The 71011-nt window shown below is 40.7% G+C and overlaps 4 protein-coding genes across 5 annotated transcripts; 2 read left to right on the top strand and 2 right to left on the bottom strand.

Annotated features, from left to right (window-relative positions):
• The first annotated feature begins 1740 nt into the window (after positions 1-1740).
• On the top strand, positions 1741-14386 carry fam53b (family with sequence similarity 53 member B). Its single transcript, XM_004080443.5, has 5 exons — positions 1741-1965; positions 8205-8418; positions 8991-9045; positions 9703-10448; positions 13501-14386. Exons 2-5 carry the CDS (start codon positions 8329-8331, stop codon positions 13843-13845), a joined length of 1236 nt encoding a protein of 411 aa, XP_004080491.1. The 5' UTR covers positions 1741-1965; positions 8205-8328; the 3' UTR covers positions 13846-14386.
• Positions 14387-16441: 2055 nt separating this feature from the next.
• Positions 16442-38396, bottom strand: lhpp (phospholysine phosphohistidine inorganic pyrophosphate phosphatase). Of its 2 annotated transcripts, none has more exons than XM_020712173.3 (8): positions 38367-38396; positions 37837-38018; positions 37542-37729; positions 37304-37457; positions 37153-37216; positions 36984-37076; positions 36719-36810; positions 16442-18413 (listed from the first exon to the last, which is right to left on the bottom strand). In XM_020712173.3, the coding sequence occupies exons 2-8, from the start codon at positions 37986-37988 to the stop codon at positions 18317-18319; spliced, it is 840 nt and encodes a 279-aa protein (XP_020567832.1). In that variant the 5' UTR covers positions 37989-38018; positions 38367-38396; the 3' UTR covers positions 16442-18316. The 2 variants fall into 2 exon arrangements, with proteins under 2 accessions (XP_020567832.1, XP_078794110.1); XM_078937984.1 differs by having other exon boundaries at positions 38092-38368.
• oat (ornithine aminotransferase) lies at positions 38346-44632 on the top strand. Its single transcript, XM_004080442.5, has 10 exons — positions 38346-38485; positions 40457-40684; positions 40769-40993; positions 41082-41177; positions 41328-41455; positions 41687-41809; positions 42314-42442; positions 42564-42677; positions 43200-43344; positions 43490-44632. The coding sequence occupies exons 2-10, from the start codon at positions 40471-40473 to the stop codon at positions 43648-43650; spliced, it is 1335 nt and encodes a 444-aa protein (XP_004080490.1). The 5' UTR covers positions 38346-38485; positions 40457-40470; the 3' UTR covers positions 43651-44632.
• A 16036-nt stretch (positions 44633-60668) lies between these two features.
• Positions 60669-70024, bottom strand: LOC105354123 (uncharacterized). The gene is made up of 2 exons (XM_078937985.1): positions 66860-70024; positions 60669-60862 (listed from the first exon to the last, which is right to left on the bottom strand). The coding sequence occupies exon 1, from the start codon at positions 69895-69897 to the stop codon at positions 67765-67767; it is 2133 nt and encodes a 710-aa protein (XP_078794111.1). The 5' UTR covers positions 69898-70024; the 3' UTR covers positions 60669-60862; positions 66860-67764.
• Positions 70025-71011: the final 987 nt, after the last annotated feature.

The following is a 71011-nucleotide window of genomic DNA, read 5'->3' on the forward strand; positions in this document are numbered from 1 at the left end:
ATTTCCAGATATGAACTCAGAAAGTTGAGCTGTGAAATCCTCTTTACTCAAAAACAACAAACAAAACAAACAAAAAAAAAGAACGTGAAGCAAGTTATCTGTGAATAATAAAAGTCAATCTAATAATATATTATACGATTGTTAAAAAACTAAAAATTACTTTTGTTTAATTAAATTGTTTTTAACTCATAAAGCTTATTTATATAGACAGACCTCGAGTGGCCCTAAGCACAAAAAGGCAGACAGCCTAAGACCGAGGAGGGTAGTTCTAACAGTATGGGGCAGATTAGAAGCACAGAACAGATGTTATAGTTTGATTAACAATAGTGTTTGCCAGGGGTAAGAGACACTCCCCACCCCCGTGAGGCCCAGCTTGGTACCGTCTGTCCATTCAAACTATCTCAGGCAACTGTACAGCATTGAAAGTCTGAAAAGCAATTTATGAATGTTAGAAATCCAAAATGTGTTTGTTGTTTTATTGATGGCATTACATGTTACGCTAGAAAATACATAAAGTTAAGAGAAAAATATTGCCAGTACTCATTGTTTGTACGGATGACCTCAGTTTGTATATTAAAAAGGCTTTATGTGAGATTACATGAAGGCCGTAGATTAGGGGTCTGCAACCTGGGGTTCTGGAGCCACATGTAGCTCTTTAACCCCTTTATTGTGGCTCTTTGGTTGTAGAAAAATAAAAACGTTTTTGTTTTAAAAACTATGTGTAGTGAGTAAGTAATAAAGTAAAAAAGAAAAACAGTAAACTAACTCAAGCTTTATCCAACTCGTTCACAAACAGTTGTACGACTGTACGCATCAGTCAGTGAGGCTCCTGACAACGGTAGCCGTAGTTCTCCAACAATTTTGACAGATGTTTGAGCTCAGTTTACCACAGGAAATCAATTTGAAGCCAGTAAGCACAGTCAGAATCTATACTTAGCGCCAAGTTAAGATTATAAAGTGGATTTTCTATTTTTGAACAAATTCAAAGATTGTGAAGTGCCTCCTGTGTGGTTTGAAAATATGGTAAGGGTCACTCAACTAGCTCCGATTTAATCTTAGTTTATTAGATTTATGAATTTCTTGCTAAGATGAACTACAAACAGTTGAAAATAAACAGTTTTTAAAATCTTGTTGACAAAATTGTTGACATTACACTGCCTATTACTATTTGCTGCAATGAGATGATCTTATGTGTCATGGGATGTCTTTTATTTTGATAGGAAGTCATACGAACCTCTCATTAAAACTATAAACTGTTTATCTTTATGTTTGTTTTGTTTATGCCAATTTGTAATTTTCCAGAAAACAATAACTTATAAATCAGTCTTATTTTTGTAAAGGGGGAAGTGAGTCAACGTGTTTGTGAAGCATCTACGTTCTGTTCCAACCATGAAGGAAGTGACTTTGTGTCTCTTAATCCCATAGTTCCTCTGACAGTTACACAATGCTATTTATTTATTTTGGTAACAGGATTGTTTATCATGAAAGTACCTAGTCAATATTCATGCAGCCTCTAAAACTCTGATTACTTTTTATTGCTTCGGGACAGATTGAACCACTAGTCCCAAGTGCGGGGGAAGGTCAAATTTAAATAGCAATATTAAATACCCCCTATTTTAGCTTTATTCCAATACAATGCTCAAATAAATTAAACTGCAGGGATAATTTAGCCGAACAACGACACAATTTAATATCAAAACACGGGAAAACGTTTACACATTTAGTTAGAACACACCCCTTTCCAGTGTCAAACATGGTACGGCTCATGTATGTTGTCACGGGCTCATTAGCGTGCAGTCTTGTCGGACAGTAGTGCACTGGGGCAATAATGTAGTTTGTTGTGGCAGGCGAAGAAGTCAACACCTCGCTCGACGAACCGCCTTCTGTGTTGTTTCTTCAGAAACAAAACTCACCATGGTTCTTCGAAGTTAGCCCGCTGGATGTTGGGAATCTGCTGTAAAACCTGTGAGTTGTAGTTACATTTGATTTGAACTAATGACAAGTTTCAAATGTTTAGCTAACACGCCAACATCTGTGCTAACTTTTAGAAATAGGAGTTTTGATGCTCAGGTTGTGCTTAAGTGAAGTGTAACTTTATTCACAGAGGAGGACTTTTTTGGGATGCCAGTAAGAGGCAAAGTAGATGAAAACACAACTCGAACTAAAAGTCAAGGGAGTTAGCTTAGTTAGCAGCCTCTCCATGTGAGCTTTTTGCTGTTTTTTTGTTTCTTTTGTTATGTCTTGAGTGAAACACAAATGCCTCTCGACGTATTTTTTTTAAACATTTCTAATTACATGGTTTCTCGACGTAAATGAAACACGTTTTTTAAGTTTCAGAGAATATTTGTCACGGTAAGTTTTGCTGCGAGAGTGTTAGTTTGGTGTTTGTTTAGTTTGGCATGAAAAAGGTATCATTAAATCAGATTATTATTTTTTATTTATTTAAGGCTTTTATTTTGGTTTGTCTGAAGGACACATTGATCTTAATCTTCATTGGGTTTCCCCCTTTGTGCAAAGCCTGCATAGTTACATGTCTGGTGGCAAATGTATGTTCTAATCCCATTATATTGTGATGTGTAAACTGCTGTGCAGTTCCTGATTTAACCAGCCTTCCCTTCAGGTATATAATAACTGCTGGCTGACGCTCGCTTTTACACATTTAGAAGCGGAGTTGTGCATTGGGATGATCAAAACAGAAACCTGTTAAACCTGAAATCCTATCTGGGTTTTATTTCTATTATTTTTTTGAGCAGCTAAAGTTACACAGGTGGCTTTTTACAATTCCAAAGAGGAATAATTAGATTTTTTTCCTCGTTGACTATTTAAATGTATGTATACATTTTTATTTTGGAGCCCATATATCCCTGTGTGAAGTTAAAAATTGTTTACTTTGTGGGGATTTTTTTTTTGGAGCACCAGTTTTCTAGCCAAACTCATTTCCCTTTAATGGAGGATTTCAAAATAAGTTTTGTTTTTTGGTTTTTTTTTTAAGAGGCTGGTCACTTGGGCACGCTCAATTTGTAGGACCTTTTCTTTCACCATTGAAGCGTCCACCTGGAAAGTTTGACAGGACTTTAGGGGGTAAAAAACCCAACTAACCAAACTTTTATCCTTTTTTGCTCAAATGCAAAATAATCTACGTCCCCATTTCCTGTCCAGACCACAGAAAATGTGACAGAAATGATGGTGCGCTGTCATGACAGCTTTTTCCCATCTTGAAGATGGTTCACACTTGTACTTTAGTTGACTCCTATGCCACCTTTCATGATTTCTTTATTATGATTGTGATAAAGCAATGTTCTCAGTATCCTACTTCAATCCTGCGTAATCTGAAGACGTTGTTCGGGTTAGCCTTTTAGCGGACTGCGTTGCTTTCCGATTTGGACGGGTTCCCCCAGAACCCTCATTACAAAGCCAGACAAACCCCCTTGTTTTGCATAAAACGTCTACAGTGCAAGTGATTATGGAAGAGATAATTAAACAGCAGGCATGCTTCAAAATGTAGGCCTCCCTGGCTGCCATGCTGAGCCTTTGTGTTTATGGTAAGTGGGCAGCTGCATGCCTGTGAGACTTTGGCTGTACCCCAGACCCTCAACTGAGCCTGATAACTACTATTGAAGCCTCGTGGCCATGCTCATTTTTGACTATTCAGTGGCTCCTTTAAAAAAAATCTAGAGTGAGCCTCCTGGCTGACTTAGTCTAATTTCTGTAAGCTTGCCGACAGCTGTGTGCTAACCAGTACATAATAGGTTTTAGGCATTTTTTTTCCTTCTCCCAGTTACTCAGCTTTGGCCATCCCGAGTAGCACCTGCCTTTTGAAGAACTTAAGTAGTGAGAAAACCAGCTTAGAACAGTTCAGAAATATCTAGGGCAGGCAGCTAGATCAGCTTGCCCAGCTTTATGACCCTCAAAGCCCCTTGCAGCCTGGCACCAATGTTTCTGCAACATTCAAGTTTTCTACTAAGAACCACTTTTTTTTTTGTTATTTCAAATTCTTATCTTCCTTTTAAACCACACTCTGATTAAAAAAGAAACAAAATAAAAAAGGGTTGTTGGTGTTTTTAACATGCTCTTGTGGCGTTTTTCTGATGATGGACATGTATAAAGAAAATTAAGCTCAAAATGGCATTTCTGGGGTTGCTCCATGCCAATGTCACAACTGAGGTGAATTTCTAATGAATTACTGCCGCTCTGCAGAAATTAGATATTAAAAGAATGACACAGGTTTTTGGATTCTGGCTAAAAACGGCATAATCACAATTAAAAGACCACTGGCAACACTTTAACAATAGCTCAAAAGATGATTGGAGTGGGTCTTTAGATTGACTCATATCAGGCACTTAGGAGCACAATCCCGGGATTTCCCAGAGTGCATTTTGGTCAGTGATCCTAAATATGGATGTCTGAAAATCAGGATTGTGTTGCATTCTGTCTTAGTTGCACAGAAAACAGAAGATAAATGGAAAGGAGTGGAGTCAGTGTGTCCACCAGTCTATACAAGGAAAATCCTTCATATCAAATGGTGGTTTTCAGCAGCGGCACCAGTGCTATAAATGGATTAGTATTAGCTGTAATTGTCAGTTAGACACAAAGCTGCCAAATCCTTATGTAATGGTGGTCTAACTGGTGGGATTTCTGATTGAGCGATACGAGGAAAAGCAGCTCAAACTGAGAAACGCTGTAATGGCTCTCCTTCTGTGGTTTGTTTTTTCACACTTGTTACTCATTCCATGTTGCTGTGTGGGTTTGCAGAACAGCAAAATGACATTAAAACGGTGCAGACGAGAGAGCCCAGTGGATCCGGGTTGGTGTGCAATATATGCTTCTGGCAGCACGAAGTGAGGCAACCACAAAGGAAGCCCTGGGTCTTATCTTCTCGCCCAAAAGCATCGCTCTTGTCTTTCAAGAAGAGCGTCCAGCCCTGCAGAGTTTGCCACAAGTCGCCTGTAAGCGTGTGATGGGAAGCCGAAGGAAGCGCCCTAAAACCTTCTTCCCTTTTAGACTTCTCAGCTGTCATGTTTGTCTTCTGGCCTTTAAGAGATAAAGTGCTATCAAACTGTGCAAGTGTAGAGGCTCTTCTGATTCCAGATAATAGCAGCATCATTATGAAATGGATGCTGGTTTTACCATTCAAAGGGGAGTGGCAGAAATTCTAGATAAAAACACCATAGCTGTGTCATCGGCGGCGTCAGCTGCAGCTGTGCTGCATTTGCAAACTTTTTAATGGCCCTTCAAGGTCGTGGGTCTAAGTTTGACTACTATAGCTGTGTGCTCAGCTTGTCATGCAGCTGAGGAATGTTTATAATAATGTTATCAACCTCACCCATTTCAAGCCCTCAGCAGATTTATGTGATTTAAAAAAAATAAGACAGGGAAAAGATAATTAAACTGTTTAAGTTTCTCAAAAGAATGTCAGACATCGGTCTCTGGTTCTTCAAAGAACCAAGCGCCTTAAGCAGGAGGCCTTTTCTGCAGCTCAATCAGGCACAATGAAAGCAGAAGTCGTCCTGAAATGGTGTTGATGTCTCTGGAAGAAAAAAAAAAACCCTGCCAAAACACCAACCCCTGGGTCCATATTGTTTTCTCGATGTGAAGTGTTTATAAATGAAATCATCTGTCGGATCCAAACGCCACATCCAGCGCGTCGGCTCCTGACGACAGAACAGTCGCTCCACCAACCACCCCCTCAGAAGTAGCCTCTTTTGTTTCCCACGGTGTCTTATCTCCTGCACAGAGCGACTCTTGTTTTCTGCCCCCCCCCCCCCCCCCCCCCCCCCCCCCCCCCCCCCCCCCATCGCCTGCAGTTGTCGTGTCATGTCAACAGACACCATCTGACCTTGCAGGCATCATGCAGTCATCTTGTGTCTCCTTTGGTTTCCTCTACCTGATGTGGCATCACGTGTGAATGATCCAGTGGTAGTAGCCCCCCTCCCCTGGGTTAGAATGATATGGATTTATGCCTGGGGCTCATCAGCAGTTTTACTTTAATCGTTGAGAGAGTTGTTTTGATAACCGCAAGGTCAGCTATTCCCAGCCTGCCTCTGAGGAGTCCATTACACAACTGTGTGCTCTGGAGCGGAACACTTTTGGGAGAACTTGCTCTCCTTTCCACAAACAATCAAGACTTAAACAAAATGGACAGTTCTGCCATTAGTCACCCTCTAGAGGAAGTCGCATTACTTATGGCACAGGCAATATGTCCAAATGTATGTTAGAAAATTCCCCTTTTGTTTAAAGACCCACTTTTTAACATGTTATTGTGGAATTTTTCTGATGAAGGACGTATATACGGTAAATAAAACTAAGCTTTTCTGAGTTTATTTTTCAAATTGTTGTGAATCAGGAACAGATGAAAAAAGTGCCCTTTAAAAATATCATATTTGTGAAGTAGTACATACGGGCCACAAGCTCCACTCTGATAAATCCTCTTTAAGATGAATAGATCCATGTACGTCTTCCATTTCCTCGTCCAAGCTGGAATCTGGCTCTAAACTGTACGGCTGGATACAGATGGGTGACAGGAAGTGGGGAGTTGGAGTGAGACTTGACTTGAATGGGTCAAATAACTAACCTCTTCTGTTTGAAAGTCACTTGAAGGAGCTTCAGATCTGTTTCTCTTTGTGTGTCAGAGGGGAGAAAGTCCCCCCCCCCCCCCAAGATCATCTTTTGATCTATTTTAAAAACGTTTCCAGTTGTCTTTTAATGATGAATATGCTGTTTTTAGCCACAATCAGGACATAGTTTCTGTAGAGCGGCAGTCGTTTATTAGAATTTTGCCTCAGAGTTGTGAAGGGGAAAGGGGGGGCGGGATTGCTCTCTTGTTGCTGTGATTCCTGTTTACATGCTCTCCTGCTAGCTTGCAACCCCACACACACCCCCAACTTAACATTAGCTGTGCAACAAAAACGGGGAGCGACATTGGAGCTGTCCAGCCGTACAGTTTTCAGCCAGATTCCAGCTCAGACAAAGAAAATGAAGACGTTCATGGATCTATTTGTCTGCAAGTTCATGAATCAGAAGGAAGCGGCGAGCTTGTGGCCTGTCGACTGTAGTTTCTACATCACAAATAAACTCTCTTTCCGACAGCATAGTCCTCTGCTCCTGATTCACGATGCTTTGGATAAAGAAATACTCAGAAATGTAGTTTAAAGTTTACTTTTTTTCATTTTTCTTCCATTGTCAGAAAAATGCCACAAGAACATGTTAGAAACACCAAAAACGTGGGTTTTTTAAGTGTCAAATATTCACATGTGTGCACTGAAGCAGCTCCCTTTTTTCCAGAAGAAGGCGGAGCTTTCTGTGTTCTGTGTAGTAAGTCTGAGCAAAGAGCAGACATGTCTTTTGTCTACTCGCCCTTTACTGAGTTTCAGTTTGCTTAGTCATCATCGTATCATAGCAATATGAGAGATTTTGTTTATCCAAACTTACTTCTTTCTGTTTGGTTCATCTGGGATTTTCTTTAGTTCCTCCTTTTCTCGTCCTCTTAAAAAATCTGTGCAATATTTGATGCATTTTCGCTGACAGAAACTTTCAAAATGAGACTGTTGTCGTGGGTTTGGTTGCAAAGTGAAAGTAGAAAGAGGCTATACCACTTGATGTTTGGAACATTGTTCAGAAACAACTGTTTCAGTTATCAGACGAATAGATGACAGACATTTAAAGTGGACTGAGTTTATTTACTTTTTAGTCTGCTTTGCCATTTAATGTTTTGCAATTTTAACCCTCTTTGCGAAAATGAAGCAGCTTTATCTTTAAAACATAGATTGCTGTCAACATAACTTGAATGTACCCATGAAACGGCTTCATCTTTTTCTCGATCAGACATATAATACGACAGAAAAATGTCTAATTCAATTTGTTTTACTTGATTTGCTTTGATTTAGCTGCAGTTTAAGGGAAAAGCCAATTTGCCCCAGAATTGAAGAAGCTGCGGAAAAAATATTTGATAATTTAGGTAAAGATTACATCCCGTTTTCACTGCTTTCACACTGCAGTATGTACTTTTTGAAATTTTTCCTCAGCATTTAAAGGCCCATGTAAGACGCTTGAAACTTTCTGAAGAGTTTGGGAGCTTTGCATTATAGTGGATTTATTTCAGAGCCCCACCCGGATCCACTGGGCTCTCTCGTCTGCTTATATGGTTGTGAGAATGCCAGAAATGTACTGAATTCTAACCCCTGTGCTCATCTTTATTATCCACTCAGGATCTGGACGAGGAGCAAAGCACATTCCAGCCGGACTCGAAGGTAGCGCTCTTACGATTATCCGAAGCCTAATCAAGATGGCCTGTAATGTAGATTGTCCCAGTTGGAGCAACTTGGAAGGAGGATGTGTGTTGCCATGGTGATTATTTTGAAGAAAACACTGGAAAAGAAGGGCGCCGACGATGTAATAGCCTCACGAGCAAACTTGGGTCCGGTAAGTACTTTTTACTTCTGTAAGCAGTTTGGGGCGGGTAATGTGTCGTCTCCCACAGGCTTCACATGCTTGTGTGTGGAGATGTGGCGGCGTGAAACGCGAGGCAGTTGGTCGGTCCACATCCTCCCGCTTTTCCAACATTCTCAAGGGTGAAATCGAACCCCCAGCAGAAACTGTGAGCGCTTCATGACTGACTCGCAGGATGTGACGTCTGTGGAACAATGCCGACGTTTATGACTCTGAATGGAGGATAATCAGGTTACTCATAATTGCATCATAATAACTGCCAACCGAGTTCACTGCCGGCTTCAATCCTGCATCACACTAAATAAGAAAAATCTCCTCCATGTCCTAGAAACCTTCAGAAAAATTCCCCACCACTTCTGCAGGCCTCTCACTAAAGGTCTGAGGAGCCTTTATGACCAAACTCTATTGATAACATTTACAAAGACCTACTTTCAAGCTGATGTTCAAACTAGATGATTTATTACTTTTTATTGCCCCATCCTGTCATTTGTTATGATTATCTGACTTTTGGGTGGATTGACTCAGAATCTGCTGTATTCCTCCAGTTCCAGGCACAGACCATGAGCCAGGGCGCTGCACTTTTCTCCTGTGGACTCATGGGTAAGCATTTTCTCATCTTTTGTTAAATCTTCACCGGGTCTCCACAGCTATGATCCATTTACAGTAGCTTGATTTCAGGGCTTTGTTGAACCAATGAATGCCGTTTTGGTGATTTCCATCTCCAAAAGAAGGACACTTCTGCATAGCAGGAGTGAGGTCGTTGTTCAGGAACTGACTCAGAGTTGACTGGCCGGTTTTAGCTTGGTTAACGTAAACCGAGGAATTTCTGTGGCAAAGTGCCAATCAAACAAAGTTGTAAGGTGTCAACGACGTTGACCTTGAATCATAGACCATTTGTTACGTTTATTCTTCAAATAATCAGTGTACTTTTAAAGACCCCTTTTGATCATCTTTTTATCCATTTTTAAAGTCTTCTTGTCATTTTCTATTTTCTGCAGAGCGTCAGTAGTTCATTAGAAATTCCCATCAGAGTTGTGGGCGGGGCTGTTGGTGCAGAGCAACCTTGCCTCTCCACAAAATGCAATTTTGAGCGTAATTTTCCTTATGTCCATCTTGAGAAAAATGCTACAATATGTTTAAAAATGACAGAAACACAACTTTTATTGGAGTAGGTCCTTAGGAAACTTGACTTAAACCTGTTTAAGGATTAACAACTTTCTTAAAAAAACAAACAAAGATCATAATTGTCTTTGGCAGAGACGAGCCGATGGCACGACAGCTGCTCCATACGGCAGAGGCCGGTTGGGACCAGCCTGGAAAGCCTGTGGGACGTCCTGCCAGAGGTGCACTCAGGCTCCGCCCAGTGGGACTGGGATGTCGGCTCTGCTTCTAGCACACTAACTAGTCTGCTGCAGGACCTGAGTCTGACCGAGTCGTCTTCGCACTCCACCGCGCCCCCGAGCAAGAAACAGTGCCGCTCCTTGTCTTGCTCCGACGAGCTGGGGGGGTGCCGCTCCACCTGGCGCCCACAGGGCTCTCGGGTGTGGACAACGGTGGAGAAGAGGAGGTGCCACAGCGGCGGCAGCGTCCAACGCAGCAGCGGCGGAAACCTGCAGCTGGGCTTTCCGGCCATGCAGCGGAGCTTCAGCTTCAGCCTGCCCGCCCGCTCCAACGCCGTGGAGCCGCCCTCTTTCACCCAGCGCTTACCCTACGCCTTCACCAGCCTGACCCACTCGTCCTCCATGCCACTGGCGTCTGACCCTCCAGCGCAGCCCCTCTCCCTCTCTAATGAACAGATATGCTTCCCCGAGCCGCATGGACCTTCACCTTCGAGTTCTCCAGACTCCACTCCCGAGCTGGAGCGCCGGAGCGGGCAGGGCGGTCTGGCCCGGAGTCGCTCTCAGCCGTGCGAGCTCAATGAAAAGAAGATTGGCGTAAAGCGCAGAAGACCAGATGACACGCACAAACAGAGGCCTTCACTGGATCTGGCAAAGATGACCCAGGTTGGTGTTTGAACGTGTCGTTTGACAAATCGGGTTCCATTGAAAAACACAACAAGCAAACAAAAAAAAACATTCAAACCGTCAGAAGGATGTTTTGTCCGTGAGAATTCAGCAGTCATTTGTTAAAGAGCACATTTGGTATTTTCCAACCTGCTGAACTCAAAGCAGACACCCTTTGTCCTCCTCAAACGACCTTTACAGCCCGAGGCGCTGCTAGCTCCATCAGTGGCTGTAACATTTGCTTGTTACATTCTGTTGTTGGGGCAATTTGTGCCTTTCATGTTGGATAAACAAACCCTTGCAGTGAAGGTCAGGCCATTGTGTCCATTCTCCCTCAGCACACCTCTGAGTGTTTCTGCAGGCGTCGCTCATAAACAGCAATCATTCATTCGTGCAGGCCCAGCTCAAGGTCTCCCCCCAGTATGTGTGTTCACTTGCAGATGCTTATTAAAGGTGCTACCTGATGGCTGGTGTTAGTTGTTTGCTTGAGGGGTGGATCGCCTGTGAAGTTGGACCGCACTCAGCTGATTTGTCTTCCGACTCGCTCCGTTAGCTTTGACTGTCGGCGATTATAAACACCCCCCCCCCCCCCTCTTGAAAGAGCTCAGCAGTGTCTTAACAACAGTGACACAACAAGCACAGACTTAAAGCGGAGCGCTCAGAGCGGCGAAGATGACCTCCGGCGAGGCAAAACCCACAATATTTTCACAGAGCCGTGTCGAGGCGCTCCGATTGTTAGCGGCGGCTCTTTCCTGCTGTTTGAGCATTGTTGCACGTCTGTGAGGAAACTGTCGGTGCTGGCAGACGCGTGAAAGGAACATTCTTTCAGGTCATTTTGGAAGCACTTTCCTTTAGTTGAGCTATTTCAAAACTTAAGGATCCACTCTGATGAAAACCATGTTTTTAATGTGTTCTTGTGGCATTTTTCTCCAGATGGAGGACACCTATAAAGAAAACTGAGCTTAAAATTGTATGTAGGCGCAAAAAAACGGTTTGGTAAAAGAGCTTATTTTGGTGCGTAGATGATCCAGTGAGTGGGCCACAAGATGGCTAGCGAGAAAGCGAGTAAATGGAACTCTTAGCTATGGGTGACGGGAAAAGGGGCTGGGGTTGTTCTGTAGAAAACTACTCTGCTTTTTTGAAGTTTTTGGTAAAAAACTGCATAATCCTAATAAGACCACTGGAAACGCTTTTACAATAGATCAAAAGGTGATCGGAGTGGGTCTTCAAATTCTACTCCTGAGCCTCTCTAAAATGCCCACCATGCTACATGAGAACACCAGCATGTCAGCGGAGGTGTGTGCACGTCAGGTTATGGATTGTTGCAAAGAAGGGGCGGTATTGATTACTGTAGAATCAGCTAAGAGATTGCCGGCCCTAACATAGCAGTATGAGCTATTGATTAGATTATACGGATGGAGAGCCAAGGTCACGGCGCCGAGTCATTCTTCTCAGTCACGTATCATGATCCTGGTTGTTTTTAAAATGTCTTACAGTGCGTTTTATGTTGAAAATCTGCCTTGGAGGTTGCTGCTTCCTTGACATCGATGTAGCAGCTCATTGCATCTCCAAATGTCTGAAAGTGGAGTGGTCTGTCGCAGCAACGGGACGCATGACTGGTGTTGAAAATGTGGGCCAAGAAAAACAGCTGAGCTTCCCCGTTTACCATGATTGGTTCAGATCTGACCCCGTTTGGCTTCTGGGTCTTCTATTTTCTTTTTTTCCTTTTGATAAATTTTGTCTGAGCAAACCTCCAAATTGTTGCTCACCAGGAAATCTTGCAGAGAAAAAACGTACAAAAACAAACAGGAGTTTTCTATTTTCTCATGCTTAGAAACAGCCTTTTAATGCCTGATAGACTTGTAAGAAAATCTCCTAAAAATGATTAGTCATGTTTAGAATAAAACCCTAAGAAGGTAGGAACAAAGAAAATCCTTGAGAGCTTAAAGCTGATTGTTTTTTATGTGCCTTTAGCATCCGTCATGTGTCTTTAAAAGTGCTGCAATCGAGCTTAAGAACGAGGAACATGCAATGTCGTTTCCTGTGTGGGAAAACAGGTTTGGACATGTTTCATACAAAACTGTTAAGATTTGGCCTCATTGATGCTCTCCTCTACCACTTTTCTCTCCTGGTTGCATCATTTCTGCATTTATATTTTTCTCAAAAGTGAACGATCACAAACTGATCAAGCTAGAAGTCTGTAATAAATGTGGATTCCTCTCTTGTCTATGGATAGTCTTTGTTACCATTTCTTATAGTTGGCCGTGAGCGGCCTTTTGAACAGTCCCATGCCTGTTTGGTGTTACATAAACCCACAAATGACACAGCGTCTCACAGAGGCCCCCATTCTCTTTTGTCCCTGCGGCCCACCGTGGCGGTGAGGCATGGGGCAGCTGTCCTGCCTTCTTCACATTAGCTGTACAGATTGGATAAGCCTCGGTCGTAAAAGCTCCTCATTCCAGCTCGCACAGCTGTCGCGGGGCTCGCCTGCAGCGGCGTTGGCACATGTCAATTTTCCTAGAGAAGTTTCTGGGCTTCCCAGATGTTTGTAAGCATGTATTGTGCAGGGCCAACGAAAGGCCAGCAGAGTCAAGAGACCAGCATGAGTGATGTGCACCTTCTGGGGGTCTGGAAGCCTTTTGTTTTGGACTGGGTTTCTGCTCAATGTCACAGCTCCATTCCTCTTTTCTGTTTGAAATCCAGGAATTCTAAAATTCAAAAGTTAAACACTAACATTTTGTCAGCGTGTATATTCTCATAAATATATGTATTAAACTCCTTTTTTGGAAAAGAAACACCTTTTGCCTTGGTTGGAGATGCTTTTATTTTTTAGGATCAAGTTTTACCAAATGACTTGAATAACCTTCTGACTGTCTCCCAGGATCTTTCATGATTATTCCGATGCAGATTCATAAAATGACTAATTCTGTTAAAAATCATAGATGCTGTGACCTCATGGAGACACAGTAAGAAAAATAAAAAAGGAATTTCTTTTCTTCCTGAAGCAGCTGAAGTTTGGATCTCTCAAAACCAATGTTCTGTTTCTCTACAGAAACTTCACAGCTTCCACAGCCTCAGCTGCCCTGGAATCACAGGCGAGGAGACCTGCGAGTCGGAGGCCACGCCCCCTCCCAGGAGCGTCCAACAGCGTGATGCCGTCGACTCGCCTGCACACGAGCACAACTTAAAGGATTTCCAGCCCCAAGAGGGCGACTTCAACGGGAACAAGTCGTCAGATCCCATCACAGAGGAAGTGGACTGGAACTGCGACGACGGGACGCCAGAAACCTCCAACGGGAAGGACACGGAGCCTTTGTGGGTGGGGCTATGTAGCATGAAGAGGGACGTGTACCAGCTTGGAGGCGAGCTCGACATAGAGCAAATAGAAAGAAACTGAGCTGATTAAAAATGTTCATCCCAGGGTGGTACGATGAACAGAACTCATAGTCTTAAGGACAAAACAAGTGGAAAGCTAATGCTAACTCGGATTAGGAGCTTCGTGCGATATCTTTGAGGACTTGATCGTTCTTGTGTCTTAGGATAAGAACCAATGTCTTGAGGAGCTCATATGAAAAAACAAACAAGGAACATGGAAAAAAAAAAATCAGTTTTTGGGACCCCAGAGTTCAGAGTTTAACCTCCTTTTGTCTAACAGTGCTTTCTTTTGGAGAGAATTCACAGCCAGCTTCTATCAATTTTCTGCACTAAAATAAGTTTTTTCTTCTTTCATTTCTGCATAAAACCACAAGCTTACAAAGAGATGGGTGCTATCCCCCCCCCCCATCCTGACTTGAACACACAACTCTGGAACGACGAGCTCAACCCTGACATGTCTTGACATTGAGATCCTAATAGCGTTCGTGTTCTTTCTACGATTTGTCAATACAAAGTTATGCAAAAGTATAATTTCTATACAAATAAACACAGTTTCAAATGTGTCACTTGTAAATTCTATTCAGAGTGTCATGGTTTGTGCATTTTTGGGATAGGATAGTCTATCCATCTTCAGAACCTGCGAAATCCCTTTTGGGGTCACAGGGTTGCTGGAGCCTATCCAACTCCTGTTGGGCAAAGGTGGGGTACACACACACCTTGGGGGAATCTAGAGATGACAATTAACCTTTAAAGCATGTTTTTGGACTGTAGAAGGTAGCCAGACAGGGAAAAAAAGAAACGTTTAGGGGAAAAAATGTTTACCAAGCCAAAAGGAAAGCGGAAAACCTTTTTAGAAGCAGCATCCTGGTTTCAAATTTCTCTTAAGTTAATAGAATATTCATAACATACTAATTCAATTGTCCATTTTAAATGTCCATTACTTGTTTTATTGAAAGATTTTTAGGTGGAAATTGTCAAAACAACTTTGAATCCATTTAGCTGTTGCTAATGAAAGAACATTGTCTTCTGCTGGTCTAAAATCCACAAACCTGCAGAAACGGCAAGGTATTGTTCCAACAATGCAAACTGACCCAGATACGTTGTAGCAAAACCCGATCACAGCAGGACTATCGCTTCTGCTGATTGGCCTGTGTTTGTGTGCTGAAGGGAGTAGAGGGAGGAACAGCAAGCAGGCTTGGGACGTCCGGTCCCCCTTCTCGTTCTTAATTTTTTATTTTTTTTATGATGGCCGGTGGAGAGGTGAAGCCAAGCGACAGTTCACCCAGGAGACCTCCCTCCTACCCCGCTTTGGGAAACAAAAGGCGCCTTTACTCTGTGGAGCACGGTGACGTGGGAGGCGGCTGTGAATGTGGGCCATGTGTCAGGGCTGTTGCTGCTCTGCTTGCTTCCCCTCCCTGGCTGTGGTGCGCACACACACACACACACACACAAAGCCTCATGAGTTTTGTCTGTTCTCCTGTGACTGCACCCTCTCTGCACTTTCAGTCTTAACCACGCTTCTTTCAGCGCTTCGTTAAAATGCCAGCTGAGTCATTTGAAGAGTTATGCCGAGCCTCTGGAGCGCGTGCTCCTGTTGTCACATCTAAAGGCCCGCACAGGTCCCGCTCTCTGCTGTGCATGCATGCCTCCTCGCCGGCTGCAACCTCTGCGTCTGCAGAGGCCCGTGAAGGAAGTGGGTGCATGTTGAACGTGCTGCGCAGCGGACCGACACGCTGAAGCCCCCCTCCCATGCCACGGCCTTGAATCGGTGGAGTGACACGAGTGAAAGGAGGCTGTGTTTCGGAGATGGCGCGTACAAACAGGAGGGGTGCGTCACGCCAATAATTCTGGCCCACAATGGCTCACAACCCCCACTGGCACTGACATAACTTTGCTGCTGCAGTGCCAAATCCTATTGCACTGGATGTCAGACGTCAAGTCAAACGCACCCAAAAATAGGATTGGTTAAAGGAAATCTGAAGAGCAGAATCTTTCCTCAGAGATGAAGACATTGAGTTGGACTCCAGGACATACAATCATCCTTTCAACTGGGTTACACATACGCACATGCTGGAGTATGGCATTCCTGGAAAAGGCTTTGTGTGTGGAGGGCCAAACTTTAAAGGAGTGGGCAGCTGAGAAGAGATCGTGTCCCTGGAGAATCCTGTGACGACAGTGGCCACTCCATCCACGCACAGACGGCTGTGTGTTTGAACCCAGAGTTCTCTGATGGCGTGCAGAGCCCGCAAAGTGAAAAGGGAAAAGTGGAAAACTAGGATTTTGGGTCCAAAGGAGGCGCATGTTTCCACAGCTAACTGTGTATTTAGGTGTTGCAGGTGAGGAACGTCAACTGGTCAGCTGACCCACCGTTTCCTGTCAAACAGGAAGAAGCAACTGAGCGGAGATGAAAGTTCAAGGTAGCGCACAGCTGGCAGTTGTTAAGGCGGGTGAATGCAGGTGTTTCAAGAGCAGCGGTGTGTGGAAGAATGGAGCCCAATCCAAACAGATGACACACAAATGTGGATAAAGGCAAACGCTCATTTTGTCAGTCTTCGTTTCTGAAAAACACACCTTCAGAGATGGAATTTTTGATAACCATTAGAAATAAAACTCAAAAATGCCTCAAAGATCTTTAATGAATATCTTTCAATCACAGAACCATGTTCTCTTCCTAGTCCTAGTACAGCAAATCCACTTAAAAATCTCTTCATGACCTTACTGTCCACTTTTTTTTTGCTCATGCAAAATTTGTACCTAAGCCTGAGTTTCTATATAACGCTTTTCCAAAAACAAACAAAGCCATAAAGCACAACTCAGATGCAAGAGAAGCACAAAGGTCACAAACTGATACACAAATGTGTAATAACTTCAATCTCTCAGCGATCTGACAGTCTGTCAATAAGTCCTGTGAGATATTACATGTCCAGACAAGTCTTCAGAGAAAAAAAAACAAAAAACAAACAAACATCAGATGTCCTCTCAGATGTCTTTCATCTGAGAGGAAATCATCCCGATAAAGGAACAGTTCATGTCCGGCACAACGGGAGGAACCTCTTTACTGTTTACCCATCACAGCAGGCAGCGTCGCTACCAATTTGTAACTTGTGTGAATCAGGTTGATGACCTTCGGGCAGGCCATAGAGGTGTGGGTTAGCGTTTCTGCTTTCCGTTCGATACCGGCAGACGAACCTGCCAAGCAGAGGTGCTAAACGCGGTGCACAGACGCTGCAAAGAGGCCGGTTAAAGCCAAGCAAATTCATCCGAGAGCAGTCAAATGCGAGTTTAATGGCTGGATATGGAGCCAAAAGGCACGCAAAAAACACAGTCAAACATTGTGTTGGAAAACGAAGTAGCAGCTGCTAGCACTTTGCAGTAAACATTAATATTTATTTCTAAAAAAAGAGCAGCATGACCGACTCAAGACATACTTTTGTAATTCTCTGTAACATTTCATTGCCTCTAATTGCCTTATAACATTTAAGCTTGTGTTTGAGTAAAGGGTGAAATGAATCAGAAAGACCTCAATGATTTACTTGGCAGTGGGCTTTTATTCTTGTTGAATGTATTGGCTGCAGAAAAACCTCGGAGGCAGCGCTTGAGAATGCGTTGCTTTCCGCCCCACTTCCAGAAGGCCGCGCACATCCAGCTGGCACCGCAAAGCGCAGAAACCAATTTTCCTCCATCCTTTTATCCCAAACTTTGGGCACAGACTGAAGCTGATGAGCGGACATCGACAATGCAACTATGACATGGCAGAAGAGGCTTACAGTTGAGTAAAACAGCAGGAGAGCCTTCCCCTCTACCCTTTTTTTTTCCAGAGCTGGACACATCCACGTTATTTATCACCTTGCCTGTGTTCTGCATTTATCATCCCCATCAGACCAGCCCACTTCCCATTTCCAGAGATGTGTCACTTTCAAGGCCAAATTTCCCCCAGACAAATCCAGGAGGATAACGCACACACACACACATTAGTAAAATAACTTTATTTTAGAGCCTAATATTATTCTTACATTTATTAACTAAACTTACACAGCTGCGCCCATGCACGGCGACTTCAAGCCGCCCTCACGTACGGTGGTTAGCAGGTTTTCTGAGCGTCAGTACTTTCCTCATATAACTGTCAATCAGCAGCTGGTTGTCGGCACATGTGTGTCAGCTTGAGGTATCTTATCTATGTGAGTCACGCACTGACAAACGCGCAGTGCAACTGTAAAGCATTCACAGCTATCTCTTGCAGACCCGAATCAAATTTTAGTCGAGTTAGTGAGGCGGTATATGTGGAGCAGCAGATGGCTGCGTTTGACACAGCAGTGAGTTGTAATAGTTTATATACAGGATCCACTGTATATGGAAAGTACTGTTCAATTCTCGCACTGTTTGGACAGTTTTGTGTGAAATTACCCAAACACGGAGCCCACTTCCCATCTGAAACAACACTTATACGAGCTACAGGAGTGACCGGAGAGTCCTCATCGTCAGTTGCCTTGGATTTAACGTCTTCTCTGACTCAGAATTATGTCCACAGCCTGGGCCAGGTTGTCCACAGTACCGTCGGCTTTTACTGTTGGGTGTTTCTCATCACTGGGCCTGCAGGACAAGAACCAAAACTGTAAAGAGGCAACCTTAAAACTAAATATATGACACAGGATGAATAAAGCAGAGTAAAATAAGGAATTGTTGAGAAAAACTACAGATATAAAACCACCCTCTGGAACACACATGTAAATGTAAATGCACGCAAGACGCGTGCTTGCGTGTTCTAAAAATAGAACTGCATCTATTGCCAATTCATTACAACTCAAGCCAACTTGATTCAAACAGAACTCCAAAACATAACGTACACTGCTAACATATTCTTTTAGTAACTTCTTTGCAATAAATTTGGTTAATAAAAGCATGATAAAGATATGGTGAGTTAAAAGCACTTCTGTGTGTAGATTTTCATTACTATGCCAGCTAGACAGTTGTCATCAAAGGATTTTGAATGCATTTACTTTAGAACATTTAGTTCAAAATGTTTAAACATCTCAGTGTTAGATCTTTTACTTCCTATCAAGACATTTGGGTTCAAAAGCTAGGATAATTCGTAAGCAACAGTAGGATTTTATCTCAAGGAGAATGCAAAGTTCGCTTTTAGGATGCTTCTGGAGACGAACAGAAGAGGTTTGTAGATTTAGAGGAAGTCTATGATAGAGAAGAAAGAAAGGAGCAGTGGTTTGTATGAGGAGGTCGGTTGTAGTATGTTGGAGCTGGTCAGGACAAGCTGGAAGATATTGGTGAGATGTTTTGTAGGTGTTATTGGTGGAGGTGGGACTGCACCAAGAATCAGCAATATTCTAATTTGGTTTGCTGTGGTGATAAACAGACTGACAGATAAGATTAGACAGGAATCTCCGTGGACCATGATGTTTGCAGATGACATTGTGATCTATAGTAAGAGCAGGTGGAGGAACATCTAGAGAGGTGGAGGTTTGTTGTGAAAAGGAAAGGAATGAAGGACAGCTGCAGACAGACAGAGTGTCTGTGTGTAAATTAGAGGAACTCCAGTGGAACGGTGGAGTTACAGGAAGCAGAGGTCAAGAAGGTGGAGGACTTTTCTGTGTGTGTGGAAAAGAGGTAGAGGCATATGCCAACAGGTTGGAACGGGTGGAGGAATTACAATTGAGGAATTGTTCCATTTTTGTTATGGAAAGACCTGAAACACATTAGCCTGAGGCTCCATCTTCACATCTGAGTTTTGCTTAGAAGAATTTAATTTAGAAATAACTGCTCGCGTTTCTGTTCGTCTTTGCACTCAATTTCAGAGCAAATCTGCATGAAACACCACATTACTAAAAACACCTGTTGCACAGATACAATCAACACTTCATTTATTATTTTTACAGTGATAGATTGGTGTTGTGGAGTTATGACTCGCAGACAGAAGCAGAAAACAGTAAATAGTCTGTACACCAGATATCGTAGAGAATGTTGCACCTTTGGTCTAACCAAATATCGTAAACCAGCTCAAAGACATGATGGCTCGTCTATAAAGCTTTCGTTTCTAGACTCTTGAGCTCATTTGTTTATATTACAAGCAGCCCAAGATTGAACCTATGACCTCAAATCTTTTAATTACATTCTACATCCTCAGCCATCAGATGCCTTCTATGACTTTCTTGTTCTCTGCTTTTGGCGCCATCCTTTCTACGCTTTTGTCATTAAGTTGTTTGAGTTCATACTTTGAGAAAGCCAGGCAGACAGAAACAAATTGATGGAGGGCTACACAAGGCATGGACTAACACGGGCTATCTCCTCACTGACTGCTGCCTTTGTCTTCTGCTACCAGCCCATAGATAGATGCAGATATAGCTGTTGAATCAGCTGCTCGGGGGAAGTGTAATCCGTTTCTAGTGGCGTTGAGCCCAAGCAGACTTACAGGGCCATTTCCCTCTCTATCAAATCAAAAGACATCAACACACCCCCCTTCATTCAACCATAGGAGTCCCCAGGAGTCCTGCTCATTTTTGAAGTGGAGCTTATAGACACCCCACCCCGGATCGCCTTGACCAGACTCTGTGTGCTTCCTCTGTTCCCCAGTCACAGGACAGAGCTCCAGATGGGAGTCTTTGTCTTGCCTTGGGTATGCGGCGCACACTGCCATTAATCCTGCCTTCTGAGAGGCTTCATAGGACCATGGCAAATATTTGTGAGCCGCCCAAGTGTAGCGAAAGACAAGAAGAGGCCTTGCGGGGGTTGAATGCTGAAGCCACGTTGACTGCAGGGAAGCGGTGCCATGTGTTTACGCATGTCTGTCAGCTGCCAGCACTTGGGTTATGTGAGCTGGACCGCTAAAGGTTGGTGTGTTGTGTCTCCTGTTCTCTTCTATGCCCGAGGACGGATTGCGTTCACACACGTTCGTCAAGAGGCATGAACACACAAGTAACTTGGCCACATGGCTTTTGTGTTTCCAGCAGAGGAGCCAACACAGTCTCTCTTACCTGACGCTCAACACCCCTTTTGCCTTCAGATACGCCTGCATGTATGCTTCTGTGTGTGATGTATCCATTTTGCTCCTTTCCTACCACCGCCATAAATAATGGAGCAGTAACCAGGTCAATGTGACCATGCAAAATTCAGCACAATGCATCTAGTGTTACTGGTAAAGTAATCTGGAGCTTGCTGTGTGTCCTTCGGGTCAATGCAATATCAATACACGTGAAGAGATATGTTCGGCCCTGGAATCTGATTGACACCGCGCAGCCTTCATATGGGGATGAGGTCAACCATGAGGCAAGAGGTGGGCAGCAGCCAAGAATTCTGTTCCACACAGCTGCTGCTGCACTGAAAGAGGAAAATGCTTCACTAGAAAGTTGGTTAATGATCACAGGGTTTGAGTTGAGGTAGGTGTGTGGATTTCTAATCCTCTTGGCCTCTTCAAGCTGAAGTTCCCTGTTTTAACTCAGTATTGCCAGAGGAATGGGGAATGGATGAATGACTCATCTGTGATCATGCTGATTGGTGATTAGTATCTAGGCAGGTAATTAAAAAACATGGCTGCAAGTGGAAAGATTTTTTCAGCTCTGATGTGAAACAAAAAAATGAGGTGTTATTGGGTATTTCCCATCAAAGCTTTTTATGTTTTGACTGAGTATTGAGGAGGACAAACCCCACCAGCTCCACAAAGGAACTTTTGGACTTTACATTTCGCTTCTATTTAGATATGCAAAGATTTCCTGCAATTTCTCCCTGATCTTCCCCCAGCATGGACAGCACTTTTTTTTTTAAGGTGGGGACACATTCATGTGACCAATTACTTTCATTTTTAAACAAGCTTGAATGTAAAAGTCAAAGGTTTGCCGTTTACCTGGCATCCAAATTGATTGAAGCATTTTATTTTGAAAACCCTCTCAATCTGATCAGCAAGTCCCATCTAGAATATAGTTTTGTTCCAAGAAAAAGTTTTTTTTCCTGCATAAAGCAATTTTTGATGCATTAAATATTAACTTGGATTTGTATAAAGTTGTACTTTTGCAACCTTTTTTTTCTTTAAAGAAAAGGACAATTCCCCTCTTTACTTTTGTACAGAACATTTTTTTAAATAACTTTAAAAGTTACAAATTGCTTTATATTACCTTTTGATTCCCACAGACACTCTTCTACAAAATCCCCAAATATTTGTGCCAACAATAATTCAAACGACTGCTTCATGTTGCTTTACAACAAGTCTCCTAAATCTCACTGCAGCGAAGACACAGCGGATAGTAAAAGAGCTGTGCAAGTTTCACACAAAGTGGGTATCAAATAAATACCATTCAGGTAATATAAGAATATACTAGCTTAGAGTGTCATATGGATAGATATACAACCCTCCACTTGCCTCTATAAAACATGGAGACACTGTTTTGTGAGCAGACTGTCTCCATGAAAAGAAACTGGATAGGGGTGACTCATAAAACGAGCACACGTGTGTGAAAGTCAGCTGTGCTGCAGAGACATACTGATGAGCTTTGACTCAAAACTAAAAGGAAATCGAGCCATTTAACAATGACATTTAAACAACTTGATCTTTTTTATGTATAAATACTGTCAAAGTAGCCCAACCAAAGCATGAAAGGAGGCTTAAGATGAAACAGCGTGAAGAAAGACACGTATGTGTAGGGGGAAGTGTCACATATTTTTACTGTTTCATTTTATAATTTTTTTTTTTCTGGTTGAAGCTTTTGGTTGACACAGTGCAAACGGAGCAGAAAAAGCATACATGAGGGCAGAGATGATGGTTAGAAATCGAGTCAACAGTGCATGACTTGGAGTGGTGGAAACATCCTGCTCAAGATTGATCAAACTTGAGTAAGTTCTTCTGTTCAAAGGGAGCTAATCCCCCCCCCCACACACACACACCCACACATTAAAGAAAAACCAAGGGCTTGAATTGAACTTTAAAGGCCAGTTTTAGGCCCATCTAATTGGCGACAGATTGCTGCTCCCTTCCCACAAAAAGCCAACTGCTTGCTGATTCAGAAACCATATGCAGCTAGCTGTGTTGTTGCACTGACCCAAACCAACAGTTCAGGTTCACTACAGTTAGCAAGCTGTGTACTTACCTTATCTTTCCTTTGGTCCAAATACTACTCTTGTAGTTAATGAGTTTGCTGTAATGCAACTCTAAATGTGTGGACAGTTCAAGGCTGCATTTGTCTATTTTTGTTTACAATCATAAACGGTATTCTAGGTGACTTTTGTGAGCTGGAAAAGAAAGTGAAAGGTTTTGGACGAATCCAAATCCCTGGTAATAGTATATTTTATTATTATGTGGTTAAGTTTACTATGATCATTTCTGTGTTTAGTATTTTAAAGATCTTCTTCAGTAATGTTTAACATGTTGGACGGCTCTGTTTTTACGAGGTGCTAAGATTATGAGGCCACCTCAGATTCCATGTGTGATTTTTTTTAAACTCAAGCACTTCTAAGAAGTGAGTGTAAAAGTAAGACGAAGCCCAGGCTTTCACACCTTCGTTAAAGGTTAAAATCGTAGGTAGACTTGTTTGGTGGATCAATAGAAAAACGTGTTTTGAAGTCTAGGGTAAAATGGCAAATACTTCAGATAGCGCTTTTCTCCCCAAAGCACTTTACAGTCACAGTGCCATTCACCCACGCACACACCTTCACACTGCACCGTCATATAACCACCAGGAGAATTAAAAAAAAGTCTGTGTAAATGCACATGTATGCGCATTTCAGGCTTCCACAATTAAAACTCTCATGTTCACGCGTCGCTACACAAGTTATAAGTCCGTTTGAAGGCTCTTCATACAAGACTCGCTGCAGCTGACACGCATTAAACTCTGGCCAATCAGGGACACAGCTTTTCTAGTGACGTATGGGGAGTGTCTTTTTCAGTACGCGGATGTATCAACCGTTTGAAAATTGATCATAGAGGAGAAATTAATAACTGCGGTTTTTGTCCGGCCAGTATTTTACGAAACCAAGCCTTTCATAAATTTGAATAGAGCAGTGAAAGAAAAAGTCTGAAACAAGATTCACGGGATTTGTGCCGCCTTGACATTTTACACCAAGACTCGTTCAACTGAGTACATGCGCTAGTAAGGAGTAGCGACAGACCTGTTTGAACACCATATGCTTAGTATGTGACGCGTTCAAGAACCTGCTGAACATGGGTTCTTAAACGCATCACACATGCCCCAGTGAGTTAGTAGCTTTAGAAATTCCTCCACTTTGAATAAAATTGTTAAGAAAGCTGCTGATTTAGCCCTGATTTACAGGTTCTTAGGTCAAAGCGAGAGTGTTTGATCACTTGTATAGAGGAGCAGGAATTCCAAGGTTGAGGCTCACACTGAGTAAAGTCAGCAAACATGAAAGCTTGAGCTGATGAGCCTCCTTTCCCCCGTTTCACATCGGCAAAAGCTGAACCGCCATGAGTGTTTTTAAAAGCCAGATGCCATCTGGCCACACAAGAATCCCATTTATGAAAGTCACGATTCACTGAAGAGAACCCAGTCACTCCATCCCTTCTTTTAAATGCCAGACTTCATCTTGTAATAAAGCAGACCTGGTGGGGAACATGACTTGATGATATCTATTGCCTTTGTGACACAGGAGACAAAACTTTCTCCCATAAATCCCAAGCTGTTTGTGTTTTCATTCATCCTGACACAGAATGTGAGTTTAATTGGCCTTGGTGTGACTTTTGGGGCTCTACGATTTAAAATTACAAAGAAAATCCAGAAGAATAAACACATAATCTCATCTAATCGGTTTTACTTTCTATATTTTGATATTTGTTTGTGCTAAAAATTGAATAAGACCTCTAAGATTAGGCAGCAGCAGTTTTGTATGAGAGACGGCTCAACTGAATAATGGGAAAACACCATGTTTCGTGAGTGTTATGGCAACACTCATAACACTGATACTAACTCGGAGCCTTTCACTATCTGCGTCTACTGTCACACTGCCGTGCAAAAGGCTGTGTCATGTTGACTCATAATCAGCAAACAGCTGCGGTGCGGATTTCACCCAGATTAACCGTTCGTTTTCGGAGGAGCTGGACCCAAAGGGGATTCCCTAGTTGGATTGTGAAGAGCCCCTGGATTCTTCTAGATTCATCTTGCTTATAAAGAAAACCTCCTTTGTTAGCAAGTTATGTGTATTTGTTCAATAAATAAATCAAATTAAAAAAAACTGAGAAAGGTGTCATACCCACCCACTGAAAAGTTTCTGTTTATCCTAATATCTACTCTCCAAGAGAAGAAAAACACATAAATACAGTGGTGGACAAAATTGTTGGTACCCCTCAGTTTAAGAAAGAAAGTCCACAATGCTCACTGAAATGACTTGAAACGTTCAAAAGTAACTATAAATTAAAATTGATTGAAAATCAACTAATCAAAATCAGCCATTACTTTAGAGTTGTTGATTAACAGAATTAAAAAACAAACAACTAATGAAATAGTTCTGGACAAAAATGATGGTACCCATAACTTTATATTTTGTTGCACAACCTTTTGAGGCAATCACTGCAATGAAACAGTTTCTGTATTTGTCAATGAGCCTTCTGCACCTGTCCACAGGTATTTTGGCCCACTCCTCATGAGCAAACCGCTCCAGTTGTCTCCGGTTTGATGGGTGTCTTCTCCAAATGGCATGTTTCAGCTCCTTCCACAGATGTTCAATGGGATTCAGATCTGGGCTCATAGAAGGCCACGCCAGAATAGTCCAACGCTTTTCTCTAAGCCATTCTTGGGGGTTTTTGGTTGTGTGTTTTGGATCGTTGTCCTGTTGGAAGACCCATGACCTGCGACTGAGACCAGGCTTTCTGACACTAGGCAGCACATTTCTATCCAGAATGCCTTGATAATCTTGAGATTTCATTTGACCTTGTACAACTTCAAGACACCCTGTGCCAGATGCAGCAAAGCAGCCCCAAAACAGAACTGAGCCTCTTCCATGTTTCACAGTGTTCTTTTGGTTGTATGCTTCATTTTTGAGTCTACAAACGTAGAGCTGATGTGCCTTACCAAAAAGCTCCAGTTTAGTCTCATCTGTCCAAAGGACCTTTTCACACACCTTTCAACAGTGGTGTCCTCCTTGGTTTTCTCCCATAAAATCCACTCTGGCTTGATCTAGGAGTTCACCTTTAATGTCTTTGGAGGTTGTTCTGGGCTCTTTGGATACAGTTCCAACGATCCGTCTCCTTAGTTTGTCATCAATTTTCCTCTTCCGAGCACATCCAGGGAGGTTGGCTGCTGTCCTGTGGGTCTTAAACTTCTGAATAATATGTGCCACTGTTGTCACAGGAACTCCAAGCTGCTTAGAGATGGTTTTATAGCCTTTACCTTTACGATGTTTGTCTATAATGTTGTTTCTAATGTCCTACGAGAATTCTCTCCTTCGTTCTCTGTTGTCCATGTTCAGTGTGGTTCACACCTTTTCACCAAACAGCAAAGTGACTATTTGTCTCCCTTTAAATAGGCAGACTGACTGATTATGGGTTTGAAAACAGCTGTGATGTCAATGAAAGGACATACCTGAGTTCATCATGACCCCCTGGGCAAGAAGTTCTCAGTCAGGAAGTACCATCATTTTTGTCCAGCCCTATTTCATTAGTTTGTTTTTTAAAATAATTCAAGTAATGAAAAACTCAAAGGTATTGGCTGATTTTGATTATTTAATTTTTTATAAATTTTAATTTATTGTTACTTTTGAACGTTTCAAGTCATTTCAGTGAGCATTGTGGACTTTCTTTCTTTAACTGAGGGGTACCAACAATTTTGTCCACCACTGTATGGCCTACTTTCATGCTCAGAGATTTTACCCACATAGCTACACTTATAAAAAGACCTTTTCAAAGAGTTGCACTTCATCTGCGTTTTTTTTTTAACCCAGTTCCTCACAAAACGAGGACCTTCATGTGACCCCCATCTAACCACATCCGAACAGCTCAGCATGGTATTATTAAGACACGGCCTGTGTGCATCTGAGCATTTCAACCGGTGTGAGTCTTGTGACGACTTACGGCTGAATCATCACATAGGTTGGGGGTTGTGCAACCATGCACACAAATGACTCTGCGGACGCAAAACCAAAGGTTCTCCCAGCTGATCAGTTTGAAACTGTTAACAATTGTGCATGTAAAGAACAGCACTGTAGTCCCGCCTGCTGTTTTTGGAGGTTCACTTTACTTCTCTACCACGCTTCCTTCTTTCATTTCTTCATCTTCATTGTATGTAGAAAAGTAGCCGTAGAGGCCCAGCTCACTCATTTGTGGTGCTGTGGGATTCTAGTCTTCAAATGTTAAAAAAAAAGCTCAGGTTTATGATTAATACTGGCTTCTAATGAACTGTCACCCCAGGGGGATGACAGATGGAAGGCCAGACATGGGCACCCATACATGCAGCCAAAGATACGCCCTTAATCGGGAATCATTACTCAAAGATGGAAGTGTGGACCCCAACTCTTGAAAAGTTTGAAAATTGTAGGATGGGCATCAAGCTCCCTGCTCTGCTCCATTCGGATGCATCCACCTGCAGACAAATAGATCCATGTACGTCTTTGTTTTCCCCGTCTGAGCTGGAATCTGGCTGTAAACTGTATGGCTGGATAGCTCCAATTTTGCTCGGCATTTTAGCTGCACTGGTAATGTTAGGTTGGGGTTGTGGGGGACCATAACCAAGCAGGGGAGCTCATAGCAACGGGATGGGGAAAGGAGGCGGAGTTGCTCTCCGGCAACTGACACTCCTACAAAACAACAGAGTTATCGATTTTGGTTAAAAACTGCAGAATCGCACTTCAAAGACCACTGGGAACTAAACAGTGAGAGGAAGCCGAAGTATAACTTAAAAAAACAACAACCCAAGTTTGAGGGAATTACAAAAAAAAAGAAAAAGATCCTACTGGGATTGGATTCAGAGGTGTTCCACCACACCAACACGTACAGCCCCAGGCCTATCAAGCCGAACAACGCAGATGTTAAGCTCCACCCAAAAATACCACATTGAAAAACCAACAAACTCAAAACGTTTATAGCAATTAAACAAAGATAAACCAACTAACAAGACTAACAATGAATAGAAATCGACTCAAATTTGTACATTTTAATCAGACCTAATGCTAAAAAAATAAGAAAAATATTGGTGAGATTCAAGTAATTGATTCCTTCTTCAATCTTTCGAGATTGTTTGTGGATTTTTTTTAAAGGCGTTACATGGTAGGAAGCAGATGAAAATAAGTAATACAAGGTTGCTGAACAAAGCACAACCCACATGTGCACAAATCCCTCCTTCCAGGCCATTGTGTTTCTGGTGAAAATAATTTAGGAAGCAGGCGTTATTTAAAGGTTCTAATGCACCTCAATGACCCTCCTTGTGCAATTATTTTGACTCGTGTCAGCCTGAGGCAATGTAGGGAACTCAATGCTGACATGAACAAGTGCAAAAAAACAAAAGCGGAAGGCTGGAACTTACAACCAGGAGAGACGTTCAAATGACAAACACAAGTGTTTGTGTAACATCTATTCGACAAAAGACACTAGAGAGAAATCCAGCAGAGGAAAAAAACCTTCATGCAACACCTATTTTCCTATTTACCTTGCAAATAACCTGCCAAGACCAAACTGCTGGCAGACAAAAAAGATGCAGAGATCTGCAGGCATTCTGTTGGCTCCAATAGATTTTCTGAAGACGATCACATATGCTGTCATGTTACATCTTTGGCTTTGAGTCAACAAAAAGCACTGAACTGTTGTTTGGCACAAACCAAAATGGCCTCTAAACACACAACGGGAGCTTTGGTAGATCTTACAGTGTCCAGGCAAAAACCACAACAGCAACAAAAAGGGAAGGTTTGAGATGACAGGTTTTGACAGATTCACAGCCTCTGCTGAGACGAGAACTCTGAGATAACTTCATTTCCTTCCCACAGACAAAAACTAATGTGGTAACACTGGTTAGGACAGGGTGTGGGATGGTGCTGATTTGCTTCACAGAGGAACAGGCTTGCACTCTTGCACTTTAAGTTCGTTTGAGACTCCAATGTGGTAAAAGGTGAGAACTACACTGACGCTGACAAAGCAAAACCATGACCGTGACGTGCAAACGAGGTGCAAATGGCATCTGGCGGTGAGAAATGTTAGAATTGTAACTTTCAAGGACGGTAGTAGGTTAACACTGAACTGCAAAAAAAAAAAAAAAAAAAACAAAAAAAAAAAATACGCCCTTACTAATAGACTTCCACTTCCAACCTCTGTCTTAGCTGGTGACACCAGAGGACACCCACAGCGCTAAAAGATAAGAGACGCTGAAATACAGTCCGCGCCCCAGGGGCAAATCTTAACATGCGAGAGAGATGAAGCAGCAAACCGCGGTGCCACGCAGAAGACACAGCCACCCCGTCCAGGTTCAGTGTCACAGGTCTGCCAAGAACAAAGGCCATCCGTAATCACGCCGTCTTGGGTTCTGTCTAATGTCTGATCTATTCACTGCAGGGGAGATTGGATTCCAGCAGATGGAAAAACAAATCTCCTTTCTGCACACACCTCAAGTCAATGAATCCCAAATTGTTGCTTTGGGACAGGGATCTCGAACCTTCAACACTAAAAGAGCCCGTTTCTTACTGACCAAAACCCAGCGAGAGCCACAAAGTCCTACTTAATCTATTAGAAAAACATGATTTGTTTTTGTGGCTATCCTAAGTCAAATTTAGCTCGTAAATATTTACAATAGTTAAGTTTAAAAAGTCTTGTACTTTTCTAGAAATAAACATCTTCAACTTTTTTTTCTTTCTACTTTTGACAGCAGCACATAAGTTTCTTTCAAAAGAAAGTACCGGTACACGCTGTGTCAAATAGGAAATCCTTCTGCTGCAGCAGATTAACTTGAATAAAAAATGCAGAAAAACCAAGTCTAACATGTATTTTAGCTAACACACTGTTGATGCAAACATAATGCTGAGCAATCGCATAGGGAAACGTTTATTAATGCTTTATAATGCATTATGTACGATTAAATATTAAAGATTAGTCACTGCTAACTAACGCGCAAACTAATACAATTAGTCGTGTAAAGCAATGCATAAAAGTGGCTGTTAAAGCTTTATTTAATAGTTAAGTAAAGCTTAATTATATATTGACAAACATTAATACCGGCACCATAAAGGATTACCCAATGTTTACTACCATTGACTATGGTGCACCTGTATACTTTTTACTTCTTTTACTATCAAACTAAATGTGAAAATATTTGGTAGAATACATTTTTTCCATCTATACTTTAAGCACTTTTCCTCTGAACAAGTGTTGGGCATCATCATTTAGAATATGTGCTTAATGTGACTGACTTGATATTTCAAATTGTTAGCATTTTTCTTTTTTTTTATCCTTTTGATCCTCAGGTTCCAGACCCCTGCTTTAGAAGAAACATTGTCATCATAGGTGTCTGCTTTAAAATAATAAATATCCTGTCTCCATCGGCTGTTGTGTCTCTGCTATGGTCATTTCTTTGTAGGTAAGGAACAACTTTTCTTGCTACTGTTGAGCAGATTCTTCTTACTTTTGGATTATTTGGACATCAGTGGGAGAAAAATGTTTGTCTTTGTTGTGTGCTGAACATCTATTCTAAAGCATCTTTTCAACAAGTTTAACTTTACCTTAAAACAACTGACAACTATAACAACTGAACTGAATGGCATGGAGCCACATCCTCTGCTCTCTGGTTGCACATCCTTCTCCGTCTTGCTGCCTCTGGCTTTGATTATAGAGTCAACAGTTACAGTGAATATTTGCATAGTGACCCCCCACCATGGAAGGAAGTACACGTTCTAACAGATGCCATTCATTTCCCAAGTGCATTTGTGTGTTTTTGCATTGGTATAACAGCTCAACTGATAAGGCTCGTTAACCTCTTCACACCTTACAGCATTAGTGCAATGGAAAAAAGGTAGTGCATTGTTAGTTTATTGCATATTACACAGACTTATCTGCCTCATCGGCGGGTTTGTTCCGTTTCCTTGCAAGCAAACAAATACTTTTTTAGGGAAAAGTCCAACATGTGCACGCTAACTTATGCAGGCATTTACTTAGCATGAATGGATAGCAGATCATTGTTTTTATGTATTATTGATGTTTGTTTTGATGATAATGATTCGAGTACTTTTATTTATGAAATATGTCTAGAAAAAAATGAAAAGTAGCTAAACTAAATGCTTAATCCCTTAAATAGACTCTGGGCATACCTTATTTAGCCTAAACATATGTAATTAAATGCAGTTTTGGTGTATTAGACCATAGAACTTAAGCTTAAGTCAGTGAAGAGACAGGAGTTCTGAGCTGGGATTTAAAATGATGGATATTTTGTGCAGCTCTGATCTGTTGGGGCAGGTCAATCCACAGTACAATGTGCAAAGAGCCATAGGCAACAGATAAGCTCCTAAAAATAAAATAAATACATTTATTTCTTATTTGGTTTGTTAACTGAGGAGCAGCAACATTTAATGACTATATATATGTATAAATAAAAGTTTAGTTCTAGCTCCTCTTAGAGTAAAATATATGGGCTATGAGCATAAGTTATGGCACTGTAGAATTAATGCAGGAAACTAATCCGTCCAATGATCACATGACCCCTGACTCGGCCTGTGGAGCTCGTTTCATCTCGTTCCATCGTGGACCAGTTCTCCACAGAGAGCCTTCATCATGCTCGGCCTGCTTGTTTCCCGATATTCCCGTTAGCAGTGCAGCTTTGGCCACAGGCAGAGGTTTACACTGTGACTGTGAAAGTGTTTTCAGAGCTCCCTGGCAGATTCAAACAGCAATGGAGGCGAAGCCTTTCAGCAATACAGAGCGATAAAACGAGGTGGCATAACGCTTTCTGCAAGAGGAGAGGAGCTCAAAATGTCCACGTTTACAACAATAAAACAAATGATTGCATAACGGAGGGAAATGTGAGGTGTCTTTTACCAAACTTTAAGTGCAGTTGGAGTTCAATAAAGATAAGAGATCAGAAAAAAATGGAGCACCTGTGGTTACAATTAGCAGGAGGTTTCTGTTCAAACTAGAACAAGGACGTCCCACAAAAACCCTGCGTGCTGTGGGAGGGTCAAACTCTGGCCAAAGTTTTACCAGCAGGGTGGAGAACTTCAACTCTGAGGCTCAGTTATTGCTGAAGTAAAAACCATTAAGCATTTTATGAGCGATAAAGCAAATCCAAGACGATCAATGACATCAGGACAGACGTACGATTTTAAGATTTGACATTTTTGAGCTTGCTACTGTTGATTTTGCGATATGTTACTTTTTATCTGTCTAATAACCCAAGTTATGCATTTATCTGCTTTTACTTCACAAGTTTGAAGCTGTCTCATCAAGACTAAAGGTAAAAATCACTGCAGCTTTTATCCAGGACCGTAATTTTTGTTGCTTCATCTCTGAAAATTCAATCCTCGTTCCCTCAAAGCTGATAAAACACACAGAAAAAACAACATTTTCTTTGCTAGGGAGAATTTATGAGATGATAATAAACTTCAAGATCCTTGTGGTATTTTGTTTTTTTAATCCCCATTAGCATCCTTACTTCTTACTAGCATTCTTTAAATTCTTTTCCCAGCTGGAAGCTAGAAATTTAGATTTGTTAAGGAACAGATGACAAGAGCTTTATAAAAAAAACAAACTACACAAGTCCTCACTTTTGCAGGCAGGCTTGTTACAAGTTTGCAAAAAAAGTAAAGTTTTTTTCCTTGAAAAATTGTTATTTTATTTAGAATTCATAACACATAAGCAACTATTCAAACCAACAGTTTCTTTCAACTGCATATATATATATATATATATATATATATATATATATATATATATATATATATATATGTTTGCTTTTAAAGCTCTGAGACTTTAAATACGAAAAAGGAAATGAGGTCAGGATCTAATTAGAGAAGTTACCAAAAAAAAAGGGACACTAATGAACAGAAAAATCAAAAATCAAAGAAGTGAAACAAAACAGAAGCAGCAACTGGTGATTTGAATAATGCTCTGCAAAATGAGCTACATGTGACCACATTTTGCACATAAAACGCCAGTTTGGTCGTTTCCATTAAAAGGGGAGGAGCTTCTATGACTAATGAGTTTATTTTAAGTGGAACATGTTTTGAACAGCTAGTTTAACTCTTGCAGAGTCATCAAAGAGCCAGGTGTAAGTGCAGATTACTTCCTGAAGTGTGAATGTCTTCTTCTCTGTCTTTAAGTCATCTTCATGCACCTCTTTCAGAGTTTTATGATGCATTTAAGGGAGGAGGAATTTTCTTTTGTCTTTTTGTACAAATCCCTGCTACCACAGACCTAACAGAACACGGGAAGATCAAGACAAAACCAAAGATCTCAGCTCAGCTTTTCTGCCATTTACTGCTCAGCAGCTTGTCAAGTGAAAAGCGTTTTACTAAAAGCAGAGAGGATTTGATTTGTATCCTTCCCCTTTCCTGTCTGGTCGTGAGGTCTGCCGTATTTAAAGGCGTCTTTTTCCCCTGTGGCCTGATGGGAACTTCAGGTCTGCACAGCATCTGGTTGACTTGGAAACAGCTGTGTTTTTGCAGATTTGACTGAAGGTTTACAGCAGCGCAGAGCGGGTCCGGGGTTCCCTGGACCTGTACGGCTAAACAGTTTGAAATCTAATGTCCCCCCCGCCTTGACCCCCGTCCCACTGAGACCAGATTCCCAACACACTGTCTGGTCTCCAGCACACTGCTGTGTCTGCATCTCATGAGAGATCTTAAACTTTATGAGCTGCTTCAGGACACAAACCCACTCTATTGACACGGTTTTTTTCTGTTCCAGTTTGCCAACAACAGTCTTCTGTTGTGACTCCCACACAAAGAGGGTGAATTAGCAACGCAAAAGAGGTCAGGCTGCAATGAACTCATAACAAAAAAAACAACCATGAATGAATTCTTTCTCCGCCGTTTCTCATTTCAGCTTCAGCACCTTCAAGACCAGCGCTGATGAAAGTTGTGTTGTGTTGTTTCGAACATGACTGTCTTGAGGCATTTTTCTCACGTAAATTAAGACAAACACGTTTAAAAGCACATTTCTGAGTATTTCTTTATTAAAATTGTTGTGAATCAGGAGCAGACGTTTAAAAAGAGCCTATTTGTGACACAGACAATATGGTGGGCGGGGCACAAGCTCCCTGTTCCGCTCCATTCTGATTAGGGCTGGGTATTGATTTAATTTGATTGACCAGCGTCTGGATGAGTAAGATAAAAAAAATTTTTCAATTCTATTAGATTTTGAATTAACATGGTTTACACATTTAGACATTTGTATAAAAATACAATAATAATCTATATATGTTTTTAGCTATTCATATTAACCTGAAACAGTTCATATGCTGTAAAATGTGTTAGTGAAATAATAAACCAATGAGATTGAAAACACTGAACAGTGTTGCAGGATTTCACCAACAGGACAAGCTCCAACAAAAATGTGCAGATCATTCTGTTCTGCCTCTCCTGGATGGTGTTTCAGTTTGGCCACTAGGTGGAGCTCGCGCTGTAGCACAACACTTTATTCCAGAAGATTTGAGCAAAAAACGGTGCTTTAGACCACAAATGGTTACTTAAAAAACCATGTTTCCTTAAAACAGTTTGGACAATTCATGCCTGTAAGTATATAAAGCTGTTTATTTACAAGTAGTCAGCAATGTATGTTTAGGTCGACCAGTCTTAGCATTAGCCGTCCGATGGGAAATTCCATTCTACGTTAGCATCAAGCAAATGGACTTTCGCCTCACTGCTGTTATGCGTTTGGTCACCAGAAAAGGAAAGGCATAAAAGATCGATCTCTACTTCTATGGATCGATTATTGATTTATTAAGCTTGGATCGATTTAGGTCGATTAATCTATTTTATCAACCCAGCCCTTATTGGGATGCATCCACTTGGAGACAAATAGATCCATGTAGGTCTTCGTTTTCCTCATCTGTACAGCTGGATATTGATCACGATTTTGTTACACCAGCAGTGTTCGGTTAGGATTGTGATGGGCTGTAAGCTAGCAGGACGGCGCGTAAACAGAGATATCCCATCAATGGGGAGGGGAAAAAGAGGTGGAGTTTCTCCACAGACACTGAATGGTCCCAGAGGCGAATTTCTCAATAAACTGCCACTGTGCATAAACTATGTCATAGAAAACAACAGGTTTTTTTTTGTATTTTGGTTTAAACCGGCATCCTGATAATTAAAATATCACTGGAAACGCTTTGAAAATAGATAACAAGATGACAGGAGTTGGACTGCAGAAACGGAACTTTTTGTTTTCCTGGATAAATCAGAGCGTTTTCACTCACTAACACATCAAGTTCAGAGCTCCACACGTTTGAACCTGGAACGTCGTGCAGGTGAGGGTTTGAAAGCAGCATGTCTGGAGGGTTACCTCCACAAGCACATGCATGTCAAGCCGCTTCGCAAAAACGCACACCCCCACAGTCTGAATGTACTTTATGTGACGGCATTAAAAAAGACTGATGCTCCAGCAGATTACTCAGCAACTGCTGAAGTCACATGACACAATGTGTCTGGAAAAAGAAAAAAAAATGGCTTAATTTGATTGAACCGATTGAGGACGGTTGGCTCGGTCAGATGGTTCCCTGGCTCGAATTGGCTTAGATTTAATATTGGCTTTTTAGTTTGGATTAGATTGGGACTGAAAAACAATCTGGGTCAGCACAGCCTGAGGACTGAATCAGAGAAGTTTTTCGTAGGCCTAACTGGTGGGGCACAATGAAGACAAACAATCAGGAAGACCTCAGAATGGAGCCATCTCACAGGGGAAATTTTGGAGTCAATGAAATAAAAATAAAAACTTAATATTGTACGTTTTTCTCAAAGAAAATTTTAGATTTGTGTAAAATAAGTACCGTTCTCTTGAGTTTTAATGGAAATCATGTGTTCAACAGCTACTTCGATATCAAGAAATTCTGAAAAATTATATTTTTACTTTTAACAGTTTCTAAAATATAAGGCAAATCAACAAAATGAATTGTAATTAACTGATACGAAAAGGTCAATTTACTTGCACAAATGTTAACATTTTCCCCTTAACTTAAACCTATTTAGCAATTGCTTAAGCAAATTGGACTGATAAAACATACAATAGTCTAAAGAAATTGGTTTTTGCTGATATAAGGTTTTCCCCAAGCTGCAGGGCAAATGCAAAACAAGACAAGGCCTAGGACTTCCCCTCCACAAGTCTAAATCGTGCTAAAGAAAGCAAGCAGAATCCCATGCAGAAATACACATTAAAGAGACGGCAGTATATGGTTTTAAACACATCATAGTTTCAAAACAGCATATCTTTCCAGCCCAGTCAAGATGCTGTTTTCCTCAAAGCGAAATGTTAAAAATAAGTCAGCGTGTGTTTTTGCAATTACACTCTAGCAACCAGTAATATTCAGAGATCATAAATCCTTTGGCAACTATAACCTCGTGTCAGTGAGTGGAGAGGATGAAGCTATTTTTGGATGATTCCCTATCTACTAAATAAATCTGGTAGAGTTGAAAATGTGGTGAATGGCTCACAGGAAGCTTTTTGGGGGAAAAAACAACAAGACCTTTTCCGAATTCTTGAAGTGATGTGTAAGTGTGCCCTCTTGTGGTTAAACAAAAAATTACACATCAAATTGTGTATTTGTCCTCAAATGACTTCATTTGGCTTTTAAAATGTATTGCATTAAAATGTTTAACAAAATGTAAAAAACAATTTGATACCATTACATTTATTACAAATTACTGATTTGTAAAAAAAAAAATCAATAAAGTTATGTTGCAGCACAGGTGGATTTCTGACAGAGTAGACTGAGAAGCAACAATATGCAATAAAGTTTTAGGTTTCCTTTTAAACTTATTAGAAGACTGACCTGTATTTTCCCGTCCTAACTTGCACGCCTTTCATTACGCAATGTTGGGCTCCACCTACATCATTTACAAGATCATCTCCAATCATCAGCACCTGATTGACAATAAAAAAAAATGTTTATATGCATCAAGCTAACTTTATTCTGCAAATTATCAATTATAATGAAAAACATTTTTAACATGGGATGATAAAACTCTTTTTTACTGACTTATATGCAGGAATTGTGCAAAAAATATTGCATATTGCCGTTAATCGTTACTACATACTTCATTTGGTTGAAGTCCCATGTCATTTAGAACACTCTGGAAGAACGTTGGGGATGGTTTACCAATGACCTCCGCCTTTAAATCACATGCATACTGAAAAGTAACAAGAAAAAAGTTCATGAGTATTTAAGTTTGCACAATTCTTCTACAAAGAGTGAACCTGCAGTACCTCAAGAGCCTTCATGTAAACACCAACATCTAATTTCAAGCCATCTGTCTCTTTATAATACCTCCTATAAAGAGAAAAAAAACATTTGGTTGGATTTACTAAACCTTTTGTAATCTAGGTAAACCAAGACTATGGAATAATATTCACGAACCCTTGACCAAGAGAGAACAGCACTGGCTTTTCCAAGCCTATAAGGACTGTGAAGGCCTCATTTATGTTCTTGTAGGAAAAGTTTTCAGCTGCATCTCCGATGATCACACAGTTGGGGTTTGTCTGGTCAACTCCAACAAACTCATTGAGGAGTCCTGTGGAAAAGAAACACATCAGGCACTGTCAATGTGTCACTGAATTCCCAAATGATGAGATTTTAAATGGGATAGCTGCAGTACCGTCATGTACCAGCAGGTGGGGTCGTAAACCCCGTTCTTTGAGGACTGCTATGGCTGCAGGAGCAGGAGGAAAGACCTCAGACACCGATATGTCGAAACCCAGTCTCTGAAGTTTAGCAACAAACTTCTCTCTTGTTGCTTGTGTCTCATTGGTACAAAAACGCAACTGCAGGTCAGATTCTTTAAGCCTGATAAATATTAGCAGGGACACAGCGTCAGCATAACGCACAGTGCTTTCACTTCAATTTAATAAAAGTAACACATGACATTTCAAATGTCTCCACGACTCACTCACTTTTTCACAGCAGCAGCAGAGCCAGGAATGGCAACTCCATCCCCCTCACCGCTGTCATACAACACTCCACACAGGTCCAAAATGACACCTTTCAAACACTTTGCACACTCGGGCCAGCTTGCGTCAGCCATATTGGAAAACGCAATGCGCATGCGTAAACCGAGGTCACAGGAGTTCACAGACTGTCGGAAAAAAATGGAAAGTGTCGGAAGCGCACATGCAGGTGCTCAAAATACCGTCAGAAATAAAACATACCTACAACAGAAATGAAAAGAAAATTGGAGGCAACGTTAAGCTGAAGAACTAAAAAAATTAATCTCTTAATTGTAGAGTGTTAGAAAATTTCGACAAACATCTAAACGTTAAATTAGATGAGATGATTGATGATAATTTGTCTTTGTTAACAAGCGCTTAAAACGCACACAAGTTTTTTGTTACCTCCCAGGGCCAGAAATATACTACAAAATACACCAAAATCAACGTGTTCGTTCGTAAAATAAAACATTAAACAAATACTACACGTCTTTTACTTGTTCCTCTTTGAGGGCGTGTCCTGAGGTCCTGTGACGTGTACAGCTGGGGAGCTTCTAAATTCGGAGCCACAGACAGTTCCATGTAATCCGCGACTATACACGTGACAAAAAGACTGGTAAGTATCATCCGAATGGAAATTAAATCAACCATTTGCCTTTAGATAGTTTTTTATTTTGTACATGTTTCATATGGTGTTTTCGTTAAATGTTTATCTCAATTTCACGAGTAAACCAAAGAATTGACTTATATAAATATTTTGAGCTAGCTTATTAGCTTTCCGGTTAAACCAGAAACGATGCTCTTCCTCTTGACTTGAGCAGCCTGCAGTTTTTTTCCGAATGGTTTTTATTTTTGTTTAAAGGTGTTTTTATCCTATTTTCCTGCTATAATGGTTTAGTATTCCACGTAACTGTCGACTGAGACAGAGCTGTCAGTACTGGGAACAGTGTTGCATAACCGCAGGTCGTGGGGGGGGGAAATAGAAGAAAAAAAGAAAATCATCCTTTCGGTATTTTAAAGGAGTGGAAGCGGAGATATAGCCTCTGTATTTAGCTCTCCGTCCGTCTTATCGTCTTGGTGGGTGTGCTGTACTAGGGCAGCTCCCGAACAACCAATCATTCTTTTAGGACCGAGGGACGAGTCTGGCACCTGTCCATCCTCTGTTTGCTCATGATTTTCTAAGGACAGGTTATCGATTAACATGCATGTTGTCGCATAAACCTCTTTCTAATGATCTGATAGTTAGCAAAAGAAGAGCTGTAAACAGCAGAGCCCTGCAATAAAATGTAGAATTGTAGAATTCCACTTGTTGTTCTAGAAGCCTGTTTTCTCCTCTATAATTTAAGGATGAAAGGATTGAATGACGGTTTAGGCCTTAAAGCAGGAGTAAAGGATGATGTTGGAGGGAAAGAAAGGAGCTGTCGGAGCTTCATCCAAATAGAAAAGTCTGGAATGTCATCGCTGAGTTGTCAGGGTGGTGGGATTAGCTTTTGTTAACATGTGTGCTCCTCTATTGTGTTGAATGTAAAAGAGCTGTGTCCTCTGTGGAGAATGTGAATGCACTGGATCAAGAAATGTAAAAAAAGAAAAGAAAAAACAAATAAAACCAAAATTAAAGTTGGAGCTATTTAGTTGTAGTTTAGAAAGGTTGAGGATGGTGACAGTTTAGTCCAGGGATCTACAACCTTTCACAGTAAAAGTGCCACCTGGGCTTATTTTTTACTGATCAAAACCTTTTAAAAGCCTTATTTTACCTTTTTTTTTTTTTAGGAAAATTAGCTGTGTTCTTGTTTTTAAATAGTAATAAATGGGAATTATATTTATTTTTTTGGCACAAATAAAAACAGAAATATAAATATAAACTATCAGTTTCTCAAAATGTGAAATTGTTTTGAACTTTTGACAGAAGCTAGTAAGACTTTCTTTCAAAATAAAAGACGCCCTGTGCTGATGCTAAACAGGATTTTCCAGATGCATCTAATGTAATTATACGAGATGTTTTTAACAATGCAAGACATTTTCTCTTTTTATACCATTTTGTTGAGCCATCATCTTTTTTCCTACTTATTACTGCTGTTAATCTGAAAATAAATGCAAATTCATTAGTTTATGATCTAGTAGAAAAAGTATATAAAGAAAGTACAAATGTATATATTTTAGCAACTTTAGCTGGAAAGTTACTAACAATTGTTGGGCAGCTTAAGATAATGTGTTTTAAAGCCATGAAATAAACTAAACAATCAGAAAAGATCAGAAATTTTACAGAAGTTTTACCTATTATTAAAAATCTCTGCACTGTGGAGGAAGTATGATGCGAACAAGACCTCTTTATGTCAGCAGTGATGTAAAAACCTTTATATTAGCTATAAGCTATTAATTTTATTAGCTATAAATGTAACTAATCTTAATTAAATAAAAGCTAATGTAGTACTTACTTAAAAAAATACTATTATTGTATTTTTCTTCAGCCAGACAGCCACGATGCAGAGAGAAAAATACTACATGTGGCTCTGGAACCTGGCGTTACAGACCCCTGGTTTAGTCAAACTCCAGAGAAAATCTCATTTTTCTGTGCTGATCCACGCAGACAAAACGAGCAACATGAAGGGATTGATGGTTCAAGTCAGCCGCACTTTGGGCCGCGCCGCCCCTCTTCTCCGCCGCAGCATCCACTCTGGAACGCGCCCGGCTTCCACGGCGACCTCCGCGCGGAAGGCCGAGCGTCCAGTGACCTCGGAGGACATATATGCACGGGAGGAGAAGTATGGAGCACATAACTACAGTCCTCTGCCCGTTGCCCTCGAAAGGGGAAAGGGTGAGTTCTTGCTTTCCAATCAGGTTAATGTAGAAATGTTTGATCAATATTGTCAAACTTTGCTTTAAAGTTTTAATTTTTCAGGCCTCTACGTTTGGGATGTGACGGGGAACCGCTATTACGATTTCCTCAGTGCCTACAGTGCCGTAAACCAGGGGCACTGCCACCCAAAGATCATTGCTGCGCTCACTGAACAGGCGTCCAGACTCACCCTGACTTCCAGAGCGTTCTACAACGACGTGCTGGGGGCCTACGCTGAGTTCATCACCAGCATGTTTGGCTACGACAAAGTCTTACCCATGAATACAGGCAAGGAAATGATTATACCATTGCTGTTACTAGTTGGGTACATTTATAACCTTTTTTGAGTGTTTTTTGCTTTTGATTTCAAACTCAGGGGTGGAAGGGGGAGAAACTGCTTGCAAGATTGCACGAAAATGGGCTTACAGTGTGAAGGGAGTTCCTAGAAATAAGGCCAAAATCATCTTTGCAAGTAAGTGACCATTCAGTCTACACAAGGTCTTCTAGCAATTGCTGAATGAACAAAAACTGATGTTGCAAATTGTATCATGTAAAGTGGATAAGGACGCTGCTACTTGGTCATTTTTTTGTAAACGTTTTTTTTTTTTTTTCCTTTGTGAAGAGGGAAACTTCTGGGGCCGCACCATGGCTGCCATCTCCAGCTCCACTGACCCCAGCAGTTATGAGGGTTTTGGTCCCTTTATGCCCGGCTTTGAACTTGTTCCATACAACGACATTCCTGCTTTGGAGGTACACTTTTATGTACAAAACATTAAAAGACAACCTGCGTGAAGTAACTCGTTTCCTAAGGGTTAATGTTTTATCCCTTGCATTTTAGAGGAACATTAACAGGTCTGGTAAATATTGCAGACATTATGGACCCTGTAAGCCTAAAATGTGTTTAGTTTAACTGGATTATTGCATCATTTAGTCTGTTTTCTGAATTGATGGCAAGTAAAATGCCACATTTGTTGTTTTCAGAAAGCTCTTCAAGACAAAAATGTTGCAGCCTTTATGGTGGAGCCCATCCAGGGGGAAGCAGGTGTGGTGGTTCCTGACCCCGGCTACCTGACTAAAGTCAGAGAACTGTGCACAAAATACAACGTAAGTTCTCAGAAATAGAAATAGAAGTTTATTTGTGTACATTTTTTTTTTTAGGCGTTCCTCATCTGATCATTTTACAGCCACTCCTGTGAATTGAAGGCTGTCAAAGCAGCAGTTTCAGGAGGTTCAATGGCTAAAAGCCGGTGTGTCAACAGGTGCTGAACATTCAAACCTTTAGACTTATGTAAGAAACTCCTGTTCCAACAAATATGTCAACCTGTGCAAGTTTTAGCTGTTATGTAATGTTTACTTTTTTTTATGAAAATGACTTCTTTGTTGATACAGGTTTAGAAGACTCCAGTAATTGCAATATTCACATAGATAAATATAATAAAATGTCAATAAATGATTGATGTTGCCCTGGTAAATTTAATTAGATCTTTTTCCAATAAATTTTATGTAAACTGTTGCTCAATTGAGTGTATTTAAGCTGCTAGAAATGACCTTAGAAGTCTTGTAGTCAAATCTCTGAGTTACTACTGTTTTATTCCTGCTTCTCTCCAGGTTTTGTGGATAGCTGATGAGGTCCAGACGGGCCTGGCACGGACCGGTCGGCGCTTGGCTGTGGATCACGAGGGAGTTCGTCCAGATATAGTCATTCTAGGAAAAGCGCTCTCTGGAGGAGTTTACCCTGTAAGCATTTAATCTTTAACCCACTCACGACTCGCACGTTTTGGGGAAAAAGATGGCTACTCACTGCAGATTGTTACACAGTGCGCTGAAGTGTCGGCATTCAAACAGATTTCTCTTTTAGGTGTCTGCTGTACTGTGTGATGATGAGGTGATGCTGACCATCAAGCCCGGGGAGCACGGCTCCACATATGGAGGAAATCCCATAGCCTGTCGCGTTGCTATTGCAGCACTGGAGGTTGGTGTTAAAGTGCTGCAATAGCTTTTTTTCTGTTAATTTCATTAAATTCTTGCTACTGTGAAACCACCAGCATTCCATTCATAGTAGTGAAAGCTGTTAAAGCTTTTCCTTTATTTGACTTTCCTCTGCACAGATCATTTTAAAAACTGAGTTTTTTTGTTCTCAAAAGGTAAAAGAATGAAGTTCTTCTGAAAATCTTAAAGCTACAATATGTTGACTGTTTGACAAGAATGAAACATTTCTCAATTTGTTGCTGAAGTCTTGGGAATTTTTTTTACACCTTAGTGTCTAGGGTTTTCAAAAGAAAAGTATATTTTGCCCAATATTTTCTTCTCTTTACATATTTATGTTTGAACCTATAAAATATAAGAATGTATGTACAAAAATAAGTATTTTTCTCTCCATATTTTCCTCAGCACTTGCTGGCTCTTGTGTTTTTCTTTTTTGTGTGTGTATGTGGTTCAGTAAAAATAGAAACTGTTTGAGCTTGTTCTTGTTGGATCACGGTTTCCTCTGCAGGTGATGGAGGAAGAGAAGCTGGCGGAAAATGCTCAGAAGTTGGGAGAGGTGCTGCGGTCAGAGCTGAGCAAACTGCCCAAAGACATTGTGACCACAGTCAGGGGGAAAGGCCTCCTCAACGCTGTCGTCATCAGAGAGACCAAAGGTAAAAGCAGCTGCAAAAAACGACATTTGTCGATGACCTCTAGGGCAAACTTTAGAGCTAAATATTTTTCACTTTAGATTACTCTTGTCTGTTGATTTAAAAATGAAATGTTTTTTTTTTCCCCCTTAATGAAATTCCTTACCAGACTACAACGCCATGAAAGTCTGCTTACGCCTTCGTGATAACGGACTACTGGCCAAGCCCACCCACGGTGACATCATCCGCTTGGCCCCTCCTCTCATCATCAATAAAGACGAGATGCAAGAATGCATCGATATCATTCAGCGAACCATAATGTCCTTTTAAATAAGGATTCGTTATCAAAAAGTAAAAACAATCCACGTTTGCTTTAGCTAAAGCTAGATTAGAGTATTTAGTTTCAGTTTTTATCTGAAAAGTAGGAAGTTTGTTGACAAACCGACTCTTAAATACAGACAGCTGGTGTACAGAAACGGCCTTTTCACGGGCTGCTATTGGAAAGAAAATCATTTTATTTTCTTTGAGTGTGGAATTTACATTTTTGCTTTGGCATGTCCGTTAATTCTTTGTTTTAAAAAAGTTAAATTTTAATAACGAGAGAAAATGTTTACCGCTCAAGCATGCATCATTTAGTTCAAGATGGGGTTTAATTTACTGTAGCAAAGACTTGAAAGTGAACCTGAGAGAAAAGTGAAGGATTGGAAACTTGCAGAAGAGATTCTTTCTCCTCCTATTTGACATTAACAGATTTTACTACTAATATTTAGGTTAAGACTTGCTCGTCTTGTTGACTGCATTCAGCGAAGTTGTTGTTTGAGAGATGTTGTTACAAGACCAAAAAGTCAGGATAGAAATTTATATTACTTTTAATATTTATGTCCTGTAAAATGTTTAAAAAGAGTTGCATAATTGCACATTTTTTGTAATCTCTAAAATACAAGTTGCTTTAATTTATTAACTTACCTAAACTTATTGTGTGCACAGATAATTTTATTTTTTGTGAAGTTGTGTTGTTACACAGATAAAAGACAATTATAGCTGAATTTCAGCTGATTTAAAAAACACAAATTTTTGTGCGGCAAATTGAGTAATTTGGTATATCTATTTATTTTGTTGAATAGAAATGACAAACTGTAAGGATTGACGAATGCTTTGTGAGCACATGGTGCTGTGAACGACTGTTTTCAGAATTTGCTGTTTGTACAAAATATGAAGGTCATCCAGAAAAGTCTAGTCTCGCTTTGCTGAAATGTAACTCATCCATGGTCGAATAAATGATTCCAGTCACGTGGTTGGAAACGGAACTAAAGATGTGGGTCCTTGTGTGTGCATGTGGGTCTGAAACCCATCAATATCGTAACATAGATCCAAAATTACAGAAAAGATGTAATCACTCTGGAAATGTACTTTTTTGGTACGTTACTAAAGAGCGCCACTAGATGGCGACGTACCCTGTGGTGAGACTAATTCAGTGGAGCTGCCCTTCAATGTGAAAGATTGACATTTTTGGCAGGTAAACCTATAAAAAATATTTTCAAATAATTTCTCAGTGTAAATATTTCTTTTTAATACAGTTGCCAGGAATCAAAACAAGTAATGTCGATACTCATTTTTAAATTGTGGGCTTTTTTTTCATCTTGTCCTAAAACAATTTGTGACCAAAATTTTAAAGGGTGTATAAAAAATTAAACTCATATTGGCACACGGCAATAAAAAGAGTTAAAATTAAAAAAATTGGTTGAGTTTTAATTAAGGGATTCTCCTATTAGCCTCCTGTCTCTTTGACACCTAGAGCACCACACAATGAGGCTGCCAGCACCATGCTTTGTTAATGGAATGATCACCTTGGTACCTGTTTTGTCCTGTGTAGTTTCAGGCAACATTCTTTAAACCTTTGTGCTATCTTAGATGACCCCACCCTTACATTGACGTGTTCTCCCCACCATGATAAAGGTGGAAAGATTTCATGTCATCCATGGACACTAGTGAAGATCATAAATCATTGAAGAAAAAAGGTTCAGCGCACTGTCTAGTGCAGGGGTCTCAAACTCAATTTACCTGGGGGCCACTAAAGGCAGGGTCTAGCTGAGGGAGGGTCGCAACTTCAACACACACAAACACGCAACTTGTGAGTGTCTGAGAGCCAATAAATTTGTATGTAACATGTACTATACTATTACTATACTCTATTATTAACTGTTTTCTGCACAAAATGTACTTGTAAAACTCTCATTCAAATAAAATATGTAAAAATCAATAAGTAAATAAATCAGTAATACATTTCTGCTTATTTATTCTTCCATATCTGCTGTTTTCTGATTTAAGCGTCCCTATTAACACAGTTCAGTTAACACTGTTGAATTCTAACCATTAAGCACTAAAGAAGACTTAAATTCTACAGTTCTAATCTATCAATGATTTTCTGAACACGGCTTCTCTTGTCTTCTTCTTACTGCTGGACACTTGGCAGCACTTCCTCCCAAACAGCTGAGACCCTCAGTGTGGATGAAGATGATTGTCAGTAAATCTGGACTGAACTTACTGAAATTGAAGATGGAGAAGTCAGAGAGGATGTGCTCCCAATCTGAGTCTGTGTTGAACCTTTTTTTTTTTTAAGTTTACTCTTTAAACCACAAATCCGTAAAGGAGAAACAAAATTCAGTAACCATTTTTGGATTTTCTATCTTATGACTTTTTGCACATTTAAACCCCAGTCACAAGTTAGAGCAGCCGGTCAGCCACTCCTATATTTTTCATAAAAAACAGTTGGAAATTCATGTTGGTGACACTAAATATGTGCAGCCAAGATGCACAATAAGCGTGTTTGAGATCACCCAGGTGGACGAAACGCTGCACAGATCACCTGGTGTATGAGGGATGTTTTTGCTTTTGCTCCAACATCACCTCTCAATCATCAAAAAAATATTAGGAGAAAGGGGCGGAGCAAGGCCCCAACCTGAGTGAATGCAGATGGAAATTTAATACTGTACTGACTGCAAGCTGCCATTGACTACAAAACAATGCATTGTGGGAAATGTGTCCTGACGGTTTCTGTAGTTGAGTGATCAATTAAAATCATTCAAAATACCTATTGATTTTAATATATTGGAAAAATATATATATATAAAAATCTATGAAAAATATATAAACACAGATCATACTAAGGGGGAGAGGCATATTAAAACTAAATTGAATGTCAAGGACAAACTTCCTGTCCTCCTTCAGTCTCACTGCAGACCCCCCCCCCCCCCCCCCCGCGCGCCTGGTCTCCCCAAAGATCCAGGTGCGGCGCTGGTTCATCTCAAAGACGTCTACCGTTGCATCTTCACACGTATTTTCAGTGTGTCTAAGACTAAATCGTGTTGTTTTCTCGCACGTGTTTATTTTTAGAGCCCCGTCAGGTGTCACGCAGGTACGTGTGGGACATTTTTCTGCGCAGCGACCCGACTCTCCTGCGGGAGCGGATATCATAGACCCGTTAGGTCGGGGTTGAACGCCGCCGCATGCCTAACCATAACCCTCCCCCGGCAACCGCTGCATGGATTTAGAAAATTACGAGCGAATAAATACGTTCTAAAAAGGAAAGTAAGGAACTCCTTAATGTGGTCCGGGGAGGGGGCTGTCAGGTTTCTTGCCTTAAATGTTTTCCTGCTTTCAAGCCCGGTAAATGTCCCGCCCCCAAGAGTCATTTACCCCACTGTGATTGGTTGGTTGTCAGCTCCGCAAACACTGAAAAGGTGTCATTCACAAAGACTGGCGGGCCGCATTAACATTAAACTTTCATATTGAGGCGGGGGCCGCAAAATATCATCTTGGGGGCCGCAAATAGCCCGCGGGCCGCGAGTTTGAGACCTCTGGTCTAGTGGGTCTAGATGACCCAACTCCCAATGTTAAAGTGCCTAGGATAGCACAAGGGTTACTATTTGCAGCCCTCAAGCCGTTAACTTATGATCAGAGGATCGCAGGTTCATTTCCTGTCTTGACTGCCTATGTGGCAAAGCGTCCATGGGCAAAACATTGAACCCCACATCAGTGTGGAAATGTATGAGTGCATTAATCCAGTAAATTATTGTTTTCCCATGGGGTGTCAAAAAATATGATCTTAAAATAATCAATTAAAATGCTATTTTTAACATTTCTGGCCATTTTCAATCTGGTTTATTGAAAAAAAGAATAAGCAGAAGCTCATTAAGCTATTATATTTTGAGACAAAGTAAGTACAGTTCTAGGAACAGTAGTTTTATTTGAAGGAGGTCTGGAGTTTTCTTGTGAAATATGAGTGGAATTTAGGTTGGCACAAAAAATACGAGTTATCACTGAGAAAAGGGCAGACTTTGATCCTACACTCTGCTGAGACTTGAATGCTGCTCCTCCATGGTGGGAATAGACTTTATTCCACAAATAAGCTCCACTTTTGGCAGGGGAGTGACAGGCATTGGGTTTCTGTGAGAATCTAGGGCTTCAGTAAGACTCCGACTGCCTCAGACAAACCTAATGATGCTCCTGCAAAGCCACTTGCCACTTATCTCTTCACTACGCAGGCTGCCAACCATCCGGCTGATCTTTTGAAAGCTTCGAGACAAAACTGGACTGCAATCGTGCGTCACTATTCCTCAAATCAAAGGAGGTCAAGAGAGGATCATCTAGACCAGGGGTCGGGAACCTATGGCTCGCGAGCCATATATGGCTCTTTTGATGGTCACATGTGGCTCGCAGACAAATCTTTAATTATAGTTTTTTTTTTTCATTAGACCAGTCCTTCTCGGGCGCGATGCGATGTCAGAGGCGCGCAGTAGTAGCAGTGCTTAGAGAGAGAAATCTGCGCCAGCGCTATCAGTTACTATTATCTATTATTTCACAGAGTTTGTACCAGCTGGAAACCTGTGAATTGACGTGCCTAAAACTGCGCGCTCCCGTCTCTGAGAAAGAGCGCGCAGTTGCGGGGACGGGATGTGTGAGGGAGAAAGCAGAGGGTGGGGGTGAGGGGTTGTGGGGACAGCAGGTGAATCGCGCAGGGATTGTAAAAACGTAAAACCCTCTTCCCATCACTCACTGCAGCGTGTGAGTGTGTGTTTGGCTCCCCGTCTGCATGTGAGCAGTCTGTCTCACATCTACAGAACATTCAGACCTACGATGACGTTTAAAGTCTCAACGCCTGAACGAAGCAGAAACTCACCACGTATCAACCAGACTAGACCATCAGCAAAACTACCACGAGAAATACTCATCATTTATTAGCAACAGAATAACAATGTTATTAAAAAGAATCCACAGACTTATTTTACTTTAAAAATGTTAAAATTAAATCAAATGCACACATTCATTTGTATATTTAGTTTTAAACAAATTGTCGCGGACTGACTTGGATGGCTGTTGGGCCGCGTTAAAAGTTCTGGAGTTCATTGAACGCGTCAAGCAGAGATCTGATTGGCCCTCAGTTCTGTCGTTCAGCCTGTTGTTAGGTAGTTTGGACCAATGGGGTTCAGCTATGGGCCGAATAAGGGAAATGGGAGGGCTGCAGCGGGAGCAGGGGAATATAAAGTTGGGAGAAGCGCTCTCGTGTCGGCGGGAGAGATTCAGGAGTTGCTGAATTAATTGAAGGGCGTTTGTTGCGGTCTGCAGTAATCGGAATAAAGAACTTTAAAAGAGGTTAAGTCTCCGTGCCTCAGTGTGGGGAAAGGACACTACATTATTGTATGGCTCTTTCGAAATTAAATTTCAAAATATGTGGCATTTATGGCTCTCTTGGCCAAAAAGGTTCCCGACCCCTGATCTAGACTGAGTAGCTTCTGTTGTCATTTCCTTGTTCTTCATCTCGTCTTTGTCCTTACTATTTTCTCCTCACTTTCTCTTTTTTTTTTTTTTTTACTAATTTTACTAAATCTGATAAGATACTTAGCAGCAATGTCATCAAAATACAAATGTGTGCAATAAAGTTTAGACTTGAGTTTTTCAATATTTTGAGCAACACACACAAAAAAAGTTGTAAAAAATGAGTTGGACTCAACACTGTCATTAACAGTTTTATGGCATCTGAGACTACAAATAAAATAAAAGTGGACCATATAAGACAGTGGACTCATGTCATTGAGGACGGGAAATGCTGAGAAAAACTCCTCTACAAGAGCATGAGAAAAGTTGTAGAAGCAATGCAAGTTTCTAAAGAAAATTCATATTTCTTTGCAGTGGCAACGTATGCAAGATTACTCAAACACACATCTGCCTTAGGAGATAAAATTGAGTTAAAATATCTTGGAATAAGTTATTTAAAGTGCTGGGAAGTATTCTCAATGGTGATTGGAGAAGCCTTCAGTGCTTGTTCATCTGAAAGAAAACAGAGATGATGAGGTATTGTGTCACGGAGAAGAATGTGAAAGGGCTGATGTCATTGCATTTTGGGAAATGTTGGAAAAATTGAACAGGAAATCACATATTTTAAGAAGAGAAAGGAGCTTGAAGCAAAAACTAGGAGTACAGACAGCCAGTATCTCATATACGAGAGATAAAATTACAACAGACTTTAGTGGGTGGTGTGGGAGAAGAATATAGCTGGGCGGTATCAAATAGCCGCCTGTAGATAGATGATCAAATCAGGAGGTGAGAAAATGCAGTGCTGTGAATTTATGGATGGAAATGAAAGAATTATTGCCGAAGTGAATTTGCAAAAGAGGAGATGGAATTTTAGTGATAGCAACATAATACCAAAGCTGAGTGAAACAGTAATACTTGCAAAACAGTTTAATTTCTGGACTGATTTAAGATGACAGGGATAACCGGTGGCGAATTGAGGCAGTGCATGAAAACTAAAAGGAAAGAATTAAAGATGGGTGAAAAAGGCTAATAAAAGTGAAACTGATTGAGGTTAAAATACGAAAGAAGTCAAAGAAGATGCACAAAGAACAATAAATTGTAACAATAATTTGTATCTCCTGGTTTGATGGATTAAACGGAGAAAAGGGGGATGATAGTCCTGTTCAACTGAAAAGTGTGCCTTCCTCTTCCTCGTTTGATTGTTAGAAATGGGGGAATTAGACAGTCAGAACATAATTTGTGTGTGCATCCTACGGGCACCTGCGTATTACATGCAAACCTTTTGTGTGCAGCGGTCAGTAAGGATCCAGTGCGCACACCTTACTATTGACTCAAGTGCTACATAAAGGGCACCGTATGACAGCATTATCTGTACAATTACTTCACAATACACTTACCACACACACGACAATGGTACGTTCCATTTTCATGACGTCTCTTAAGGTGGCCGCACGAGCCTTTAGGGAACTCAAAGACACACCCGTGCTCCTCTCTATGACCCTCTATGGACCTGGACAACTCAAAAGCCAGCAGCACCTGTACAGGTGAACCTCCGTACAGGTACTGTGTTTCAATTCCCTCACTACTCACTATTTGGTGCACTTTGTGGGGCGTTCGCCATTTTTGCCTGTCTGAATTTCAAAATTCCAAAATCCAGTTGCCTGGGAAATTTCCAGAAAAACTAGTGTCAATGCTCAATAGATTAGTGAATACAGACTACAATGCATGGTGTTTGAATGATTTGTCACCTGAAAAAAATGTACATTTATTTTATTTAAATCATCCAAGTTTTCCTCAGCATAACACAGTGGATTCATAAATAGTATTGGTAAAAAATTTATTAGGTATTTACTTTGACTAATGAGTTACGTCATACATGTTTGCTGCGTGGTTGTATTAAAATCCAGAACACTAGACAATATAGTCTAGTGAAATTAGTAAAACTAAGTTATAAACAAGTTTAATATGATTCATTTTGCCTTTTAAGCCGTTTTCTTTTCCAACAAGGTCTTTGGATTAAAGGTTTCCCTGTCACAATGTGCTACAGCTCTGTTAAGAGGTTCTGAAGGTTCGTGTGCAATACCCAGGACGCCGGGGCCACGTTAACAAAACCCATCCCTGCATTTGAGGCTTCAATATACACCAGTGACTCTTTAAAAGACACTTGAGCTGCAGACAGCATCAGCACCTGCTGTCCTTTTCTTTAAAGGTCAGTGGAAGTGCTTGTTGAGTGACTCATTAGAGGCCTTGCACAGTTTGATGTGTCACTATGGCTTGACACCGCAGACTGACCGCAACAGCTGCAGACAAACCCTGAATGTTTACATACTGGATGGAAGATGGAGGCAACAGATGAAATGTCTGAAGGGAAATACAAAAAAAAGTGTTTAAATTTCTTGAAACCAACAAGAGGCATGTCAAATGAGAGGGTTCTGACAAAGTTTGTGTAAGAAGGTGGAAGGGGAGGAGAGAGCCAAGCAGTTCATGAGCAGTGCACTGCTTCTGTGTAGTTGGAGTCCAAAGTAGTGAAGGGCAGTAGTGGGCAGAAGAAGCCCAAGAAGACTGGCAACTGAATGGATCACAGCAGGACTTGCAGGGACAAGGACAGTACGAGCTCATCCTGGCGATCTGCCACAGAAGCTTTCAGCGTCAGAAGGGATCCATCATGACTTCAATCATCACAGTGGCCTCCTGTCTGAAGCCTCCTTTTTATGAACTACCGAGCTCTGCGAGCCTTTAATGTGCCTTTTCTTTTACTTACTTCTGTGCTCAGCTGCAAGCCTTTCGCAATTTGCCTTACACAGGTGCAGTCATTTGAAAGGTAGCAGTTAATAAAGCAGGATGTCCTTGCCCCAAGGGTGAACATTTAATTTTAAACAGCCTGAAGGGAAGTCGCTCTGTTTTGTTGTTCTTGTTCATTGTCTGATCTATTAACTGCTAATGAGAGATGTCAAAGTTAATTTCATTAACCCGATCGTCTTCAGATTAAAAGAGGATTTGAAGGTTAGAAGAAAAAGGCTTTTTCAGTGGAGGTATTTTGATATTTAAACAAGCTATTTAAAAAAAGAAAATGGAATCATTTTAAAATTGAAACAAAAAATGACATGAAATTAAGATAATTTCATCATATACAATATGTGTGTTTTTTTATTTCATCATTTGAGACATGATAAATGTGTGTATAAAAGTTTAGCAGGAGAATTGAAGTCTTTAAAGAAACATAAAACAGTCCAAGAAAACAAAAAGAAAGAAAAAAATAGTTTGTGTCTATTAAGACATATTTTTTTATATATTTTCTTTTTCCGGGGTTTACGTCAGTCCCTTTCATGTTTTCATTTTATTTCCATCCATCCCTTATTTTTTCTTACTTGTTTAACACCCAGTTACAGTTTAAAATTGCTGACATAGTAACTGTTGGACGCCATCAGCTCCATTTCCAAATGTGAGAACTACAAAGTGGTCTTCATTAGGCTATTTTATGCCTTATTTTCTATAGTGTTGGACGCTATTATAGATGCTGCTGTTATTCTGCCATACTAGGCACAATGCTGATGAAACGCTGTAACAGTCAAGGTTTTTTCTCGGTGCTTCATGCAATGACATCAGAGCCTGACAGAAGCACAACCAAAGGCTGAAGCTTTAATTAAAAGTAGGATTTCTTTTTTCCTCCTGACACGTGTGTGTGTGTGTGTGTATGTGTGCTCACATCCACATATATACACACAAATGCCCGCATGGTGGAAAAGTACAAAGCAGCTGACAGGAGTTTTTTTTTTCCAGTTCCAAGATTCCTTCCTCGTGTGAGCGAACCTGTCAGACTTGATACAAACCATGCAGACACCTTATCAGCAAATTGTTTGATTGAAGTACAGTCCAGCAGATTTTAGCTGCCTAATCTTTGCCTGCATGCAAATGCACCATAAGTTAACGTTGATGAATAAAGTCAAATGTAGTGTAATTGTTTCATAGCTTCAGAGCTGCACACTTTTACAGTACACTTCCAAAACACAGCATGCTCTTTTCTTCACCTGTTCCTCAGGGAAATGTTAAAGCAACCTCACATCCGACTTCGTCCGGGTTAAGCCCAGAGTGGTTTGACATCTGACAGCTCAGCAGTAGAGGAAGTCAAGCACCATGAAATAAAGCTTTCCATGCGGGTTCAACCCTTTTGAAAGACTTTTTTGTAAACAATGTGGAGTTTTGCCACCATGGCCACATGTTAAATGCAGTAAGATTTCATTTAATTCCAATTTTAATTTTTAAAAACGTGCATATTGCTCTATATGCTACATTTCAATAAATTTCCATCTTAAAATGGCTAACAACCTTCTTTTTTGTACTTTCAACTGTGCTGAAAGCGGTGCAAGCAGACCTTTAATAAACAATCACCACTTCATGGGCTTCACATACTTTGTTTGACAGCGGCCTGCCGGATGCCCAGTACCTAGTATGACAGTATTTTGACCTGCTTGACGAAACATATCATACACAGGGGTTTTGTAACTCAACACTCCTTGGATTGTGATTTTTTTTTAGCCAACATGTCCAGCAGTGATTGTGCTTTCACCAGTCGGGTCTGGTAAAGAACAAAATAGTTTCATTTGGTTCACATCTTGTAATAGATACCAAATTATGTGTATTTTTAACCAAAAACATCTTTGTTTTTCAATCAAAAAATTAGAATAATGAATTTGATAAACTTCACCGACCACTTCACTAAATATGTGTTTTTTAGTCTTTGCTTGTCAACCAAGTCCTTTTACAACAATACAAATAGATTTTTATAGTTTTCTTTGTCTCACTGATTAGTTAGAATTTCATTAGTTTGAGCTAACAGAAGAATTCTGCATTTAGTGTATGTTTCTGCAAGTGGCATAACTCTTAATCTCCACATTTACTACAGCAAGATCTACTATGCATGGACAGAAGTTGTGCTCTAAATGTAGCAGTGTAAACAAACAAACAAAAAAATCAGAATAATAAAGGATTAACAAATTTGTACTGCTGCAAGTGTGGGACTTTGTTTTAACTTGAATTTATTTATTCAGCAGCATAATTATTCAAAATTGGAATTAATTGAACTTTTTTTTTGCCAAAAAGGATTTTTGTTAAACAGTCAGGAGAAAAAAACAATCATGACATCATACTCCTGGTTTGCCCTTTATTATCTTTGATCTAGAAGACCTTTTCCCCGTAGCTTCTAGTTTTGCTATTATTTGGATCAAACCTCTATTGAGTAAGTTAAAGGAAATATGTTAGTCAAAATGTTTTGCTGTTTTAAAGTTGCTCTATTGTCTCAAATTATTATCGTTTTAGATGAAATGACATAAATCACTATGAATGACTATCGACAGCAGGCTGAGCTGGAGGCGCAACAGTACTGCTGTGTACAAGAAGACCTGCAGCAGACTCTACTTCCTAAGGAAGCTGAGGTCGTTTAACCCTTGTGCTATCCAAGGCACTTTGACTTTGGGTCAGTCGGGTCATGTAGACCCAATAGACAGTGCGCTGAACTTTTTTCTTCAAAGGTTTGTGATCTTCACTGGTGTCCATGGATTACATGAAATCTTTCCACCTTTATCTACCTTTGTCATGGTAGGGCGAACACGTCAATGTAAGGGTGGGGTCATAAGATAGCACAAGGGTTAATGTGTGCAGCAAGATGCTGGAGATCTTCCACCAGTCTGTGGTGGCCAGCACCTTCTTCTCTTCTGCTGGGGAAGCAGCATTGCAGTCAGTGACGCCAACAGACTGAGTAATCTTATCAGGAGGGCGGGTTCTGTCACTGGCTGCAAACAAGAAACAATTGAAGCGGTGATGGAGAGGAGGTCACTGAACAAGATCTTATTCAACATGGACAACCAAGACCATCCTCTCCACCCTGTTCTGGACAAACAGCGGAGCTCCTTCCCTGTGAGGCTCAGACAGCTCCACTCTAAAACTGCCCGACACCGGAAATCCTTCATGCCAAACACATTTACACTTTACAATTACTCACAGAGTTAATTCTGCATGATGACTTTTGCTAATTTTTTTTGCACATTTTCGCACATCCTCTCCTGTACTGTTACCTGTACCTGTACCTGTACTGTACTTTAAATTGTTTTTTTAAAATATACCACCTTATTTGTTAACATTATGTAACATTTTAGTTTTTTATATCATTCTACTTTTTCTCTTATGTTTACTATTCTTTTTTTTTTAATAGCTACGGTTACAAACAAATTTCCCACGTGTGGGATCAATAAAGTATTTCTGATTCTGATAAATATTGTAAATTTTTGCCCAAAAAAGTAATCCTAAAACTAACATATAACCTTGACTTCCATACATGTGGGTTTGCTAAATGATAAAAAAGGATGGTCTTCCCCAGTTCACTGTTCCTGTTTTTAGTTTTTTCTCTCAATACACTGAACTTTCTAATATTGCTGTTTGCATGATTTATTCACATCATGAAAAATGGAACAATCACTTTGTAAAAACTTTTTTTTTACCCTGAGCACTGTTCTAACTAGAAACATACATATATTTGATTTCCGAATATTTAGAGCTTTTATTGACTGTTTTAGTGTCTAGTTGAGGAAAAGGAATATAAAGACGAGTAAGATAGGAAAAAGGGCTACAAAAATTATTTTTTACTATTCCTACATAAGTTGACATAGAAATCAATTGGAATATTTCCCCTAATTAAAGAAAAATAATATGAGGGAACCTGCAAAAACTAAATTCATGTAAATAGCTGGAATAAACAATTCTTTGGGTGCGAAAAAAAAAAAAGTCTAAATCAAAAAGCTATGAAGGCACCTTGAGCCATTTTTTAGGCTGAATAACATGACCAAACACCAAAGAGGCGGAATTCTCTTCGGGGCCTGCTCTTTGGCTGCTTCACCTTCATAGCATCCATTCGGTTTGTCAGCTCCGTAATATTTCCCCATCAAGCTTTTGCATTCTGGTGTGCAAAATGGCTGGACTGAGCTGGTATTAGTATGCTGTGGGTGCAGCTCAGCGACAGAAGCTGGAGCTTACTCTCTATTCCTTTCTGCCTCATTGCCTGGTTTCAGATGGAGACTTTTGAAATGTACTGGCGCTCTACGGCAAACGGAAGCTTTTACACTTTTTGTCAAATGTGACAATAAGAAGAAATAATCCATTAAAAAGCATTATACAGTGAAACATTTCAAGGTAAAAGAATCCAGATTCAAAATCTGCTAAAAATGTAGAAAAATGTTAGAAAAATATGGAATTTGATTTCAAATCTCCCTATGCAGAATTTGAATGGGATCTTTTTTGTAATCAGTGTGATAATTCCAACTTGTGTGATGGTGCCTCTAACAGCCACCCCACTCTGCACATGGCTAATGTGCAATTTGTGATGGAGGTGACTGCCAACTGCTGACATTGTTTTGTATCAGCTTTGCATTTTCACACATTCATATTCACCACATTTTAAAGGTCTTTTTAATCCTGGCTCTTTTTCTTAACTTTTTTTTTGTGCCAAATTTGGATCTAAACTTACCCAAAGTTTAAAATTATTTATTCAAACTGGCTTAGATATGGGCATGCTTGTTTTATGTGCCACTGGGGTTCAATAAACTGTGTGTTCCTTGATATTCAGAGAATGTCTTAATGAATAGAACCTGGTTCAGCAATACAAACTGAATTCAGGATGATCCCTTCTCATTTCTCATTTCAAGTGTAGACCATGTCACAAGTCTCTGGGCTAATTTTCCCGCCTCAGAGAGGCAAATAAAATTCAACACTCGAGTGTTAAATCAGTGGTTACTGATCCAAGTCAAGCGCTAAGTTTTAAATTAAAATTCATTTGTGATCATAGAAATGGACATGTTGAAAACAACAGCAACTGGTGATGACTGCAATAAACAGTGTAGGGTTTTTTTTTCTTCTTTTTTAACTAAAACAAGGTTAACATGTTTCTTAAGGTGCTTAAGTATAAGTATTTTACATAGAAGTCCCATCACATTTTCAGGAGATTTAGGTGAGATTCCAGTTAAGTGCACATTTCAACTAAAACAGACAAAAACGACAAACTTGGAGACTTTGTTGTTTGTCTAAGACTCTAAAGGGGATTCCTTCACTGTCATTAGAAAGCTCCTGATATCTTCTGGACTCTATGAATGGATTTAATACACTGAGCAGACTGACCGCCGGCCTGGCCTCAAAAGTAAAGGTTGTCACAACTCGTGTCCAAATGATCACAATTCTGTGGCAACTTTTGACAGGTAAGAGTGCAAAAACCACTGAGGTGCTGTAGCTCTGTGGCCATTCCAACACAAAAGCAAACACCTGAACAATGCATGTTTTCTCACACTTGATTCTAAATTCCAAATCCACCTGCCTTTATTATTTCTGGACATGGGAGGAAGACACATCAGTATATTAAAAAAACTAGGAAAAATATGGTTAAATATGTCTATGAAGACTCTCATTCATCCAGGTTGGTTCCATTGTAGTAGTTTTAGGGGATGTCATCTGGACTTGGTTTTAAAGTTGGAAGACGTTTCACCTCTTATCCAAGAGGCTTTGTCAATTCTGAAATAGCTGGTCTAAGAGCTGGTATATATGCGCTCATGGGGGAGGAGTCAGACCTGAAACTGGAGGTGTTGTCCACTTAGCCTACGTGGTTTCGGGCCGTTAATAGTCCTTTGTCCTCAGGTGGGGGCAGTGTTAATTTTGACACAAAATTTAATTTAGTTTTAGTCTTAGTCCTTTGACTATAATTCTTTTTAGTTTTAGTCAAGTTTTAGTCATCTGATTTGTTTTAATTTTAGTCTTATTTTAGTCGACTAAAATTGCTTGGTATTTTAGTCGACTAAAATAAGACTAAAATCAATAACAGATTTACTAGACAATCTTTTACAATATTTTGAAAGTTTGGTATAGGAAACAAACTTAACCAAAATATATAAAACACAAATTCAACTTTATGTCAATACAACGGTGTCTTTATTTCAAATCAAAAGTTTTTTTGCAGCAACAAACACTGTCATGGTAATTCAAACAACAACTAGCTGCCAATTCACCATCAATAAAAGAAAAATAAAGTTAGGTCCATGACCTTAAAGCTTACAGCTGCGCTGAACAATAACTGCAAACATTTTTAATTTAGAATCTAAAGTGCACTGAACGACATTTTCTTCTTGCTACCATAATGCTGGCAATTCAACCACAGAATAGCAACACTTATTTACCTCTATTCATTTTCAAGAAAGCACTTCGTGCTAAAGTGACTTTTGCTCTGTTACGCTTTCCCCTGGTTAGGTCACCTGTGACACTGAAAACTCTCTCTGCAAAAGCTTGCGAAGCCGGCATAGCTAACAGATCTAATGCTAATGGTTTCAAGCTGTGATAAAATGTGTCACATTTCCCAAGGCAAAACTGGATTCCTGAATCACAAGTAATGGGCTGTGAGAGCTCCTCCTTATACTTGCTCAATTGCTGCCTGATGCTACATGTGGATAACTTCGGTTTAGGCTTTGCACGGCATTTGGACAGAAATCTGAAGACTGGCTGCCTTGAGGAGGAAGATGGTGGTTCAGGGTCAGGCTCTGGTCTATTCAGTTCCTCCACATCATCATCAGGGTGAGTCTCTTGACTCTGAGTGCACTGGACCACATACCCCTCTGCCTGCTTAAAAAGTTCCTGAACACTGTCATCAGCGGCATCAAGGAGAGTATCACACACAGTAGGGTTGAGAAAGAAAGCAGCGGCAACAAGTGGAGAGAACTTTTCATCTGATGAATCCAATACCCAGGCAAAGCGCTGGTTTAAATTTACTTTCATTTTTCGTGCTAGAGTGGCAAAATCCCGATGACTTGTGTTTTCTTCAAAATCAGTAAGGTGGCTATGCAAATCCAAGAGGGCAGGGACGATCAGTGACATAGACATTGTGTCACTCTGAAGAGTCTGTGTGTGTTCGGCAAAAGGCAACAAGAGTTCATGCAATGAGCTGAGCTTCTGCCACTCACTAGAAAGTAAGTTGTCCCACCCCATCTCATTTGCTATTTCACAAAGAGGATCTTTAACTTTGAGGAGTCGTACAATCATGTAATATGTACTGGACCAGCGCGTGGGACAATCATTCAAAACAATTAGGCCGCACTTATCCAAAATCTTCTGTGTTGCAACAGATGACTTGCGAAAGAGCTTCACAATTGATCGTGCTTTGTCAAGGATTCGCTTCACACTTGACTCCTTGTTTAGCATGTGGACCACAAGCTGCAGTGTGTGAACCACACATGGCATCCTTTCCATATCCATCTCCATGTTTTGATAGCTACCAAAAAGAAAGTAAATACGTATCAGGTAAATGAGGTAATACATTAACTTACTGTCAAATGAAATTATGAATAAAAGTGACTTACTTATGGTCTTCAGTCTCCTCTGAATCACTTTCACCTTGGGGGGACTCCTCTTGATCCTCTGAACTAGCCTCTTCTTCTTCTTCTTGAAAAGAGTGTTTAAATGCTGCTACCATATTGCTACCATTGTCTGTTATTACAGTCAGAATTTTGTCATTTGAAATGCCCCATTCCTGCATGCACTTATCCACGCAGGCTTTAATAGACTGGGCAGTGTGTGGATGGGCAACTTGTTCAAGAGCGAGCAGGATGTGTTATGGATTGTTTTGATCAACACAAAAAAAGCAACAACTTATGCCAAGGAATGATGCAGACAGTCCCTTTTTAGTCCATAGGTCAATTCCAATTGACACTTTACGAGCACCACACAGTCGTTTCTTAAACTTTGTCATTTCTTCCTCATAGTGTTTTTCAATCAGATTGTTTATCTTTGTTTTCTTTGGCACTGTCAGCTTCTTATCAAATACTTCTATCATGAGAATGAAGTCCTCATCTTCTACTGTAGTCAGTGGTAACCCCGACCGTCCAATCCATTTTGCTATAGCCTCCTCTTTTACTTGTTCTCTGGCATTGCTTTTGTACTTGTACCTAACAGTGCTTCAGCAATGTTTTGATTAGACATTTTTGCCTTTTTTGCGCTTGGTTCACCGCCTTCATCAGGAGACTTCTGGAGCTGTGACATAAAAAAGGAAAATAATTTAAATATGTTTATATTATGTATTCATTTTAATCACTTTATTTGTGCAAGCAGTAAATATTAAAGCAATAAAAGCAAATAAAAGCGTGAAAAGAGTAAATATTTATTAAGTTGGCAGCTAGGTGGATAAAAAAAAAAGATTTTATAAGGTATTCATTTGTCTATCAATATTGTATGTTTTAAATATCACAATATTGCTAGATTAGTATGTATGATGATAGGATGTGAACAGTTACGTTACATGACTAATCTAGAAATATATCTATGTCTATGAAGAGTCTCATTCATCCAGGTTGGTTCCATTGTAGTAGTTTTAGGGGATGTCATCTGGACTTGGTTTTAAAGTTGGAAGACGTTTCACCTCTTATCCAAGAGGCTTTGTCAATTCTGAAATAGCTGGTCTAAGAGCTGGTATATATGCGCTCATGGGGGAGGAGTCAGACCTGAAACTGGAGGTGTTGTCCACTTAGCCTACGTGGTTTCGGGTCGTTAATAGTCCTTTGTCCTCAGCTGGGGGTTGGGGAGTCAGTGACTCCCTCTCCAAATGGTCGTCTCTTTCAGCGGTTAATGACTCAGGTGGAACTGGTTTGGTTTGTTTAGGTTTCAAAACACTGCCGTAGATGGATGGAAGAATAAACCTGGAAGAATAAACCTGAGACCACCATTCTTATTAAGAGAAGGTTTATCCTTCTTGACAAAGATGGCTTCTTTCACTCCTTTCACTCCTCTAGAAATATATGTGATATTGTCAACAAGTAGAACATTATAAAATATACTAAACATTAGTATTAATCTATTGTATATAGCAGGGGTCGGGAACCTTTTTGGCCAAGAGAGCCATAAATGCCACATATTTATGGCCCGCAGCAGTCATAGACTGCAAGGACCATATTGTAACTGGTACGAGGGTCGAACACTCAAAAAGTCCAAAACGTCAAAAAAACGCGTCAAAACGCCAAAAAATGGGGTCAAAAGTCGCCCAAAGCACAAAACGACACGACAATTGTGTAACGCAACAAAAATACACACACACACGCACAACACCAACGCAAAAACGTCAAATTTGTAATCGCAAAAATGACGACAATAACACGAAAAAGCCCCAAAAAGCCCTCAAAAGAAGGGTTTAAAGCCAAAAAGACCTGCCCAGCCTATAGTAAAAGACAGGCCGCATTGAAATACATAGGAAATCCTAACCGCAAAAACTTCTATATTGTTTCTGCTTCGTTTCATTTTTATTATTATTATTACGTTTCTTCTTTCTTACTGCGTCTTTGAGCTCAAATTTGACCCCCGCCACATACTCGAAAACTCACCAAAATTGGCACACACCTGGGATAAATTGAAAATGAATTTTCGGCAAAGAGAACGTCACCCCCCCGAAATCGATGACATCACAGCGAGCGTTCCCGTAAAAAAAATGAATGGGCCGAAAATCGCTTATGGGGCCAAAAAAAAATATTTCGGAATACAGTTACGAAACCAAAACACGCGTGTTGGAGATATCCCCAAGAAGTTTTGAAATCATTATGGGATGGCCACACGACCTACGGCTTGGCAGCCATTTTGTGGCGAACTCTGAGAAATGGCGATTTTTGTGTTTTTTGACAATATGGTAAAACAACACTTTTGTTCAAGCGATTTTCACGAAATCGGACACACATGCCACTAGCAGGATTCTACAATAACCAAAGAAGTTTCGTTGACCTTTGACCTTGGCAAGGGGCGGCCATCTTGAATTTTCATAAAAAAGCACTTTTAGTAACGGATACAAACGAAAACTCGTCCTAGGGATTTTTTCCGAGCTTTTTGAAACTTCTCGGGCATCAATGGCAAGCTACTGTGGACAAAATGTTGGAATTAGAAGTTGTAGAATTTGAAACGCGTGCGCGTGGCGAATTCGGAACCGTCGCCATTTAAGCTAGCACGCACATATTTTATCGGAATGTCGTGAAAATGAAATATACGATTCCCTGGCCCACACTGAACAAAACGATGTCAGATACGACAAAATCGATAAAGGAATGTGGCCGTGGTAAACAAAAAACCGTCGCAAAAAAAAGTGCTGACTCGGCAAAAAAAAATATTTTCGGATTTTATTTTTAAGAATCGGCTAACGAAACCCAGATAACTTTGTCGGGTATATCCATAGAAAGTTTTGAAATCATTACGTGATGGCCACACGACCTACGGTTTGGCGGCCATTTTGTGCCAAAATCTGCCATTTTGCGTTTTTCGCGATTTTACACGATATGGAAAAATGAACTTTTTTTCGAGCGATTTTGACGAAATTTGACTCTTATGTCCCTAGCGTAAGTGTACAATCACCTCTGGAGTTTCGTCGACTTTTGACCTCGGGAAAAGGCGGCCATCTTGAATTTTCTATAAAAAACACCTTTACCACCGGATTCAAACGTAAACTTGTCGTTGGAATTTTCTTCGATCGTCTCAAAACTTTTTGGGCATCAATGGCAAGCTACTGTGTAAAAAATGTTGGAATTAGAAGTTGTAGATTTTGAACGGCGTGCGCGTGGCAAGCTAGCAAAGTGGCGCACTGTTATAACTCCCATGCATTTCAATACAATACAGTGAAAATTGAATGCATGCATTAATGCCTGAAACTGAATACATTGAAAAACACTGGATATGGACATATAAGGAATGTGGGCGTGGTTAGCATAAACCACTGTTGCTAAGGACGACAAAAAGTTTACTTTTACCGATTTGTCCGAAACTGACGTCAATCTGTTCGTCCTCCCGAGGGCACCAAAACATAAAATGGTTGCTATGGAGATAAAATCAACAGAAAAGCCGCCATTTTGGAAAGTGTTTTTTTTTTTATCAACTTATGACATATAGCTCTCACCAATGGAGGAATGTGTTTTTCTGAGTCAGTTGATGATGCTGATCGCTATGCTAGCACTTTTAGCTATGTTAGCATAACTAGCATAGTTAGCATAATTAGCATTTTTGGTAATGTGTTTTTCTGAGTCAGTTGATGATGCTGATCGCTATGCTAGCACTTTTAGCCACATTAGCATAGCTAGCATAGTTAGCATAATTTGCATTTTAGGTAATGTGTTTTTCTGAGTCAGTTGATGATGCTGATCGCTATGCTAGCACTTTTAGCCACATTGGCATAGCTAGCATAGTTAGCATAATTAGCATTTTGGGTAATGTGTTTTTCTGAGTCAGTTGATGATGCTGATTGCAATGCTAGCACTTTTAGCCACATTAGCATAGTTAGCATTGTTAGCCTAATTAGCAAATCCAGCCTTGATTAGCTTTTAATTTGCGGGCTGTGAGGGCGTTGAGGTCAGCGGTGGTACGTAGAGTTGGGCGTGGAAGGCGGGTTGCGTCTGCGGGCCATACAACGCCGCTTGCGGCTTTATTATTCTTCTTCTTTCTTTCTTCCACTTTGAGTGAAAATTTGACCCCCGCCACATACCCGAAAACTCACCAAAATTGGCACACACCTAGGATAAATTGAAAATGAATTTTCGGCAAAGAGAACGTCACCCCCCCCACGATGATGACATCACGGCGAGCGATCCCGTCAAAAAAATGAATGGGCCGAAATTTGTTTATGGGGCCAAAAAAAAATATTTCAAAATAGACTTATGAAACCTAAACACACGTGTTGAATATATCCCAAAGACGTTATGAAATCATTATGGGATGGCCACACGACCTACGGCTTGGCGGCCATTTTGTGGCGAACTCAGAGAAATGGCGATTTTCGTGTTTTTTCACAATATGGGAAAACGACACTTTTGTTCAAGCGATTTTCACGAAATTACATACACGTGCCACAAACACGATTCTACAACTGCCAAAAAAGTTTTGTTGACCTTTGACCTTGGGAAGCGGCGGCCATCTTGAATTTTCATAAAAAAGCACCTTTAGTAACGGATACAAACGAAAACTCGTCCTAGGGATTTTTATCGATCTTTTTGAAACTTCTCGGGCATCAATGGCAAGCTACTGTGGACAAAATGTTGGAATTAGAAGTTGTAGAATTTGAAACGCGTGCGCGTGGCGAATTCGCAACTGTCGCCATTTTAGCTAGCTTGCTCATATTATATCGGAATAGCCTGAAACTGAAATATGCGATACCCTGGCCCACACTGGACAAAATGATGTCACACACGACAAAATCGATAAAGGAATGTGGCCGTGGTAAACAAAAAACGATCGCAAAAAAAAGTGCTGACTCGACAAAAAAATTTTTTTTTGGATTTTATTTTTAAGAATCGGCTAACGAAACCCAGATAACTTTGTCGGGTATATCCAAAGAAAGTTTTGAAATCATTACGTGATGGCGACACAACCTACGGGTTGGCGGCCATTTTGTGCCAAAATCTGCCATTTTGAGTTTTTCGCGTTTTTACACAATATAGAAAAATGAACTTTTTTTCGAGCGATTTTCACGAAATTTGACGTGCATGTCCATAGCGTAAGTCTACAATCACCTCTGGAGTTTCGTTGACCTTTGACCTCGGGAAAAGGCGGCCATCTTGAATTTTCTATAAAAAACACCTTTACCACCAGATTCAAACGTAAACTTGTCGTTGGAATTTTCATCGATTGTCTCGAAACTTTTTTGACATCAATAGCAAGCTACTGTGGAAAAAATGTTGGAATTAGAAGTTGTAGATTTTGAACGGCGTGCGCGTGGCGAGTTAGCAAAGTGGCGCAGTATTATAACTCCCATGTATTTCAATACAATACAATGAAAATTGAATGCATGCATTAATGCCTGAAACTGAATACATTGAAAAACACTGGATATGGACATATAAGGAATGTGGGCGTGGTTAGCATAAAACCACTGTTGCTAAGGACAACAAAAAGTTTACTTTTACCGATTTGTCCGAAACTGACGTCAATCTGTTCGTCCTCCCGAGGGTACCAAAACATAAAATGGTTGCTATGGAGATAAAATCAACAGAAAAGCCGCCATTTTGGAAAAAGTGGGTTTTTTATCAACTTATGACATGTAGCTCTCACCAATGGAGGAATGTGTTTTTCTGAGTCAGTTGATGATGCAGATCGCTATGCTAGCAATTTTAGCTATGTTAGCATCACTAGCATAGTTAGCATAATTAGCATTTTAGGTAATGTGTTTTTCTGAGTCAGTTGATGATGCTGATCGCTATGCTAGCACTTTTAGCCACATTAGCATAGCTAGCATAGTTAGCATAATTAGCATTTTAGGTAATGTGTTTTTCTGAGTCAGTTGATGATGCTGATCGCAATGTTAGCACTTTTAGCCACATTAGCATAGCTAGCATAGTTAGCATTATCAAAAATGGGCAGTGAGGGCGGTGAGGGCGGTGGTGCGTAGAGTTGGGCGTGGAAGGCGGGTTGCGTCTGCGGGCCATACAACGCCGCTTGCGGCTTTAATTTGAAATTTAATTTCGAAAGAGCCATACAATAATGTAGTGTCCTTTCCCCACACTGAGGCACGGAGACTTAACCTCTTTTAAAGTTCTTTATTCCGATTACTGCAGACCGCAACAAACGCCCTTCAATTAATTCAGCAACTCCTGAATCTCTCCCGCCGACACGAGAGCGCTTCTCCCAACTTTATATTCCCCTGCTCCCGCTGCAGCCCTCCCATTTCCCTTATTCGGGCCATAGCTGAACCCCATTGGTCCAAACTACCTAACAACAGGCTGAACGACAGAACTGAGGGCCAATCAGATCTCTGCTTGACGCGTTCAATGAACTCCAGAACTTTTAACGCGGCCCAACAGCCATCCAAGTCAGTCCGCGACAATTTGTTTAAAACTAAATATACAAATGAATGTGTGCATTTGATTTAATTTTAACATTTTTAAAGTAAAATAAGTCTGTGGATTCTTTTTAATAACATTGTTATTCTGTTGCTAATAAATGATGAGTATTTCTCGTGGTAGTTTTGCTGATGGTCTAGTCTGGTTGATACGTGGTGAGTTTCTGCTTCGTTCAGGCGTTGAGACTTTAAACGTCATCGTAGGTCTGAATGTTCTGTAGATGTGAGACAGACTGCTCACATGCAGACGGGGAGCCAAACACACACTCACACGCTGCAGTGAGTGATGGGAAGCGGGTTTTACGTTTTTACAATCCCTGCGCGATTCACCTGCTGCCTGTCCCCACAACCCCCCACCCTCTGCTTTCTCCCTCACACATCCCGTCCCCGCATCTGCGCGCTCTTTCTCAGAGACGGGAGCGCGCAGTTTTAGGCACGTCAATTCACAGGTTTCCAGCTGGTACAAACTCTGTGAAATAATAGATAATAGTAACTGATAGCGCTGGCGCAGATTTCTCTCTCTAAGCACTGCTACTACTGCGCGCCTCTGACATCGCATCGCGCCCGAGAAGGACTGGTCTAATGAAAAAAAAAAAACTATAATTAAAGATTTGTCTGCGAGCCACATGTGACCATCAAAAGAGCCATATATGGCTCGCGAGCCATAGGTTCCCGACCCCTGGTATATAGCATACTATTACATATTAGTATATGGTGCTCTCATCTAACTTAAAGAAGGGGCTATCTTACAGTGCTTTTCAGTTCGTAATATTTAATGCTTCAACATCTAGCAACTGCAGTCTTCCTATTTGGCTTAGCTCAATAAACAAAAAAACATCGTTGTGAATTTACCTTTGAGAAAATGTCCGGGTGGCTCGTCTGTAAATGCCTTTTTAAATTCGTTGTGTTCTTGCCGCGAATGATCGCTCCGCATGCTTCACACTTTGTTTTTTTTTCTTCTTCGTCAAATGTGAAGTGAGCCCACAAGTCTCCCCTTCTTTTTCTCCCAGCTTTGGACTTTTTGTCGCTCTTTAAATGCCGTCTTCCCGGGAGCTCAGTCAAATAAGTCAAGCTGTGATTGGTCTCTTCTCTCATGCAGTTCCGTCTGTTCCGTTTTGCCACTTGGTTCTTTTGTTCATCTCTCCCGTCTGCTGATTAGATTTTCGTCACAGTCTATTATCGTCTCGTCCTTTATTCGTTGACGATAATGTCAATCAATTTAGTCATAGTTTTAGTCTCCATCATTGACTCATTTTCTAGTTTTCGTTTAGTTTTCGTCAGCAAAAAAATATTCGTGATGAAAATAATGACGAAAATATTTAGTCAACGAAATTAACACTGGCTGGGGGTTGGGGAGTCAGTGACTCCCTCTCCAAATGGTCGTCTCTTTCAGCGGTTAACGACTCAGGTGGAACTGGTTTGGTTTGTTTAGGTTTCAAAACACTGCCGTAGATGGATGGAAGAATAAACCTGAGACCACCATTCTTATTAAGAGAAGGTTTATCCTTCTTGACAAATATGGCTTCTTTCACTCCTCGCTCAAACCATCCTTTCTCTCTGGCTAGAATTCGGACTTCACTGTCCTCGAAAGAGTGGTTTGTGGCCTTCAGGTGGAGATGTACTGCAGACTCAGGTCCACTTGGGTTGGCTCTGCGATGTTGGTAAAGCCGCTTGTGTAGCGGTTGTTTTGTTTCTCCTATATACTGTTCATTGCAGTTCTCTTTGCAGTGGATAGAGTACACAACATTACTCTGTTTTTAGCTGGGAATTTTGTCCTTTGGATGAACCAGTTTCTGTCTGAGGGTATTGACTGGTTTGAGATGAACTGGGATGTTATGTTGTTTGAAAATCCTTTTAAGTTTTTCAGACAGGCCTGAGATATATGGAATTGAAATACTGTTCCGTTTTGTCTCTTGTTCCTTCTTGTCTTGTTTTCCTGTATGTTGGGATCTGGTGAATGCCCACTTGGGATATCCACAGGTTCGGAGGGCTTGGTGGATATGTTGCTCTTCCTTCTTCTTTCCGTCAGAGCTTGTGGGGACCTCCTGGGCTCTGTGTTGTAATGTCCTGATGACGCCTAGTTTGTGCTGTAAAGGGTGGTTTGAGTCAAATAACAGGTACTGATCTGTGTGAGTAGGCTTTCTGTACACTTCAACCTGGAGCTGTCTGTCCTCTCCAGTGATCACAGCACAGTCTAGAAAGGCTAGGGTGTTGTCCTTTGTGTCTTCCCTGGTGAACTTGATGTTCTTGTCTACTGCGTTGATATGATCTGTGAAAGTCTCCACTTCCTGGCTTTTGATCTTGACCCAAGTGTCGTCCACATATCTGAACCAGTGGCTTGGAGTTGTACCTGGGAAGGAGTCCAGGGCTCTTCTCTCAACTTTTTCCATGTACAAATTGGCCACAATGGGTGAGATTGGAGAGCTCATAGCCCAGCCGTGTCTCTGCCTGTAGAAGTTTCCCCTGAATTGGAAATATGTGGAGTTGAGGCACACTTCCAGCAGTTCGCAGATGTGGTCTGGTGTCAGATTTGTTCTGTCTTGTAGCTGAGAATCCTGTAGTAATCTCTTCCTCACTGAAATCACTGCCTCCGTGGTGGGAATGCAGGTGAAGAGGGAAGTTACGTCGTAAGACACCATCGTCTCGTCAGAATCCAGCTGAAGATGTTTGACTTTGTTTGCAAAATCTTGTGAATTCCTAACATGATGCTCTGTGTTGCCAACTAGAGGGGCCAAAATAGTAGCCAGGTGTTTAGCCATGTTGTAAGTTATTGAGTCAATGCTGCTGACAATGGGTCTCAGTGGTATTCCTTCCTTGTGGATTTTTGGGAGGCCATAAATGCATGGAGTGGTATTACCCGGGTACAGTTTGTAATAAAGAGGCTTGTCGATGACTTGATCTCTCTCCAGTCTTTGTAGGCAGTCTATAACCTTTTTCTTGTAGCCGCTGGTTGGGTCTCTTCTAAGTGCTTCATAAGTGGTGGTGTCGCTGAGTAGGTTGGTAACTTTGGCTTCATAGTCCGCCGCATTCAGGATCACAGTGCATCTCCCTTTATCCGCTGGTAAAATGTTGATACTGTGGTCCTTCTCCAGGGCTGTCAAGGCCTTTCTTTCATCTGAGGAAAGATTGGAAGGTGGTGGTTTGGCACTGGACAGTGCCGCCGAAATTTTGAGTCGTAATTCCTCAGCTTGAGATCCAGTCAGATTGTTCCTCTTTATGGCCATTTCTGTAGCTGTGATGAGGTCTACCACGGGGATATGATTTGGTGTAACCGAGAAATTCAGCCCCTTGGATAATACCTCGTTCTCTGTTTGGGTCAGTTCACGGTCGGAAATATTCTTAATCCACCTCTCTCTATCAATCCCTGCCTTAGTATGGTTTCCTCTATTCTCCCTGTTGAGCCTGTCCTTAAGGATCTGTTGTTGGTTTGTGAGAATCTGAAATTTCTTGATTTGCCGTTGCTTGCTTTTGTGGTGTTGTGCCAGTTGTGCTGTCCGGGTGAAGCCGACAATCTTCTCAAGAACTTCTTCCGTAACAGTTGTGGCCAAGTTGTCCTGTAGCTTCTTCATTTTACCTTCCAGGTTGTTGATGATGAAATACGTCTGTCTGATTCTGTCCTTTAAAAGTTGGGTTCTGGCTCTGTGCATGATGTTTTCGGCTCTGTGTCCTTTAACCCCTTTGCCCATCTGTAGGCTTTTGGGAATCACGTTGCTTTGTCTGCATCTCATGTTGAACCTGAGGGGGTTCTTGTAGTCCGCCAATTTCCTAGCTGTCTTCTCCAATTCACGTACCAGCTGGAGGGTATCCTTCCCAAAGTTAGAAAAAACATGTCTATGAAGACTCTCATTCATCCAGGTTGGTTCCATTGTAGTAGTTTTAGGGGATGTCATCTGGACTTGGTTTTAAAGTTGGAAGACGTTTCACCTCTTGTCCAAGAGGCTTTGTCAAGAAGGATAAACCTTCTCTTAATAAGAATGGTGGTCTCAGGTTTATTCTTCCATCCATCTACGGCAGTGTTTTGAAACCTAAACAAACCAAACCAGTTCCACCTGAGTGGTTAACCGCTGAAAGAGACGACCATTTGGAGAGGGAGTCACTGACTCCCCAACCCCCAGCTGAGGACAAAGGACTATTAACGACCCGAAACCACGTAGGCTAAGTGGACAACACCTCCAGTTTCAGGTCTGACTCCTCCCCCATGAGCGCATATATACCAGCTCTTAGACCAGCTATTTCAGAATTGACAAAGCCTCTTGGATAAGAGGTGAAACGTCTTCCAACTTTAAAACCAAGTCCAGATGACATCCCCTAAAACTACTACTATGGTTAAATATGTTTAAAATACAAGAGAAAATTGGCAGAAATCCACCGTTTATATGCTTTTATTTGATGTAAAATTGAATATTTTTAAACAATAATTATTTTCAATATTTGTAGGTACATCAATATCACCATACGCAAATACCCAAAGCGATATTGAAAACTATTTTATGATTGAAGAAACTTTTACATTAAAGAAACTTTTTGAAATGTTTATTCTGCTCATAAGACGGGTCAAATGTTATTCGGTTCAGGAGCTAAAAGCACTTTTATTGAGAAAACACATTAACCCTTCCAGTGATTTCATCTTCTGAGCTTTTTTTAGTGAAATAGTTTTTAGAAGGATTTAGGTTAACAACATACGTTTTCTTAAAGACCCAATCCAATGAAAATCGTGTTTTTGATGTTTTAAGATGTTTTTGCAGCATTTTTCTCATGATGGAGGACATATAAAGAAAATTAACATTGAAACTGCTTTTCTGAGTATTCCCTTATTCAAATCAATGTGAATCAGAAGCACCCAAAGAAATACCATATGAAAAAGCTCATAGTTGTTATGTAAAATTTTAAATCTACAATCGGCAGGCCACAGGCCCCCTGCTCTTTTCCATTTTGATCCATTTGCAAACAAATAGATTTGTGGACACCTTTGTTTTCCTCGTCCGAGCTGGCTGTACAGCTGGA

Source organism: Oryzias latipes, chromosome 19 (genome assembly GCF_053564925.1).
Source record: "Oryzias latipes strain Hd-rR chromosome 19, Olatipes_Hd-rR_3.1".
In the NCBI taxonomy this organism is placed as follows: domain Eukaryota; kingdom Metazoa; phylum Chordata; class Actinopteri; order Beloniformes; family Adrianichthyidae; genus Oryzias; species Oryzias latipes.

Bases quoted from the DNA above. Each gene is read 5' to 3' on its own strand.
- fam53b (XM_004080443.5), top strand. From the start codon at position 8,329: ATGTGTGTTGCCATGGTGATTATTTTGAAGAAAACACTGGAAAAGAAG. The intron at 8,419-8,990 runs GTAAGTACTTTT...GTATTCCTCCAG, and splicing joins CACGAGCAAACTTGGGTCCG to TTCCAGGCACAGACCATGAG. The intron at 10,449-13,500 runs GTTGGTGTTTGA...GTTTCTCTACAG, and splicing joins ATCTGGCAAAGATGACCCAG to AAACTTCACAGCTTCCACAG.
- lhpp (XM_020712173.3), bottom strand. From the start codon at position 37,988: ATGCGCATTGCGTTTTCCAATATGGCTGACGCAAGCTGGCCCGAGTGT. The intron at 37,730-37,836 runs GTGAGTGAGTCG...AATATTTATCAG, and splicing joins TCTGCTGCTGCTGTGAAAAA to GCTTAAAGAATCTGACCTGC. The intron at 37,077-37,152 runs GTACTGCAGGTT...GTTACTTTTCAG, and splicing joins TTTACATGAAGGCTCTTGAG to TATGCATGTGATTTAAAGGC.
- oat (XM_004080442.5), top strand. From the start codon at position 40,471: ATGAAGGGATTGATGGTTCAAGTCAGCCGCACTTTGGGCCGCGCCGCC. The intron at 40,994-41,081 runs GCAAGGAAATGA...TTTCAAACTCAG, and splicing joins AGTCTTACCCATGAATACAG to GGGTGGAAGGGGGAGAAACT. The intron at 43,345-43,489 runs GTAAAAGCAGCT...ATTCCTTACCAG, and splicing joins CGTCATCAGAGAGACCAAAG to ACTACAACGCCATGAAAGTC.
- LOC105354123 (XM_078937985.1), bottom strand. From the start codon at position 69,897: ATGACATCCCCTAAAACTACTACAATGGAACCAACCTGGATGAATGAG.